Here is a 72,089-nt window from a genome sequence, read left to right as displayed (position 1 = left end):
AATGAAAAACAAGAGCGCATGTGGTCTGAAAAGAGGTTAGGTTCGGTGGGGAACTAGCTAAAGATAAACTAGCCATTCAGGATCAACAAAGAGTGGTAAAAGGATAAAGGAATCCTGAATGTATGATTTGTTTCCCTGATCTAATGCTTCAATGAGATAATTAAGTCAAAATTAAGTCCAGATAAAATGAGCTAGTATATCCTGTCAGAAAGAATCTCCATGAATAGAAGTCCTCTGGTGGGATTTCGTAGTGCAAGTACTTAGCTACCGCCTAGTCTAGGCCTAAATCGCAAAAAGAGCAAAAAACGAGGAAATAGCGTAGAAGCACACTGGTCTAATTCATCATAGTAATGTTTACTGTGTTACTGGTATGAAAACTTTTTGCAAAACAATTTGAAAATGATTTTTGAAAATTTTTTATGAAAACCCTTTTGAAAAATTTTATGTATCCAAAACAGACTCAAAACAAATCAAATTTCATTAGTAACGGATGAACATCCTCCCCTAGACTTATTTCACACTGTCCTAAGTGTAATAATTCTTGGAAGAAATGGTAAAGAAAATAGAAAAGTTGAAATGTTTAAGAGTACTTATCGTGCTGGAGAGTGCTGCTCGTCTTTTGTATTTGTTCTTCCTTATTGAAAACCTGAAATTAAATGAAACAGAAGCAAATCAATAAAAATAGAAAATAAAGGTCAAAGGGAAATAGATAAAATACCAAGTGGGTTGCCTCCCACTAAGCGCTTGTTTCAAGTCATTAGCTTGACATTGTTGCTCGATTAGACTTAACCGGGGTCGTGACACTCCTTGATCTCATCATTGGCCGATGATGGATCAATCAAAAACATCAGTTCTCTTTCTTCAGCCAGATATGGCTTTACACGCTGTCCATTCACTGTAAATGAATTTCCGGTTTTGTCCCACAGGACAATGGCTCCGTATGGCTTGACTTCCTTTATCGTGAAGGGTCTGGACCATTTTGAACGTAATTTTCCTGGAAAAGCTTAAGACGAGAATTGAAAAGAAGTACCTTATCGTTAGGAGCAAAAGTTCTATGAATAATCTTCTTATCATGATATGTTTTAGTCTTCTCCTTGTAGATCTACGAGTTTTCGTAAGCATTGTGTCGGATTTCTTCTAACTCTTGAAGTTGAAGTAGTCTTCTTTCTCCAGCCGTTTTCAGATTCATGTTCATCTCCTTGATAGCCCATTGCGCTTTATACTCAAGTTCTACTGGAAGGTGACATGCTTTTCCATAAACTAGGTTGAATGGTGTTGTTCCTAATGGCGTCTTGAATGCTGTTCGATATGCCCATAATGCGTCGTCAAGCTTGGTAGACCAATCCTTGCGATGAAATGCAGTAGTTTTCTGCAAAATCGACTTGATTTCTCTGTTTGAGATCTCTACTTGACCTCTGGTTTGGGGATGGTATGGAGAAGCAACTTTATGTGTAACTCCATTCTTTCTAAGAAGATTCTAGAAAACTCTGTTGATGAAATGCGATCCTCCGTCGCTTATCACAATTCTAGGAACTCCAAAACGCGGGAATATAACAGATATAAACAGCTTCATGACAACTTTCGCATCATTGGTGGGACTAGCGACTACTTCTACCCACTTAGAGACGTAGTCTACTGCTACTAAGATGTATTGGTTTCCAAAAGAAGTCGGAAAGGGTCCCATAAAATATATTTCCCAGACATCGAAGATTTCGACTTTGAGAATAAAATTTTGAGGCATCTCATTCCTTTTGCTTATGTTACCCATCCTTTGGCATTTATCGCATCGCGATATATAAGCTTGAGTATCTTTGAACAAAGTAGGCCACCAAAAACCTGCTTGCAAGATCTTTGAAGCAGTTTTGAAGGTTGTGAAATGTCCTGCGTAAGACGAGCTATGGCATCCGAATAAAATTTCTTCCATCTCTTCTTCAGCCACGCATCTTCGGAATAACCCATCAGCACATCTCTTGTAGAGATAGGGTTCATCCCAAAAATAATGTCTTACGTCTTTCAGAAACTTTTTCTTCCTATACCCAAAAAATTGCTGGGGCTCTACATCAGCTGCTAAGTAATTTGCTATATGTCTAAACAATGGGGTATGAAAAGCATCGGATCTTCGCATGAGTGGACGTGGTGGTGCGGTATTGGCATTGGTGGGGGTAGTATCTATTGCATAGATGTTTTCTTCTGGCAAACTGTCATTTAAGGGAAATCTTTCTTCAAATCGAATTCGTGAAAGATGGTCTGCAACTCCATTATCTGCGCCTTTCCGATCTCGAATTTTGATATCGAATTCTTGCTGTAGGAGGATCCATCTTATCAACCTCGGTTTAGCGTCTTTCTTAGACATTAAATACTTGATTGCAGCATGATCAGTATGAACTATGACCTTAGATCCTACGAGATAAGAACGAAATTTCTCAAATGCAAATACGACAGCTAGAAGTTCTTTCTCTGTTGTAGCATAATTGCATTGAGCTTCGTCTAGAGTTCTGCTTGCGTAGTTGATTACGTACAGTTTATTATCTTTTCGTTGGCCAAGCACTGCTCCGACTGCATAGTCACTTGCATCGCACATGATTTCGAATGGGAGTTCCCAATCAGGTGCTTGCACGACTGGCGTGGAAACAAGAGCTTCTTTGATCTTATGAAACGCGGCTAAGCACTCATCATCGAACTCGAAGTTTGTTTCCTTGCAAAGCAAACGCGTAAGAGGTCTAGCTATTTGAGAAAAAACTTTTATGAAGCGCCTATAGAATCCTGCGTGTCCTAAGAAACTACGAATTCCTTTTACGTTTGTAGGGGGTTGTAGGCTGGTCATGACTTCGATTTTATCTTTGTCAACTTCAATTCCTTTTCCCGAAATTCTGTGCCCAAGCACGATTCCGTCTCGTACCATGAAGTGACATTTTTCCCAATTTAATACTAAGTGCTTATCTTCACATCTTTGCAGAACTTTACCAAGATTGCCTAAGCATTTTTCAAAAGAAGATCCATAGACAGAGAAATCGTCCATGAATACTTCCATGAAATCCTCAATAAAATCTGTGAAGATCGACATCATGCATCGCTGGAAGGTAGCAGGTGCATTACACAATCCAAAAGGCATACGTCGGTAAGCGAACGTGCCATATGGACAAGTGAATGTCGTTTTTTCTTGATCCTCCGGGCGAATAGGAATTTGGAAAAATCCGGAGTATCCATCAAGGAAGCAATAGTAAGGGTGATTAGCTAACCTTTCTAGCATTTGATCTATGAAGGGAAGTGGGAAATGATCTTTCCTAGTTGCTGCATTCAGCTTCTGGTAATCGGTGCACATATGATGTCCAGTTACTGTTCTTGTAGTGATCATTTCATCCTTATCATTTTTAATGACAGTTGATAACATCGTATTTTGACCACTTTTATGGATCGTTTTGAAATACTTTTTCTATGTTTTTAATTGCTTTTAAGTATTTTTATTACGTTTTTCTAGTATTTGTAGTTCCAAGACTCTTTTTAGGTAACTTAGGGAAAAGCTTAACAAAATGGATAGAAAACCAGATTTCAGCTCAGAGTCAAACCGTCAGAAGTTCACCCCTGATTGAAGACTTTCTCACCGTCTGATCCAGCTCAAATTTGGAGATCTTAAAGATGAAAGTATCGGCTTTCCAGCACACTTTACAGCTTGGCAATCCAACGGTTCAATCAAAAGATACGCGAGCTAGATGTCCCGTAAACCAGCCGGCAAGTATTTCCACCCGCGGCCAACAAGCTATTTCCCGCGGTCAGAAGCATCCCGACAGCGGCCAGCCATCTATTTCCCGCGGTCACAGCCATCCCGACCGCGGCCAGCCAACTCCCCCGAAGACCCATTTCTGAAGCCCACAATGATTTCCTCATTTCGAGAAACCCTAAGTGACGTCCAGAGATGTCTTGAGCACTATAAATACATGTTTTAGGAACCCTAATCGAGGAGATAACCGTCATCTATCATTACTTCATATTTTTTATTGTTTTTGCTTTAGCTTTTAGGGAGAGAGAGATTTGTTCTCTTGAACCCTTGTTCTTTCTTTTTCAATTTCGGTTTCTATTCTACTTATTAATACTATGTTTTTGATTTCGTTTATTATGTCTGAGTAGTTTTACTGTTGGGATTAAGGGATTTTCGATGGAGATTTATATATTCGATGAGGATTCCATGAGCTTTTGAGCCGAATCTTAGAACTTTTTCTTCTGAATTCGTTTTTACTGCATGAGAGTAGCGTCATGAACTACAATCTGATCCAGATGCTTGGTGACACGAAAGTGTTCATCCGGTATCAGATCTAGTTTGGGAGAGCAAAACAAACATAGGAGTGCAAACCTACCTATGGACGATTTGTGAATGCTGACGAGTCTTAAACATAATGCATCTCTTCTCTTCCAGGGCCAGAGTGGAAACCTACTGGTCAGGGTTGAGAGAGATAGTTGTCTATGATCACGACAGTGGCGTATTCATACGTCCGTGACTCCAGTTCGAAAAGTTTAAACTAAGATCTTATCAAATTTACTCTCTAGCAATGTTTTGAATCGTTCGTACCCCTGAGAAAACTTCCCTGAACCCCAACGCCTTCTTTCCTATAGATTCACACCGTTTTTATTTCAAGCTTTAGTTCAATATTTTCATTCCTTTTTAGTTAATTTTCATTTAGGCAATTAGAATATCCGTTTTTCTCGTTTTTATTTTGTCGTTAAGTTTAGTTATTAGGGCATTTAATTCCCGTAGTTTCTTTTTAAATTTCGTTTTTACATTTTAAACACACCACCAAAACCCCCACAAAACCATTTGGTTCTAGACTTCCTTACTTTATATTTCTTTTAAAGGCTTTTGCAGGAAAAGATCCTCCTTCCCTGTGGATTCGATCCCTAAGTACTACAATCGATCAGCTGTGCACTTGCGGCTATTGATTTCATTTAGGGTAAAACTTGACAACCCTCACGACAGCACACATCAAGTTTTTGGCGCCGTTGCCGGGGAAGGCACGCGTTTCCATTTCCGCAAAACCCCGAGAAAAGTTGGTAAATCGACTCTAGAACCCCATTTTCTGCATATTTCTATTTTTCGGTTATTTTGTTTCCATTTCAGAAGATATGGATCCTATATATCGAAATATACACTATGAGGAAGGTTTCTATAACACTCCTCAAGCCACCAAACGCAGAGAGAAGCAGTACTTACGCGATCTCTACGAAAAATTTCGAACCGAAGACTACAGAACGTTCCAAAATGAGCCCTACGTTCCTCCAATGGCTAACCCTGAACATCCTGCTCGTCGTTTGCCTCACCAAGATGAAAACGTCCAACTCATTCACCAATTGAGTCAACTAGAGGTGGCGGTCTTGCACTTACTCGACGTTCAAGCAACATCCAGAGCCGCCATTCACGAGAAAATTGACAACTTGTCAATGCACTTTAACAGAAAGCTTGAAGATCTTTATGCTCAAGTCAAGACCATCGAAACTCAAGCAAACAAGGATGCTGAGACCATCAAGGAGAGGATAGAAGCAGTCGAAGGACGAGTTGGAGAAAACGAAGTTCGCATTCGCAAAGCCAGTGGGAACATCCGCACCTTAGAGGTCAAGCTTGATGAAGCAGAAGAAACTATTAACGACCATAACAACCAAACCTTTTCCTACGTGGAAGAGATTTGGGATGGAGTACACAAGGTTCAAGACAAAGCAGAAGAAATCGACTGAACCGTGGACAAAGTAGTCTATGCTCTTGATGAAGTCGAAGAGAAGATCGAAAAGCTTATGCAAGGACGTGAAATGAATGGTTTGACGCTTCTTATCGAAGATCTTAGCCTAAAAGAGGAGGAAACAGAGTTAGAAGGTGCAGAAATCAGTTTAGATGGCAAAGGAGCAGATCAAACAGAGGAAACAACTCGGAGTCCCTCTCCCGCGGTCGGAACCCTCGTGACCGCGGCCAACAGCTCTCCAGCCGCAGTCGTGAGCCTCCTGACCACGGCAAATCACTCCCCGCCCGCGGTCGTGCAGCCTCTACCCGCGGCAAATGCTCCGTCAGATACCTTTCAGCCCTTTTCCACTCCTACAGGTCAATGCTTATTTGATACATCTGCTGGGATGGTCAAAACCCCTCTTCAGGAGCAAACAGTGTATGCTATCAGCTCCAAAACATCTCAAGAAGAAAATGAGGTACTTCCTTGCAACATACTTTTAGCATATGAGGATGAATATGAAGGGCACTACCTCGAAGATGAAGACTATCGTCTGTTCATAGAAGGAGGCAATCCAGACAAAACGGTGGAATTAAGAGCACCAATCTCCAGAGAAAGGCTCATTGAATTTAACAAGTTTGTGAAATCGATCCCTCTTTACACAAGTTTCGATGACATATGGCATCTTGGTTCTTTGCAAGTTTTCTTTAGGTACAGCAAGGAGACAAAGGAGGATATTCGAACCTATTTTGGGAGGGCCAGACGTATGAATTTTCCCAGAACATCACCTGATGCTGCAATATATTCAATCCACCTTCAAAGACCAGAAGATTGCAGCCACTACACCAACAAAATCAGCAAAGAGAAGCTCGACGAATTCAATGATGTGGTTCGAAATTTGCCTGAAGGAATCACCTTTGCCAAAGCTTGCAAGGACTTCATGATAGGCCACTACTTCTGTGAGAGCAAAAAATCAATCCCTGAGATAGAAGACTTGTTCAATCATGCCAGAAGAGGTAAACCTGTTCGAACACTTCACAAAATCGAAGGTGTAGGTCAGTTTCTTATCCCTTGTTCTATTAGAGGAGAAATGTTTAAAAACGTGCTATGTGATTCTGGAGCTTGTCTTAACATGATGCCCAAGGCAATTGCTTTGAGACTTGGTATTAAACACCTGCGCAGGACTAGAGCAAAGATTAGTCTAGCTGATGATTCTAATGCAACACCTCAAGGAATAGCTCATGAAATTCCTTTGAGAATAAGAGATTGCATAGTCCCTGTCGACTTCTACATTGTCGAAACGAGAGATGCAACACATCCAGTGATTCTCGGATGGTCTTTTCTAGCAACTTCCGGAGCTATAATGGACTGGCCAAACCGGAGGATTTCATTTGCTAATATCAGCAAAGATGTCTTCACAGAAGCTGTCCCATACAACAGCAAAGCAGGAAAACGTTCTGCAACAGAAGAGTTTGAAGAAGAACTTTGGAGTGACGAAGAACCTGCTAGGCAAAGCAAGGAGATGTTGAAAAAGACTTGTCTCAGGACAAGGTCTTCTTCATTGGAATAAGTCACGTCCAACACCAAAAGTCGAGCTAAACGACTTAAAACAAAAGCGCTTAATGGGAGGCAACCCATTTAGGTATTGTTTTCTTTAGGAATTTTCTTTCTTTTTCTATTTGATCTTTTTATTTTTCTTAGTTTCATGTGTTTCTTATAAAACAAAAAAGCCAAAAAAATCAAAAAACCCGAAAAAACCAAAAAGAAGGATGGTACCTGACTGCTCGGCCCAGCAGGAACCAAGGGGAAGCAGGAAGAGGCCGCAAAATAAGCCCCCGCGGTTGCAGATTCTCTGACCGGGGGAAACGCCTCTTCGACCGCGGTCGCGTGATTCTGACCGCGGCCAAGCACCTGTTTACCGCGGTCGGGTGACCTCTGACCGCGGCAAATGGTCGCTGAGATCAAACCCGACCCCAAACCACCCACTTCACCTCATTCCACCTCACCAATCCCCACTCCACCTCATTCATCACCCTCCACCACCTTCATCACCACCTATTCACCTTCCCAAACCTCTTCGAATGAATCCGGTTCATCTCCACCAGCATCCCGGATCCAGGTAAGTTCTCTTTGGCCTTACCAATTCGATTATCTATGCATTTTTCTCATCCAATCTCGAGTTGTTTCACACTGAGGACAGTGTGATTTAAGTCTAGGGGAGGATTTCATTCCTTTCTAACCACTTTTCTTTCATGAGTCTTGCATTATCTACACTTTTTGCATTTTTCTTAAAGTTTTTCAAAACCGGTTTTCAAACAAAATACGTTTTAAAGGGAATGGTGAACATGAATCAATGATAGTTGACTGTGTGCTTATAGACTGTTCCTAGTGACATGCTCATTCATGATTTAGGACTAGACTAGGCGGTAGCTAAGCACATTTGAAACGAAGTACCCCAGAGGAATTTGAATGATTTTGATTTAGATGAAGGGATACACTAGCTCTGTTTTATTTGGACTTAATTTGAACTTAATTTTCTCATTGAAGCATTAGACCAGGGAAACGAATCATACATTCAGGACTCCTTTATCCTTTTACCACTCTCTGTTGATCCTGAATGGCTAGTTCATCTTTAGCTAGTTCCCCACCTTAACCAATCCTCTTTCAAACCACATGCATTCTTGTTTTCTAATGTCTTATATGCAGATAAGTGCAAAAACGTTGGAGAGAAAGAGGAACGACGCAGTTTTCAGTCACTAAGGACAGAGACCTGCGATTTGCCGGAAAAGTTCCAGGAAGGATCCAACACAAGAGGAAGCTCAGTTTGCTTTAGAAAAATCTCAAATTTTCGTACAATCTCGTCCTCTAGTCTCTCTCTCTTTAAAAGGCATTTCCTTTCCAAAAGAAAAAAAAATCCGAAAATAAGAAAAGAAAGTAAATAAAAGCCTTAGAGAATCTAGAGAGGTCGAATTTTAAGTCCCAAGGCAACTGGAGTTCGATTTTATGGAGTTTTGGAGATTGTTTTCTGATTCCCGGAAACAATCTAAGTCTGGGGGAACAGCTGTTTACAACAAAGGAGGAAGGATTATGCAACAACATTTGGCAAGAAGAAGTGACTGAAAATTGCGGTCATCAACAGGTCCTTATCTCTCTTGCGGTTTTGCATATTATCTTGCATCCTCCAGATCTTCAGGTAACCCGAAACACTTTAACTCCTTCACTTAAACAGCCCTTTAATGCCAAACGCCGTCTACCCTGGATGATGTCTTTAATGAGAACTCACTATTGAACTTAATGAATGTAGAGAGCTAGTTGACTGAAATTAAGATTTAGATTGTTTAAGTTTTGCATGACGGAAAAAGTGGACTAGTATCTCTTGTGCATTGGTGAGAATTTTCTAGACTAAGTTGTGGATTGATGCACTATCTGTGGTCCTAGTTTAGGAGTTCGTGTCTATGAGATTTGTGCATTCCCTATTTTTGTTTTCACTTAACCAGTTTAGGCTTTTGCTTTGTTTGAAGACAAACAAAGGTTTAAGTCTGGAGGAGTTGATAACAATGTATTTTGACCACTTTTATGGATCGTTTTGAAATACTTTTTCTATGTTTTTAATTGCTTTTAAGTACTTTTATTACGTTTTTCTAGTATTTGTAGTTCCAAGACTCTTTTCAGGTACCTTAGGGAAAAGCTTAACAAAATGGATAGAAAACCAGATTTCAGCTCAGAGTCAAACCGTCAGAAGTTCACCCCTGATTGAAGGCCTTCTCACCGTCTGATCCAGCTCAAATTCGGAGATCTTAAAGATGGAAGTATCAGCTTTCCAGCACACTTTACAGCTTGGCAATCCAACGGTTCAATCAAAAGATACGCGAAGAGCAAGATGTCCCGTAAACCAGCCGGCAAGCATTTCCACCTGCGGCCAACAAGCTATTTCCCGCGGTCAGAAGCATCCCGACCGCGGCCAGCCATCTATTTCCCTCGGTCACAGCCATCCCGACCGCGGCCAGCCAACTCCGAGCCCAAAAGCCCATTTCTGAAGCCCACAATGATTCCCTCATTTGGAGAAACCCTAAGTGACGTCCAGAGATGTCTTGAGCACTATAAATACATGTTTTAGGAACCCTAATCGAGGAGACAATCATCATCTATCATTACTTCATATTTTTTATTGTTTTTGCTTTAGCTTTTAGGGAGAGAGAGATTTGTTCTCTTGAACCCTTGTTTTTTCTTTTTCAATTTCGGTTTCTATTCTACTTATTAATACTATGTTTTTGATTTCGTTTATTATGTCTGAGTAGTTTTATTGTTGGGATTAAGGGATTTTCGATGGGGATTTATATGTTCGATTAGGATTCCATGAGCTTTTGAGCCGAATCTTAGAACTTTTTCTTCTGAATTCGTTTTTACTGCATGAGAGTAGCGTCATGAACTACAATCTGATCCAGATGCTTGGTGACACGAAAGTGTTCATCCGGTATCAGATCTAGTTTGGGAGAGCAAAACAAACATAGGAGTGGAAACCTACCTATGGGCGATTTGTGAATGCTGACGAGTCTTAAACATAATGCATCTCTTCTCTTCCAGGGCAAAAGTGGAAACCTACTGGTCAGGGTTGAGAGAGATAGCTGTCTATGATCACGACAGTGGCGTATTCATACGTCCGTGACTCCAGTTCGAAAAGTTTAAGCTAAGATCTTATCAAATTTACTCTCTAGCAATGTTTTGAATCGTTCGTACCCCTGAGAAAACTTCCCTGAACTCCAACGCCTTCTTTCCTATAGATTCACATTGTTTTTATTTCAAGCTTTTTTAGTTCAATATTTTCATTCCTTTTTAGTTAATTTTCATTTAAGCAATTAGAATATCTATTTTTCTCGTTTTTATTCATTTTCGTTAAGTTTAGTTATTAGGCCATTTAATTCCCTTAGTTTATTTTTAAATTTCGTTTTTACATTTTAAACACACCACCAAAACCCCCACAAAACCGTTTGGTTCTAGACTTCCTTACTTTATATTTCTTTCAAAGGCTTTTGCAGGAAAAGATCCTCCTTCCCTGTGGATTCGATCCCTAAGTACTACAATCGATCAGCTGTGCACTTGCGGCTATTGATTTCATTTAGGGTAAAACTTGACAACCCTCACGACAGCACACATCAACAGTGACTCCTCCTTTCTTCGGAACAACATGAACTGGGCTAACCCAAGTGCTATCTGAGATAGGAAAGATTATTCCAGCTTCTAAAAGCTTCATAATCTCCTTCTTGACAACATCCATGAGATTTGGGTTCAGTCTCCTTTGACTTTCGATTGAGTTTTTAACATTTTCCTTTAGATTTATCTTGTGCATACAAAGATCTGGAGAGATTCCAGGTATGTCATCAAGTGAATATCCTAAGGCTTTTCTATGCTTTCTCAGCTCAGTCAACAGCATTGTGGTATCTTCTTAAGTCCGACGGGAAGAGGTTTAAGCTCGACTTTAGGGGCTTTAAGCTCGCTCCAAGGATCATTAATTGCTGCAGCTGTGTCTTTAGGAGGCGTAGGAATGTTTATTTGGTCCTTAAGATCTAGATAGTTTAGAGGTTTCCTATAAGTTTCGGATTTATCAAGCATACGTGCGCACTCACTTGAAATTTCTTCAAGGAAATTGCGTTCGTCTTTTGCAGGTGAAAGCGTGACACTTAAAGGGTCGTCTAGAAGCAGATCTTCATAGACTTCCTCAATAATACCGTCTAACTCATCAACCCAACAAATTTTGCCATCCAGAGTCCGTTTATCGAAACTTTTATTCATGTCAAATTGCATAACTAGACCGGCTAGATGAAGGTCAATATTGCCTTCAGGAACATTGATTATGGCTCCGGCTGTATATAGGAATGGTCGTCCAAGAATAAGTGGATCCTTAGGTTCTCTTTCTAGTTATAGAACTACGAAGTCGGTTGGTATGGAACATTTTTCGATTTCGACGGGAACATCTATTAGGATACCTACAGGTTTTCTAACAGAACGATCAGCTAATACTAAGGAAATTTTAGTGGGCTGGAAAGTGTGGTGTCCTAAACGTTTTGCTACTGAAAGAGGCATCATGTTTATGCTAGAACCTAAATCACAGAGAGCATGCTCAAAGGCTACATCATTGATGGTGCAGGAAAGTACAAAGCTTCCAGGATCGTTTTTCTTTTCAGGGATTCAGCTTTGCAGGATAGAACTACATTCATGAGATATCATCATAACACCTTTCAAGAGTTAAAGAATTTGTTAGAATAACCTTCATGTATTTTCTTAAAGCTGGAATCATAGCGCAAGGTTCTACGAAAGGTAATCTCAAATTTAGTAGATCGATTAACTCTTTCAGCTTAGCTTTTTCTTTCTCTTTCTTAGGGGCTTAATATGCGGCCTGTTCCTGCTTCTCCTTGGTTCCTGCTGGGCCGAGCAGTCAGGGACCATCCTTCTTTTTGGTTTTTTTCTGTTTTTTATTTTATTTTTTTTTGGCTTTTTTGTTTTATAAGAAACACCTGAAACTAAGAAAGAGAAAAATATCAATGGAAAAAGAAAGAAAAATCCTAAAGAAAACAATACCTAAATGGGTTGCCTCCCATTAGACGCTTCTGTTTTAAGTCGTTTAGCTCGACTTTTGTTGTTGGACGTGGCTTAGTCCAATGAAGAAGACCTTGTCCTGAGACAAGTCTTTTTTGACATCTCCTTGCTTTGCCTAGCAGGTTCTTCGTCACTCCAAAGTTCTTCTTCAAACTCTTCTGTTGCAGAACGTTTTCTTGCTTTGCTGTTGTATGGGACAGCTTCTGTGAAGACATCTTTGTCGATATTAGCAGATGTTGCTAAGTCCATTATAGCTCCGGAAGTTGCTAGAAAAGACCATCCGAGAATCACTGGATATGTTGCGTCTCTCGTTTCGACAATATAGAAGTCGACCGGCACTATGCAATCTCCTATTCTAAAAGGAATTTCATGAGGTATTCCTTGAGGTGTTGCATTGGAATTATCAGCTAAACTAATCTTTGCTCTAGTCATGCGAAGGTGTTTAATACCAAGTCTCAAAGCAATTGCCTTGGACATCATGTTAAGACAAGCTCTAGAATCACAAAGCACGGTTTTAAACATTTCTCCTCTAATAGAACAAGAGATAAGGAACTGACCTACACCTTCGATTTTGTGAAGTGTTCGAACAGGTTTACCTCTTCTGACATGATTGAACAAGTCTTCTATCTCAGGGATTGATTCCTTGCTCTCACAGAAGTAATGGCCTATCATGAAGTCCTTGCAAGCTCTGGCAAAGGTGATTCCTTCAGGCAAATTTCGGACTACATCATTGAATTCATTGAGCTTTTCTTTGCTGATTTTGTTGGTGTAGTGGCTGCAGTCTTCAGGCTTTTTGAGGTGAATCGCATAGATAGCTGCTTCTGGTGTTGTCATGTATCGAGCTCGCATAAAGTATCTATGGATATCCTCTTTAGACTCCTTGCAGTACCTGAAAAAGACTTGCAAACGACCAAGCTTCCAGATTTCATCAAAGCTTAGGTGAGCAGGGAATGACCTGACCACGTTGTTGAACTCCATGAGCTTCTCTCTACTGATGTTGTTGGTGATCCATTGAATTTCTCCTGAACTGTCTTCTGAGGAATATTCAGCGTTTGGATCTTCTACAAACAACCCATACTCTTCATCTTCAGAGTATTGTTCTTCATACTCATCTTCACAAGACAAAGCCATGTTGCAGGGCCACGACTTGTCCTCGTCTTCAGATCTTTGGGTGGTGATGGAGCAAACCAGTTGTTGATGGAGTGGTTTAGTCATCCCAGGATGTGTATCAGTCGCACAGCTGCTTGTACGAGCTGAACGGGACTGTTTTGGAACGTTTTTCCGGTTGGCCTTTACTGCAGAGAAGAACACCAAGCCCGAGACTTAAAAATCGCAGGCGCCAAAAACTTGATTGCGATTTGTAAACGGGGTATTGGTTCGTTTTATTAAGCTTCAGGTTTTAAATTTATAACCCCTAAATGTCTGCAAGTGCAGTGATGTGCGCCGTAGTACTTAGGGTATCGATCCACATAGACTTAGTTGTTTCAGTACGAATTCACGGCACTGCTTAAATCAGATTAGAACTAAACAGGTTTTGGTTTTGGGTTTTGGTTGTCTTTAAATCTAAACTAGAAAGCAAAGCAAGTAAAAGCAATTAAAAAAAAACAAAAGCAAGTAAAAGCAAGTAATAAGCAAATGAATCAACGACGAATTGAAAACAGGAATAATCGAATAAGAAGCAAGGGTTGTAAACGATGAAAGACAAACTTGGGGCTCAAGGGGAATTCGCAGGGGTTCATGGACTAGGCTATGTCAATTTTAAACAAGTGATAAAGGTAATCAACTACGTATGTTCTAGAACTCGAGGCATGGAAGTATGAATAGCCTACTTTCGCAGCACTAAACAACTATCTCTCGCAACCCTGATCAGTAAGTTTCCACTCTGACCTTGGAAGGGAGAAGATGCAAGGCTCTCTTCCGGAACTGCATTTTCTGTCATTCTTGCATCGGGAATATCTGAAGATCTAACCGTTGGATTGTTTCCAAACCAAGTGCATTAGAAAGCTGGTTGGCTCCTCTATGTTGTCTCAAAATTTGGGGGCGATCAGATGGTAAGAAGGTCTTCATCGCTTATCATACCTCTGACGGTCTGCATTTATCCAAAATTGCTCATTTGTTCCAAATTGCATATCTTTTGTCCAAGTTTCCTGTAAAGTCTTTTAAAACTCTAAAACGTTGAAAATAATTTAAAAACCATTGAAAACAGAGTTAAAACACCTGCATAAGACATAATTATGATCCATAAAAGTGGTCAAAATACGGTGTTATCATTAGAGTCGTTAGTTTTAAACATTTTCTCAGAGGTTTGCACTTCTAACATTTATTTTATTGTTCATGACTATTTTACTCTTATAACACATAACGTGTACGACAGTATACTTGTAACATTCCAGTCCAGCAGAAAGCCTAGCAGAAAGTCCAGCAAAAAGCCCAGCAGAAAGCCAAGCAAGAGGCCCATTCTCCAATCTCTGCAGTTATAAAAATGAAAATTCTAGGGAAGGAGCTTCATTCTCTACAAATTAGCCCCCAGCTGCAGAAAAAGAGAGAGAGATCGCCTGAGTCATCGTGGCCCGTGCTGCTGCCGTCGTCCGAGCCGCCGCGAGCCACCACTGAGCCAAGGAGAAGTCACCGCAAGCCCTTGCCTTCTTTTCATTTGCTTGATTCCTTTAATTCTCAGTCTACTTAATTCAGATCTGCAAATTGGCCAAGGCGAGACTAAATCCAGATTCTTAGGACTATATTTGTTTGTTTTTGGTGTATTGAGTCTAGATCTATTCGGGTATTTGATTTGATGCATTTAGAGAGGTCATGAAATAGTCAAATGGATAAGAAAATCATTAGATGAAGCACCAGCATGATTGTTTCTTCACCTGGTTGAATGCCTAATGATTGTAAGTAGGTAGAGATAGGTGATCAACCTGTGTAACGACACAGTGCTTCGATTATTGATTGTTGGGGTTCATACCTGGTTGAAAGGATGATCCACATTGCTTGGTGGTTGAGGCGAACCACATTGAATGTTTTTGTGACCAAAAAGAGTTTGCCATGCTTCGTTAGCATGATGAAGAGTTTGCCATACCTCGTTAGCATGATGAAGAGTTTGACATTCCTCGTTACCATGATGATCCGTGTGTTTGCTTCGCTTGTGTACTTGTAGAGCACTGTTTGTTGCTTGTTTAGTTTTAGCTTTCATATATTAGAAATGAATGGATATTGTAATGGGAGTGTGAATTTATTTCTTACTGAGTAATTTTCCCAAATTACTCATCCCTCAATCTCTATTTTTCAGGTGAGTATGAGGATTATGATCTTGAGGGCTACGAGGAAGAGTAGTTCGAAGTGGTGTACTTTTGGAACATGTTTTTCTTTCATTTTAAATTCGATTTCAGTATATCTTTTTAAAAGATTTCTCAGTCATTTGCTTCAGTTTTATTTAAAGAATAATTTATGAATTTAATTGCAAGACTTGAGTTTATTGAATTGAATAAGATTATTTTTCAGAAATGTGTCTTTATTAATTTAATAAATGTAGTAAACTGGTTTAGAACCAATGGTGATAGTCCGGTTTGTCTGATCGACGGATTGGTCTGTTACAAAGTGGTATTAGAACCTAGGTTCGATTTCGAGTTAGTAGAGAAGAATTTCTAGGGAAAATGGTTTCGAAAAAAAAAATTTTCAGATTTTCGGATTTTAAAAAAAAAATTCTATTTCTTTCTTCTTTAAAAAAAAATAAAAAATTTTGGGGGAATTTTCTAAAAGTTATAAAATCACTACTTAGAACACTTTTCTCGTTATGGTTGATTTTTATTTGTAGGAAGATCAGTCTTTACGGGTCCGAACTGACTTGATTGCTGAATTCTTGTGTTGTTCTCTTCAGATGCCTCCGAAAGCCAGAAATGTTCAAGCTCATGCTGCCATTCTGCCAGTGAATGAGGAAGAGGTTAATTCCCCTGCGGGAAGTGTGAATAAAAGCGGGAACAATGTGCAAGTTCTGGTGGATAGAAACCACAATGGAGCTAACCATGCTCAGGTGACAGCTGAAGATCATGCTGCGTTGTTGGAGGATCTGCGTCGTTACCAGGAGAGGTTTGGTAACTTGCAGAATGAGCCTGTCCCGCCAGTGAATGTCCAGCAGCAGAATGTGCCACCTCCGGAAAATGCTCAGCATCAGTTTGTGCCCCCGTTTAATGTTCATCAGCTGTTTGTACCGCCACCGCCTCCATCGGTGTAGCCTCCTACGTTTGAATTAACGTATTATGACGCAATGAGTCACTTGAAGGATATGAACATGGAGTCATTTGGAGGAAGATCTGATCCAGTCACTGCTGACAATTGGAGAAGGAAGCTGGAGAGGAATTTTGAGTCCATAAGGTGCCCAGAGAGATACCGCAGGGAGTTAGGAGTTCAGTACAGGCAAAATAAAGCCCTGATTTGGTGGGAAGATGTGGTTGAAGGAGTCCGTGGACGCTATGAGCTGACATGGATTGACTTCAATGATGAGTTTTCTCGTGAGTATTTTCCAATAGAGGCAATGGACAAGATGGAAAGCGGTTTTGAGGATTTGCACCAGCAAAACCTCAGTGTGAGGGAGTACAAGGAGGAATTCAACAGGTTGAGGAGATTCTCCAAGAATAATTTCACTCAGGCTGACCTGATTCGTCTGTTCATGAAAGGTTTAAGGCTGGAGCTGAGGAATCGTTGCTCGCTCGGAAGGTACATGAGGTTAGTGGAGCTAGTGGAAACATCTGGTAACCAGGAAGTTGGTCTTGAGGAAGAAATGAAGAAATCTAGGAGCCTTCAGAGTCGTAGCAGTGCACCGCTTGGCCAGGAGATCGAGAAAAGGACATGGATGGACATGACTGGGAACTATTATTCTTAGAATGCCCCAGTGTGCAACCGCTGTGAGAAGAAGCATTTTCGGCACTGTTGGATAATCAAGTGTTTCGTATGTGGAAAAGGTGGACATCTCACTAAGGATTGTCGAGCCCAAGGGAAGAACAACCAGCGTTTCAAGTGTGGAGTGCGTGGACATTTTGCCAAGGATTGCAAAGCCCCTCTGCCTAATCAGCAAGCTCCCGCAGTTTACCAAGGGCTGGTGCCAGGACCGCCAGCTAAGAAGCAAAATGTTGGACCGTTTGTGTATGCACTTACGGAGAATGAAGGAGCAGCACCGATCGTGGGTATGTCTATGAGTTATTTATGTTTAAAGATGGTCGTGATGCTTATGAAATTGCGTGAAATGGAAATTGCGTGCGTAGACATAAGTATAAAATTATGTAGGATCGGTTTCCGTAGGGGGAGCACTCATAGTTTTGTGAGCCCGAGGTTGACTAAGTGTTGGAATTTCGCTGAAAATTTCATCCCGAAGTCAAAATCAGCTGAGACTGCCGGGACAGAACAGGTGAAGTCTATTTGAGTGTACAAGGATGTGCCAGTCTTGCTAGAAGGAGCAGAGCTTCCATGGCATTTGGTGGAGATGAAGCTAGGCCAATATGATGTGATCCTTGGAATGGATTGGTTGAAGCACTACCAAGTCATCATAGACTGTGAAAAGACGTGAGCCTACATACCACGACTGAAGGGAAGATTGATGTTTCAAGAAATCAAGGCGGATACTGGTGTGCCGATGATCTTGATGAATCACGCCACAGACTTAATGGAAAAAAGATGTGACACATATTTGGCGACGACTTCCATGCTTGGAGAAGAAGAGTTGGAGAGATTGGAAGATATACCAGTAGCTAACGAGTATGTGGACGTATTCGAACCGTTTACTGGACCGTCACCCTTTCGAGGAGATGATTTCACCATCAAGATAAAACCAGAAACGGCCCCTGTTTTGAAGTCTGCTTATCAGTTGGCACCATCAGAAATGGTTGAATTGAAGAAGCAGTTGAAGGACTTGATGGACAAAGGTTTCATCTGACCCAATAATTCGCCATGGGTAGCGCCAGTGTTGTCTGTGAAGAAGAAAGATGAGAGTTTTGGCCTCTATATCGATTATCAAGGACTGAATAAGGTGGCCATCAAGAATAGATATCTGCTGCCAAGAATCGATGAGGTGTTGGACCAACTGCAAGGAGTTTCGTGCTTTTTGAAGATTGATTTAGCATCAGCCTACCATCAGATCAGAATATCAGAGGAGGATGTCAAGAAGACGGCATTCCGAACCCGTTATGGACATTACGAGTTTGTTGTAATGCTGTTTGGATTGACCAATACACCGGCTGCATTTATAAAATTGATGAACAATCTTTTCCGAGCATACTTGGAAAAGTATGCGATTATCTTCATGGGTCTATTCGAGGAATGAGAGGGAGCATGCCTAGCATCTTCAGTTAGTGCTTCAAAAATTAAGAAAGCATCAACCTTTTGCTAAGTTGAGAAAATGTAGTTTTTGGCAGAAGAATATTGGATTTCTTGGCCATGTTATCTCAGAGGAAGGAGTAGTGGTGGATCCAGAAAAGATCTGGCGAGCATATTTGTACAGGGAGAAGGTGAAAATATACACAGATCACAAGAGTTTGAAACATGTTTTCACACATAATGATTTGAATTTGAGGCAGAGAAGATGGATGGAGCTGTTAGCAGATTATAATTTGGATATTGCTTATCGCCAGGGAAAGGTTAATCAAGTGGCAGACGCTTTGAGTCATCACAGAGGAGATGTTGCTAAGGAAAAAGAAATGGAGAATCTAACCACAAAATTGGCAAGTCTTCAATTGTGTGATACTGAAGTGGAAGAAAGTTTCACGGATCTTGAAGCATTGGAAAATGCAGATCTTTTGTAGAAAATTTGTCAGGATCAGAAGAATGATGATGCTCTAAAGGAAATGGTCGAGAAGCACGTGGCTGAGTACTATATGGCAGACAATGGAGCTTATATGTATAAGAATCGAGTTTGTGTTCCGAGCAATGAGAAATTGAGGAGAGAAGTGTTGAGCCATGCTCATAACTCAAGTTCTCTATTCATCCCGGAAATACCAAGATGTATTCAGACCTAAAGAGATACTATCATTGGGGAGAAATAAAAATGGATATAGAGAAATAGATCTCTCAGTGCGCAACCTGTAAGCAGATGAAGGCAGAGCGCATGGTTCCTAGTGGATTACTTCAGAGCTTACCACTACCAGAATGAAAATGGGACATGGTAACTATGAACTTTGTCACGGGTTTACCAATAATATTGGATAATTGTGGGTAATTGTGGACCATCTCACTAAGTCTGCCCATTTTGTGCCAATTCGGAAAACTGATGGAGCAGAAATTTTGGCACAGACGTATTTAGATGTGATTGTAAGGCTGCATGGAATTCATGTTAGCATTATGTCAGATAGAAATGCAAAGTTCACAGCTGTGTTTTGGAAATCATTTCAGAAAGCGCTAGAGACGAAGGTGCATCTAAGTACGGCTTATCATCCTCAGACCGATGGCTAATTGGAAAGGACGATTCGGACTCTGGAAGATTTGTTAAGATCCTGCGTTCTCGAATGGGAAAGAAATTGGGGAAAGTATCTTCCGTTGAAAGAATTTTCCTACAATAATAGTTATCATTCTAGCATTAAGATGGCCCCGTACGAAGCACTGTATGGAAGATTGTGCCGTACACCTCTATGTTGGACTAGTGTAGGAGAAATAAGGGAAATGAAACCTGAGTAGGTAAAGGATGCCGCTGAACAAGTTGAGTTGCTTAAGGCAAGGCTGAAAGAGGCTCATGACCATTAGGAAAGTTATGCAGATGTACGCCGAAAGGATTTGTCATTTGAGGTAGGATATAAAGTGTACCCGAAGTTGAGAGCCTTCAGAGGAAATGATAGGCATCAGAAGTTGAAGAAGCTTATGCCAAGGTATATGGGTCCATACCCCGTAGTCAAAAGGATTGGAGAGTAGCATATCGGCTGCAATTGCCTCAAGAGTTTTCTGAACTTCATGATGTGTTCCACATTTTGCTACTTAGGAAGGTAGTAAGGGAACCAGAGTTTATTTCGTCTGGCCCGCCAGCTGACCTGGAAGGAAATTTGTCGGTTCTGAGTAAGCCGTCTGAGATTTTGGAGTTTGTAGAAAGTAAGGATGATGGTAAAAAGACCAAGATGGGAAAACTCATATGGGAGAGAGATGGTATTTGCGAAGAAGTGTGGGAGCCAGAAGAGCAGATGAGAAAGGAGTACCCTGAACTCTTTCCAGTCGAAATGGAAACCGATATGGAGGGAGTGAATTCGGGGACAAATTCTTTTCAACAGGGGGAGAATTGTAACATCCCAGCTCAGCATAAAGGCCACCAGGAGGCCCATTTTCCAATCTCTGCAGTTATAAAAAGGAAAACCCTAGGGAAGGAGTCTCGTTTTCTGTAAATTAGCCCCCAACCGCAGAAAGAGAGAGAGAGAGATCGCCTGAGTCATTGTCACCCGAGCTGCTACCGTAATCCAAGCCGCCGTGAGCCACCACTGAGCCAAGGAGTAGTTTCTGCGAGCCTTTGCCTTCTCGTTGTTTGCTTGATTCCTTTAATTCTCAGTCTCCTTAATCCAGATCTTCAAATTGGCAAAGGTGAGGAGTAAATCCAGATTATTAGGACTCTATTTGTTTGTTTTTGATGCATTTAGAAAGGTCATGAAAGAGTCAAATAGATAAGAAAATCATTAGATGAAGCACCAGCATGATTGTTTGTTCACCTGGTTGAATGCCTAATGACTGTAAGTAGCTAGAGATAGGTGGTCGACCTGTGTAACGGAACAGTGGTTCGGTTATTGATTGTTGGGGTTCATATCTGGAAGAAAGGATTATCCACATCGCTTGGTGGTTGAGGTGAACCACGTTGAATGTCTTTTTGACCAAAAAGAGCTTGTCATGCCTCGTTAGCATGATGAAGAGTTTGTCATACCTCGTTAGCATGATGAAGAGTTTGCCATGCCTTGTTAGCATCATGATCCGTGTGTTTGCTTTGCTTGTGTGCTTGTAGAGAACTGTTTGTTGCTTGTTTAGTTTTAGGTTTTATATATGTTTTCGGATTTTAAAAGACTTTTCAGGTAATTTGGGATAAAGAGGCACAAATTAGAACAAAAATACTATTTTGGATAAATGTAGACCGTCAGAACTCTCATGGAGAGACGAAGACCTTCTCACCGTCTGATCACCCTCAAAATTGGACAAATTATAGAAGAATCAACTAGCTTTCAAATGCACTTGGTTTGGAGACATTCCAACGGTTGGATCTCAAGATATTCCATTAGCCCCGAAGCCACTCGAAGACGGCCAGCAAGTCACGCGACTGCGGCCAACAGCCCATTCCCCGCGGTCACAAACCTCCCGACTGCGGCCAGCCACCTATTTCCCGCGGTCACGTCATTCCCGACCGCGGCCGGCTCACTCCGAACTAAAGCCCATATTTCTGAAGCCCAAAGTCATTCTCAGCCTAAATTCTGGAACCCTAGAGACCATGGAGTATTGAAGACTATAAATACTTGTCATTTAGGTCGTTTTTAGCAACAACCCTTCATACTTTACAGAAACCCTTTTTCCTTTAGCCGTTTTTATGCGATTTTTGTAGAAGATTGTTCAAGTCCGAGTTCTTCAATAGAGAAGCTTTCTTCATCTCTTTTCTTTACTGTTTTTCATTACTTTTATTAAAACCAATGATGATGTCAACCTCAGCCATGTCTGAGTAGATCCCGAGTTGGGCTTAGGGTTCCCGAAAGGGGCTCTCATAATCGATTAAGACATCTAGGTTTATAGATCTAGGATTTCAACTTTGTTCTCTGTTTATTCTTGTTCTTATTGCATGTATGCTTGATTGATCACGTAGTATCTGATCTAGATAGTTAGTGTTGCGAAAGTTTTCATTAAGTATCACCCCTAGAATGAAACAAGCAATTTTTCCGTAGGAGTGGAAACCTACCTGCAGAGAGATCGTGAGTATTGACGAGTCTTGTGCAGCTCTTGCGTTCTCTCCCTTCCAGGGCTAGAGTGGAAACCTACTGGTCAGGGTTGTGAGAAACAGTTGGTTATGATCACGACAGTGACGTAGACATACCGCCGCACTCTAGCTCTAGAACCATATATATCGATATCCGTCAATCCCAATCTATCTACCCTAGTGTTAAAACCGATTATGATCCCTGTAGAGTTCCCAAAAGCTCAACGTTTTTAGCCATAGTTTACAAACCAATCGATTTTTACTTGCTTATTTAGATCTGCATTTCAATTGCTTTAGTTCAATATTTTGCTTGCTTTACTTGCTTTCCATTCGATTTTTCTACTTGCTTTCTATGATAGATTTATTTGCTTTCTTTAAGTTTTAGTTTAATCCGTGAAAAAAAACCAACCTCTAAAACCAATCTAGTCTAGACATAAAGTTAGAAACCGTAGAAGAATACCAGGCACACAAATCTCTGTGGATTCGATCCCTAAATACTACAACTGATTAGCTGTGCACTTGCGGCTTTCATTTGTTTTTGCTAGGGGTAAAACTTGTTTCCTCACGCAGTTGACACGCATCAAGTTTTTGGCGCCGTTGCCGGGGATTTGTTTCGCTGCCTTTTGTTATTTTTTTTGTTTTAACTTCTGTTCTAGACACCTGATCTCTAGTTCTTTCTTAAAGTTTTGCTGAATTATCTTTCCCTTCTTTTGTTTTTCTCTGAATTGCATGAATACCAGGCGCAGACCTGTAGAAAACATTCCAATTCTAGACGAGATAGACAGACACGAAAGAGAACTTCGAAGACTTAGACGAACGCAAGGAATGGCCAACGACCACCAGCCTGAAGATCCTATTAACCGAGCTATAAAGATGGACCAAGACGGGTCCGAACATGGAGAAAATGAAGAGAATGATCACATAGGAGGTGATCATGCTCGACAAGATGGAGAGGAGGATGAGGTTCCTCCGAGAAACAACCAGAATCGCGAGAAAGAAGAACGTGAAGACTTTGATGCACCCATCAATGCAGCCGATGGTGACCACCAAGGAATGCAGCCGAATGGGCGCGCTAACCGCCCTGTGCAGCCAGCAAATCAACACCGAAGACAAGCCAGGAACCATCGCATAGCTGATTTTGATGCACCTACTCAAAATTTTCAGAACCGATCTGCAATTCAAGTTCCATTTCCGAACCGGAACGAGTTTTAAGTCAAGCCTCAAATCATCTCATTGGTGAAACAAAACCAATTCCATGGAGTTCCTTCTGAACACCCAATGGACCATATTGATCTCTTTGAAGAAATCTGCAGCATGATGAGAACAAACCAAGTTCCAGCAGACTATTTAAAGTGTAAGTTGTTCCCTTTTTCATTAGCAGACAAAGCTCACCGTTGGTTGAAATCTTCGCCTGCAGGATCGATTACTAATTGGGAAGAGTGTAAAACTGCTTTCCTAAATCACTTCTATACTAAGTCAAGGTCGAACTTGTTGAGAACAAAGATCTCAAGCTTTCAACAAGGGCCGACTGAATATTTCTATGAAGCCTGGGAACGTTTTAAGGAGTATGAACGTGATTGCCCTCACCATGGATTTCCTGGATCAAGCCTGCTGAGCATATTTTACCGAGGTTTGCAACCAAAATACAAACTTTCGCTTGATACAGCTAGCAATGAAGATTTTGGACAAAAAACGATAGCACAAGGAAGAGCCCTCATCGAGAATTCGGCTCAAGCCAATAGCAATGATTGTCCTGAATACGATCGCTCGACGAAGCAAACCGGAACAGACAACAAAGAGATGACCGAGTTGAAGAACATGATGAGCCAGCTTTTGAAGAGCAACAATCGCCCAATCCATGCTTGTGAGACCAACAATGGCGCAGAAGATGAAGGACCTAGTGATATCGATCACATTAATCAAGCCTTTCAAGAAGAAGAGGTGAACTACGTAGGAGCACTAGTACCATATCAAAATCGCTTCAACAATGGTTTCAACAACAACTTCCGGAGTGCAAATTACAACAATCTCTCTTACCGCAATCCAAATGTGGAGAATCCTCAAGATCAGTACTACCCACCACAGCAAAAATCCTTCCAAAACAAGTTCCAAGGTGGAAACTTCGGAGGGACAGGAGCTTATCAACCGCGACAGCCATATGACTACCAAGGTACGGGTTTTAACAATCAATTTGTACAACAGCAAGGAGCCACGACGAACCAGCTAGCTTCACAAATCGGTAAACTTGAACAGTCGATCCAACAGCTCGTTATGACGAATGAAAAAGCATCTAAAGAAGTGAACGTGAAAGTTGACTGCATGTACGATGACCTGAACGGGAAGTTTGAAGCTTTATCTTCGCACGTCAAAAAGCTAGACGTGCAAGTTGCCCAAACAGCCGACTCTATGAAGAGGCAAAGTGGAGTTCTTCCAGGAAGAGTTGATGATAACCCTAAGAGGTTTTGCAACGCCATAACCACACTGCCCGAAGAAGAGGCCAGAACCGATGGAAAGAAAGAAGAAACCCCAATCTTTGTACCACTTTACAAGGATGTCGATGGCAAGCAGCCACCATTTAAGGTACCTCAACGATCACCGTTTCAAAGGCTTACAAAAGCCGACGATCCGGGATGTTTTGTTTTCCAATGTTTCATTTCAGGAATCAAGTTCACAGACTGCCTGTGCGATTCCGGAGCCAATGTCAACATCATGTCAAAGACATTTGCCTAAAAATTGGGCATAAAAACCTTAAGGACATCGACGGTTAAGGTTGTCTTTGGAGATTCATCTCAAAAAGATACTGAAGGGATGATTCATGATCTACAAGTTCTAGTGGGAGACAAGATTGTTCCAGCAGATTTCCAAGTCCTGGAGATGGATAAAGACAAGGAGAGGCCACTCATTTTCGGGAGACCATTCCTAGCTACCGTAGGAGCAGTAATCGATCACGCAAACCGGCATGCTGTTTTCCTCAATGTAGATCGCAGAAGGTTTTACCCGACTATCCTATATGATTTTCCAAGCAAAGGAAACCGGCCAAAAGAGAAAGAAAAGGAGAAGCCGAAAGCTTTTGCAAAGATCAAGATCATCATTCCACCGGATGCAACAGAAACTAGTGAGTACCAAATCCAGGAGCTGATCGAAAACACAAAAAGGGTTTTAAACAATGTTAAAGTCCGAAAGAAGAGTAAAGGAAAGAAGACGGTTCCTCAAGGAGAAGAAGTAAAACCTTCGGCGACCGGAAGTGATAAGGGCACATCAAGTGGAGTGCCATTCAAATCAGCCTGATTCTTCTTGCCTACGTCGAGCTAAACGACTTAAAACAAAAGCGCTTAATGGGAGGCAACCCATTTAGGTACTCTTTGTTTTAGTTTTCTTTTCCTTTTTACAATTTATGCTTTCTTTTTCTTTTAAGTTTCAGATATTTTATAAAACAAAAACACAAAAAAAATCAGAAAATTAGAAAAACAAAGAAGAAAAGGGTAGGTTTTTAGCTGCTCAGCCCGGCAAAGACCAGAAGGTTGGACAAAGGCCGCAGGAGAAAGGGCCGCAGTTGCGACCAACCAACCCGCGACCAAGGGAGCATCGACCGCGGCACCGTGAATGTGACCGCGGCCGAGCCCATGATCGCCGCGGTCGCGCGTCTCCTGACCACGGCCGTTAGTCGTTGAGATGGGAATGCGGATTTCCACCGCTTTTCAAAAGTTCCCGGAGTTTCCCAGTGATTTCTGGAGTATTCCCGGTAAAGCCCGTTAAGATTTTCCGTAAGTTTTAAACCTCCGTTGCGTGCAAGACAAGAAAGGTAAGTTCCCGCAAACTTAAGAATTCCCAGAAATTTCCCGATTTTGCTACAAAAACGCTTTTTAAAGGAAGGAAATGCATTTTTTTGGATCAAAACTCCTTTTTCTCTTCTCTTCCAAAAGACTTGGGGATTTAGGAGATATAACACATTTTCCAATTCTTAAGCTTTTTAAGAGATTCTTGGCCCAAACCTCACTCTTTTTCAAAGCTGATTTCAATTCTGTCATCAAATCTCTCTTTCCAGCAAGGTATGAAGCTCAAACTCGCCATTTTCAATTGATTTTAGAACTTAGGGTTTTCTTAAAAAGCCCAAATCTTGGTTTATTGATGGTGGAAATAGCTTAAGAACAATAGATTATTCTTTTAGGTTATCTAAAAATCGATTTTAACACCTAGCTTAAGAGGAATTGAGACTTCTGAAATTTGGATTCTACATGCTTTATAAAAATCGAATTTGGAACAGCAAAATGGATGAATCTGATTAAGTCTTGTGTGATTAGTGATTAGTAATAGGTAACCTATAGATTTGACATGGAAATTACTCATTAAAACCAATTTTTAGAAGATTTCTATGTTGAGAACATCAAAAATCCGAATCTAGTCATGAACTACTCGATTTCTTTGATTCAATGTCAATTCGGCTTGCTTATGGTTTTAATTAATCTCTTTATACTAATATTAGTATAACTGATCGTTAATGTGTTAAAATCAGTATCCATATTCACTCTTTTTCCAAGAATCATCTCGTCTTGCAGAAAAATGGAACAAACCAGATCCCGAAGAAGCCGTCGCACTGCTGACAGCTCTGAGGACATTCCCGATGATGCTACTCTAGGAGAGTACATGCTGAACCAAGTCAGACCGAGAAGAAGAAACTATGTGATGAGATTGCTCCAGAAGAGAAACACGAGCAACTCCTGAGCCACCACAGATTCGATACATTGGCAAGGAGATAAACCCGAGAGTGGACTATGCAAGACGTTTCAAGAAGCTGGCCATCAAACCCACGCATTGCATTGATTATCATACACTTGAGATGCTTGGAATTAGAGAAGATGTAATCTGGTACATCGATGCACTTAAGCTGAGATCCTACATGGAGCTGAACCTTCCAACTTATCCTGAGCTAGTCCGCGAGTTCTTAGCAACTATTACACTCCACCATACGAAGAAGAGGAATCCCAGAGCATCAGATGGCATCTTGTCATTCTCTATCCGTGGACAGCCTTACTCGCTCACCATTTCTGCACTTTGTGAAGCTCTTAAGCTTCCATACACCGATGGCATTTACATTGAAGATGAACCCGATTTTGACTTGTGGAGAGAGATGGGTCATGGAGTCTATGATAGCGGGAGATCCAAGTCAGCCCTTCTTACTCATCCTGCAGTGAGAGTTGTGCACAAACTCTTAGCACACACGATTTTCTCTAAAGCCAACATGGGATGTGTTTTGAAGACCGAGCTCATTACACTTCAAATGCCATTTATGGACGACCCACGACTCGCCTGCTTTGTCTGGATCATAGCACAGAACATGGTAAAGGTGAAGCATGATTTACACGGTTGCGAGGACGCTACTCCAGCTTACGGGAGCGCTATTACAGTGATACTACAAGCTGTAGGATTCGATTTCTCATCTGATGATCCACTTCCCGATGTCTGGTATGACCTACTTTATCTCTCTCGCGATCACACTATCTCTCGTGCCGCTTTCGATCCAGACAGGTTTGGTTACAAGTATTGCACTGGCACTAAGGAGCACCGAGTCTGCTTGCCTTCGGCATCAGTCCCGAGATTATGTAACGGAGGACGTCCACGATGGACTCCGGAACCCGATGAGTTTCTGCCATCTGTACCTCGTCTACCATTCACCATTGGCCAATACATAGTGGCCAAGGTAAAACGCGATGCAGCTGCGGCCCGTGCTCACTTCCAGCCATCTGTTTCGACTGGCCACACCTCATCATCTACATCATCGCACACATATTTTGATCTGGAGCGCAGAGTTGAGAGACAGGGACGACGCTTTGAGCGCGTTGTCACCTTCCTACAGGACCAGCACCAGTTCGCAGCAGACACATCGGAGGATGAGTGATTGATCAGCACTTCACTGCCATCACGGTTCTATCATCATTTTCTTTTCTTTTATCTTATTTTATTTCGCTTTTATTCACCATTTTCTCACCAACTTTTTCACACTGGGGACAGTGTGATTTAAGTCTGGGGGAGGATGTCTATCCGTACTAATCATTTTCTTGCTTTTGCTTTCAAATTTCAAGCACTTTTAAAATTTTAATATGTAACCTATTCGACATTAAGTATTTTTCAGGAATGTTTGACACAAAACTATGATGATTTAGACCTGCACGCTTCTACACTATGCATGATAGCTCATTTGTGGTTAGCACTAGACTAGGCGGTAGCTAGAGTACTCGCACTACGAACTCCCACCAGAGGACTTCTATTCATGAAGATTCTTTCTGACATGATATACTAGCTCATTTTATTTGACATTAATATTGACATCTAATTTTCTCATCATTGATTTTAGGCAGGCATCGAAACAAAAAGCTTAATGAGTCCTAGATTGTCGAAATTTTTGGAGCAAGAAGCAACTACTAAGCGTTTATAGAGCTACGATATTAAAAAATTTACAAAAATCTATGTCTGGGGGAGTTAGGAGAGAACCTGAGGAAGAAGACTAGGAATCTATGGCAAGAAGAAAGTGACTGAAAACTGGGGATACCAACAGCTTCACTCTCTCTTGCGGTTTTGCATAATATCCTGCATCCTCCAGACCTCTAGGTAACCCAAAAACACTTTAAGCCTTACCCCTAGAATAACCCTTTTTGATACCTAGCCTAGATTGCCTTGCCTAGACTTTCTTTGATGAGAACCACCGAGATTTTTAATGAATGTTAAGAGCTAGTTGACTGGAAGTTAGATCTTAGTGCATAGATTTCCGCATGACGGATTGACGGACTAGTTATACCTGTATTGCTAGTGAGAATTTTCCAGGCTATTCCCGATTGATGCATACTGATTGATATTGGTCTAGAAGTTTGGTCTCTGAGATTTTGTTTAGTTCCTGCGTTTTTAAACCTCTAGCCGAGATTTAGCCTTTGTTTTGTTTGAGGACAAACAAAAGACTAAGTTTGGGGGAGTTGATAACACCGGATTTTGACCATTTGTATGGATCACTTTAATGTCTTTTAAAGGTGTTTTTACTCCATTTTCAAAGGTTTTCAAAGGATTTCTATGTTTTCGGATTATAAAAGACTTTTCAGGTAATTTGGGATAAAGAGGCACAAATTGGAACAAAAAGACTCTTTTGGATAAATGCAGACCGTCAGAACTCTCATGGAGAGACGAAGACCTTCTCACCGTCTGATCACCCTCAAAATTGGACAACTTATAGAAGACTCAACCAGCTTTCAAATGCACTTGGTTTGGAGACATTCCAACGGTTGGATCTCAAGATATTCCATTAGCCTCGGAGCCACTCGAAGACAGCCAGCAAGTCACGCGACCGCGGCCAACAGCCCATTCTCCGCGGTCACAAGCCTCCCGACCGCGGCCAGCCACCTATTTCCCACGGTCACGTCATTCCCGACCGCGGCCGGCTAACTCCGAACTAAAGCCCATATTTCTGAAGCCCAAAGTCATTCTCAGCCTCAATTTCGGAACCCTAGAGACCATGGAGTATTGAAGACTATAAATACTTGTTATCTAGGTCGTTTTTAGCAACAACCCTTCATACTTTACAGAAACCCTTTTTCCTTTAGCCGTTTTTATGCGATTTTTGTAGAAGATTGTTCAAGTCCGAGTTTTTCAATAGAGAAGCTTTCTTCATCTCTTTTCTTTACTGTTTTTGATTACTTTTATTAAAACCAATGATGTGATATATCATGGTTTTTATGGTTTTTAACCATGGTATATGTCTTATTTATAGAGTCTTTTTAGTGTCTTTCGAGTCTTTTGAAGTCTTTTCAGGTCATAGGTACGTCTGGAGCTTAACTGGAGACTTTGGAGCACTTTGGAGCTTAATCAGGATCAAATTCGTCAAGTATGGATTTTGTGCTTTAGTGACGCTCGACACCATGGAGAGTGACGCGCGACACTTGTCAGAGAAATAAGGAAAAGGCGATTTTGTTTCCTATATGAAGAAGGAGTTGGGCCCAAACGTTTTCAAGGAAGCCCAAGACGTGTTTTAGAGATATATATAGGATTTTTATTCCCTTTTTACACACACCTTAGATTTTTGAGAGAGAGATACTCTGAGTTTTCGGCTTTTGCGATTTCTGAGCTTGGGGAGACAAGTCTGTACTCTGTTCGTTTAGAGAGAAGATTTCGAACCCCTTTATCTATTTCGATTTATTCTATTGCTTTCTATTCATCATGTTTGTTATTTCAATAACCATGTCTGAGTAGATCACCTGTTAGGTTTAGGGTTTAATTAGGGTTTTATTTGAATGTTTGATTAACTTGCTAGTTAGGGTTCATATCTATTTGTTCTTCACCTTAGGTTGTTCTTAAAGCTAATTCTAGACTGATCATCTAGAACTTAGATCTTAGGTTGCTTAATTGACACGGAAGTGTAATTGAATAACTGGAAAGAACCTGAGTTGAGCAAAGTAACTATTCGCAAAGGAATTTGGTTTAGGAGCTTTGTGAACATATCGAACTTGTGCATTAAGGCTGGTTTAAATCTGTAGGATTTACAAAGGAATTTGAAATTCTAGGATTTTAACTTAGATAATTCTCACAACGGAAGTTGGTTAATTATAGTTCTGTGTTTCGAGTTCAAGAACCGTGCTTAATAACTGAATCCTGACTTGTTAAGTTGATTTGCATTCATTGATCTCCTGAAAATCACCCTAGACCTATCCTTTATCACATCGAATTTACAACTGTCTTCATCGCTGCTTTATTTATTTCTGTTGCATTGTTATTTGTTCTGCATATTTCGGCTTAGCGTAACTCTATCTACATAAGGTTTATTGAGTGATTTCTTGTCTCTGTGGTTCGACCCCTACATACTACAACTGCACATCTGTGCTCTTGCAGAGTAGCTTATGGATTAAACTTTGAGCATATCAAGTTTTGGCGCCGTTGCCGGGGACTTGATTTCGCCATTAAACCTAGTTTTTGAGTTTCGACTAAGTTTTTCGACTTAGTGTCGAGCGATACCACTTGTGGTGTCGCGCGACACCTTCTTTTCTTTAACCTAGTTTACTTATTTTCGTTTTCTCTCTTTGTTTTTGGTGTTTCAGGTTTATGCATACTCGTGGAACCAGGAACAACAAGGACATCCCGCTAGTGAATTTGAGCAACGAACAGCTAGCTGAGTTAGAGCGAACGAAGCGGAAAGCAAGAGATCCGGCAATGATGGAAAATGCCAATGGACTTGTTCGTGATGATGATGGAACCTGGAGAGACCGAGAGGGTCATCTGTGCAATGCGAGAGGCCAAAGGATTGATGGAGATGGTAACATCATTCCACCAGCTCCTTTACCAGTGGATGTTGTTGACCAGAACCCACCACCTGCACCGCGTGGGAATGCTGCGATCGTTCCACAACAGAGGAACGCTCCAGAGGATCGGAATGCGAGGGAACCTGCACCTGCAGCTGGACGTGGACGAACACTTGGAGACTACAACAGGCCTGAGCAGTTCTATGCAAATCGTTCTGCGATTCGCGCTCCTGCGTTTCAAAGAAACGATTTTGAGCTGAAGCCTGTGTACTACACTCTTGTGGGTCAGCATCCTTTCCATGGCCACTCTCATGAGCACCCTATGGATCACATCGAGAGGTTTGAGGATTTTGTCACCAGCATCAAATACAATGGAGTGTCCAATGATTTCCTCCTCTGCAAGCTGTTTCCTTACTCTCTTGCTGGAGAAGCAGCTAACTGGTTGAAGCAATTGGAGCCAGGATCACTCACCACTTGGGAAGAGACCAGGAACGCCTTCCTGCACAACTTCTTCGACGATGCTAGGTCTGAGGAGTTGAGGACTAAGATCTCAACTTTCTCTCAGGACCCTACTGAAGCGTTCAAGGCTTCTTGGGTGCGATTCAAATCGTACCAGCGAGACTGCCCTCATCATGGCTTCAGCGATGTGCAGTTGCTGGGTATTTTCTTCAGAGGCATCGACTGGAGGTATCAGATGGCTCTTGATGCAGCGAGCAATGGAAACTTCAACACCAGATACCCAGACGAAGCTGTTGAGCTCATCGAAAATTTGGCATCCAGCAACAGCACCAAGAATGCTGATCTTGAGCGAAAGAAGCAAGCTGGGAACATGGATAGATCGCAGATCGCTGAAGTGAAGGCTAAACTTGATTCTGTGCATAGCCTTTTAGTGGGTAAGAAATCTGTCAGATTCGCACAGGAGGTGGAGAGTTTCGAACCTGAGGATGCAGCTGAGGAAGAGGATGTCAACTTTGTCAGTGGATCAGGATTTCAGGGTCAGAGGTTTGGTAATCAGCAAGGTAACAGAAGCTACAGTGGAAATTACAGTGGAAACAATCAGAGGAATACCTTCAACAGTAATCAGAACTTCTCTGGTTACACGCCTAAGCCTCACTACCAGAAACCTTTTTCCAGCAACAGTTTTTCCAGAAACTACAGCACTCCTTCATCTCAACCTCAAAATCCTGACAATGAGATGAAGTCTATGCTGGAACAGATTCTGGAAGGTCAGCAGAAGCTCACCGTGGACTTTAATGGGAAGATGGATGCTCTCTACCTCGATCTGAATGGAAAAATCGAAGCTCTGAACACCCATGTCAAGCAGCTCGATACACAGGTAGCCCAAACTGCAGGTTCTGTTAAAAGGCAAGAGGGTTTTCTTCCTGGGAAGACTGACACCAATCCAAGGCATCACTGCAATGCTATCACGTTGAGGAGTGGTAAAAATCTGAGTTCTGAGCCCAAGAAGACGCCTCCTGCACCTGAAGTCGTGGACTTAGAAGGTTCTGACGCAGTTCCTGAGATTGCAGAGCCGGTGACGAGCGACACCACCACTAGCGTCGCGCGTCACCAATTGTAGAGCGAAGCTGTTGATGCTCCGAATCCGAAATCTGCAGAGGAAAAAGTCTACAAACCTAAAGTTCCTTACCCAAGGAGCCCTAGGAAGTCCAAGCAAGAGCTTGATGATGCACGATGCAAACCTCTGATGGAAAAGCTTGTGATTGAGATACCTTTGGTTGATGCTGTAAAAATCACTCCTGTTATCAGACGTTATGTGAAGCGAATGGTAACCAATAATCTCAGCCATGAACAGGGAGTGATGATGATATCTGAGCAAGTCAGTGCAGTGATTCAGAACCGAATTCAGAGAAGCTGTCTGATCCAGGAAGCTTTGTCTTGGATTGCTCTATCTTCACAGAGAGATTCAAGAGATCGCTGTGTGATCTGGGTTCAAGTGTTAACCTCATGCCTTATTCGGTAGCTGTCAATCTCGGCATGACTGATTTCAAGCCAACAAGGATCTCCCTCATCCTAGCTGATCGTTCGACAAGGATACCTGAAGGGGTGCTAGAAGATGTTCCAATCAAGGTTGGAGACTGCATGATACCGACTGACTTTGTGGTTTTGGAGTATGGAGAGGAGCCTAAGGATCCTCTTATCCTTGGGAGACCTTTTCTAGCTACAGCAGGTGCTATCATCGATGTCAGGAAAGGCAGGATTGCTCTGAATGTTGGAGATCTGGTAATGAACTTTGACATGGACAAGCTGATGAAGAAGCCCACCATCGATGGTCAGACCTTCTATGTCGACACTCTCACAGAGTTTGCTGAGGAGTTTTTCCATGAGATGCTTCCTACAGACCCACTTGAGAGAGCTTTGACCACATCTGCATCTGAAGCTGAACACTTGGACGAAATTTCAGCATCTTACTCAAAGATGTTGGACTCTAGCGAGCATGTGATGCAGCTAGCATCGCAGGCTGAACAGCTTGAGACTCCTGCGAAGGTGAAGCAGTTATCCGACTGGAGTGAGGAGAAAGCTCCTAAGTTTGAGTTCAAACAGCTCCCTGCAGGAGTAAGGTACGCATTCCTAGGCTCTAATTCTACTTATCCAGTCATTATCGATTCTTCTTTGAACAATGCTGAGGTTACCTTACTACTGAGCAAGCTGCGCAATTATCGCAAAGCTTTTGGCTATTCTCTTGATGATATTTCAGGTATCTCACCAGACTTGTGCATGCACAGAATCCACCTGGAGGATGAGTCGAAGTCGTCGATCGAGCACCAGCGCAGGCTGAACCCTAACCTGAAAGACGTCGTCAAAAAGGAGATCATGAAGCTACTGGAAGCTGGAATCATCTATCCAATTTCAGATAGTGCTTGGGTGAGCCCTGTGCACGTGGTTCTCAAGAAAGGAGGGGTTACAGTTGTGAAGAATGACAAGGATGAGCTGATTCCGACGCGCACAGTGACTGGACACAGGATGTGCATCGATTACAGGAAGCTGAATGCAGCAAACAGGAAAGATCACTTCCCATTGCCCTTTATCGATCAGATGCTGGAGAGACTTGCAAGCCATCCCTACTACTGCTTCCTCGATGGGTACTCAGGATTTTTCCAGATCCCTATCCACCCAGACGATCAGGAGAAGACCACCTTTACATGTCCATACGGCACTTTCGCATATCGCAGGATGCCCTTTGGACTCTGTAATGCTCCTGCGACGTTTCAGAGATGTATGATGTCCATCTTCACTGACATGATTGAGGATTTTATGGAGGTCTTTATGGATGATTTCTCAGTTTACGGATCATCTTTTAAGGACTGTCTGGATAATCTCTGCAAAGTTCTGGCTCGCTGTGAAGAGAAGCACTTGGTCCTTAACTGGGAAAAGTGTCACTTTATGGTCAGAGATGGGATTGTGCTTGGGCACAAGGTTTCTGCAGCTGGCATCGAAGTGGATCGTGCGAAGACTGACGTCATGACGAGCTTGCCACCACCTGATTCTGCGTAATCGGTTAGAAGTTTTCTGGGTCATGCAGGGTTCTATCGTCGCTTCATCAAGGATTTCAGAAAGATTGCACGTCCTCTTACTGCTCTGCTCTGCAAAGATGCTAAGTTTGAGTTTACAGATGAGTGCCTTGCTGCGTTCGAACAGATCAAGCATGCTCTGATAAGCGCCCCCATTGTGCAGCCTCCTGACTGGAATTTACCTTTTGAGGTGAGGTGTGATGCTAGTGATTTTGCTGTTGGTGCTGTTCTAGGACAGAAGAAGGATAAAAAGTTTCATGCCATCTACTATGCCAGTCGAACTCTGGATGATGCTCAAAGGAATTATGCTACCACTGAGAAGGAGCTGTTGGCTGTGGTCTTTGCTTTTGAGAAATTTCGGCCATACCTTGTGGGATCGAAGTTGATTGTGCACACAGACCATTCTGCCCTCAAATACTTGATGCAGAAGAAGGATGCAAAGCCAAGGTTGCTGCGATGGGTATTACTCCTTCAGGAATTCGATATTGAGGTCAAAGACAAGAAGAGGGTTGAGAATGGTGTGGCAGATCATCGCTCACGCATCAGGGTTGAAGACGACGTACCCATAGACGATTTCCTGCCAGAAGAGAATGTGTATTATGTGGAAACCAAAATCCAGAGCAGTTTTGACGAAGAATTGCAGGTTTTTCGAGTTGGAGGAACGTTAGTGTCGAGCGACACCACCACTAGTGTCGCGCGTCACCTTTCTCAAGCGAACACAGAGACCTCCCAAATTCGAAACAGACTTCCTGAGACCAGTTCAGCTGCTGTATCCGCTACCCAACGCCCTTGGTATGCCGATATTGCCAATTATCTCGCTGCAGAGGCTGAGCCTGAGAACTTTAAGGGCTATGCAAAGAAGAAGTTCCTGAGAGAGCTGCAAAGATACCACTGGGATGAGCCATATCTGTACAAGCACTGTTCTGATGGGATTTACAGAAGATGCATTGCAGAGTCAGAAGTTCCAGAAGTGCTGTTTCATTGTCATGGATCCGAATATGCTGGACACTTTGCAACATTCAAAACAGTATCTAAGGTTCTTCAAGCAGGCTTCTGGTGGCCCACCATGTTTTGCGACGCACATGCATTCATCTCGCAGTGCGATGTTTGTCAGAGGAGAGGAAAGATCAGCAAACGACATGAGATGCCACAGAATTTCATCCTTGAGGTTGAGGTATTCGACTGCTGGGGTATCGATTTCATGGGTCCTTTTCCCTCTTCTTATGGGAACAAGTACATCCTGGTTGCTGTTGATTATGTCTCAAAGTGGGTCGAAGCCATTGCCAGTCCCACCAACGATTCTTCAGTGGTCCTTAAGATGTTCAAGACCATCATCTTTCCTCGATTTGGAGTGCCTCGAATTGTTATAAGTGATGGTGGTTCTCACTTTATTAACAAGATTTTCGAAAAACTCCTAAGGAAGCATGGAGTTCATCATCGAGTTGCAACTCCTTATCACCCTCAGACAAGTGGACAGGTCGAAGTGTCGAATCGTCAGATCAAAGAGATTCTGGAGAAGACAGTGGGTAAAACTCGAAAGGATTGGGCTGCGAAGTTGGACGATGCACTCTGGGCGTACAGGACAGCGTTCAAAACACCTCTAGGCACCACACCTTTCCACCTGCTCTATGGAAAGCCCTGTCACCTTCCAGTGGAGATCGAACACAAGGCAGCTTGGGCGATAAAGCTGATGAATTTTGACATCAAGTCTGCTGCAGAGAGGAGACGGATACAGCTGAATGAGTTGGACGAAATCAGATACCACGCCTATGAGAATTCGAAGCTGTACAAAGAGAGGACCAAGGCGTATCATGATTCCAAAATCCTCTCCAGGCAATTCGAACCGAATGATCAGGTACTTTTGTATAACTCTCGTTTGCAATTGTTTCCTGGTAAACTTCGTTCTCGATGGTCAGGTCCTTTCATAGTCAAAGAGGTTCGCCCCTATGGTGCTATCGTCCTCCTCACACCAGATGGTAGCAGAGAGTTCACAGTCAATGGACAAAGAGTGAAGTACTACTGGGCCAAAGCTGAGATTCCGGATGGACATATCGTGCCTCTGGATGGTGCACCTCCTGCCTGAATCGCCATCAAGTCAAGCTAATGACTTTAAACAAGCGCTTGGTGGAAGGCGATCCACTGGTGAGTCTGTAAATAAGTCTTTTTGTTTCAGTTGATTTTCGTTTTTCTTTTCGTGTAACAGGTGAAACAGGGCTGGTGTCGAGCGACACCATACTCGGTGTCGCCTGTCACTTGTTATTTAAAAAAAAAATAAAAAAAAAAAAAAAAAAAAAAATTTAGGACCTAGCTTAACCGGAATTCCAGAACCGGAGGGGAATCGGAAGCGGATCGGGCACGAGGAAAATACCATTCGCACTTTGCAAGTGTCGCGCGTCACCACCCTAGGTGTCGCCCGTCACTCACAAACAGGTAAGTCTTCTCTTTCCCACGTTTATTTAAAACCTTCACCCTCACACCTTTTTCCTCCCTTCCTCCTCGCCGCACTCGACACTTTTGCCATACCCACCCTCACCAAACCCGAAATTACTCAAATCTTCACCGATTTGAGTGATTCCAAAGCCTAACCTCATCAGATTTTCACCCTCTATCTGTTTCTCTCATCGTTTTGCCATTCCAACAAGATTTCGACCACCTCCATGCGCTTTAAACGGTTCATTTGACTAGATTTGAGAATTTCGTTCTTCATGGCAACTTCACTTCAACAATTCGAGCGTGTGAAATTTGTTGTGGTCTTAGGGAGATTTCTGAATGCATGTGTCGCTGAACTCATTCTTGTTGCTCATTAGACTTGCTGGAGTACATCACTTGTGCTTTCTTTTTCGCTGACTTGAGATTCTTTTCTTTTGTTGGTCTGCTCTGTTTCTTCTTTTGCAGATGCCTCCATGCAAGCGACAATGCAGGGACGCCGCCTCCAGTTCGCAACCTCCAGTCGACGTAACCTTCCAACTCGGAGACCACGTCGAAGTTTTGGATGGTGACTTGTGGCAACATGCAACCGTCAAAGCTGTACTCGCACAATCTCGTTACATGGTCACATTCCTTGACTCCCAGGAGTTGCAGGTGTTCCCGACTTCCCATCTTCGCCCTGCTGCACCACCACGAGCCTCTGCCTCACCGCCACCATCGCCTCCTGCAATCCCTGATTCACCTAACGAGAGGATTAGGCACCCTTGGCCTAAACGGGAGAATCTGCGAATTCCAACACGCAGGATCTGGGACGAGCCACCTCGAGCTGTTGCTGAGAGCGTTGAGTGTCTACACAGGCCAATTTCCGATGACTGGGATGATTACGACACTTTCTTCTACAACGCCTGGCTCAATGTGAAGATACTCCTCACCAGGTTTTTGGACATTCTGGATATGAGGCGTTTGGGTTTGGATTCTGAGCTCCTGCGTTTGTTGACGAAGCTTGGCTTGGGATCTATGGCTACCAGACCCTACGATCTGTTTCCTGACCTTGTTCGTCAGTTCCTCGCCTCTGTTCGCATCAACTACACCAACGAACATGCTCCAAATGCGCAGGAGGGCACTCTGACTTTCATGATCCGCGGAGTTCGTTAAAGGCTCTCCTTTCGCGACCTATGTGCCTTATATGGGTTTCGCAAGGATCTCCCGAGAGTCACCCTCCCTACTCAGATGTTCGATGTGCAGGATTTCTGGTCCCATTTTGGGAATGGGCGTTATGATTCGAAGACTACGTCTCAGACCGACGTGCGCCACCCTGTTCTGCGATGCCTTCTACGTGTCCTGGGCAACACTATTCAGTGCAAGTCGACCCCGGGTAAGATGCGTCTCTCTGAGTTGGCTCTTCTTTATGTTGGCATTGGTGATTTGACAGATGGTGAGCATTACCAGAGTTCCGCGCACGCTACTGATGTCAACATGGGAGCTGTTTTTGCTCATCACTTGGTTTCTTTGCAAGCCAAGCCTTTCTCTGGAGCAGGTACGACGCAGCGCACTGAGTCTGTTGGTAGCTTGCTGACCCCTATCTTCCAGTATTTTCGGATCAGCACGGAGAACAGCACCATTGTCACGACTCGCCGAGCTATTGATTTGGATCACCTACGCCACGCTTCCTGGATTAACCACAACAATCAGTGGTCCTTTCGCACTACAGCTGGTTCATACCGGATTCAGCTCCCTGATCGTGCACGCACTGACATAGGCACCACATGCACCGCACTTCGTTTCATGCCAGAGAGGAGAGTCTTGATTACTGTGTCTCGCGGTTCTTCTTCCAGAGCTCGTGCTTCCACTTCCGAGGACGATCAGATACCTCGCTCCGCCGACACCACAGTACCTCTCCCTGATCTTCCCACTGAGCCAGAGGTTCCCATGGAGGCTGCTGCTTTCCAGCGGTATGTCATTCAGAGTTTTCAGAGCATCTGGAGTGCCATCGCTACTCTCTCTCGCTGCGGATGTGTTCGCCCTACTCGCCCGCGATCTCGCTCACCCACGCCCTCTGATGATGCTACTACCAGCGATGGGGACTAGTTCCTTTGTCATTCTGGTTCTGTTTTCTCGTCTTGTGTTTTTCTTCTCTTTTATTTTCGTTTGTTTGCGTCTGTTGTGTCAGCTACACTTGTTGTGAGACTTTGTTGGATTTATGCATCTATGGGTTGTATGGTTACTACTAACTTTTCTCTGAGTGATCTGACAGTGCTAACATAGATGATCGCGACGATTGCTCTCTGCACTGTGGTGTCGAGCGACACCATCTTTGGTATCGCGCGTCACCACCCTTGCACTTTCGACCTAAGCTTGTTTTCATCTGAATCTGAGCTGTGTGTTGGTCGACCTAACTGAGTAGTAAGATATTCTAACCCGTTGCATCCTTCCTTCTGACTTTCTCTTTTGTCACCAACATCGGATTTGATAACACTGGGGACAGTGTTGTTCAAGTCTGGGGGAGGTAGTTGCTGACATTATGTTTGTTTTTCTTAAGAGTCAGTTGTGTCAAAACTTTTTTTTTGAGTCAAAACTTGTTAGAGATCATGATGCTTTTCCTGGAATTATTGTACTGACCTTTCACCTAAGTGACCACTGCTGCAGATTCAGTCTAGATCCGACTAATGAAAAATCCAAAGGCTGACCAGTTGACTAGAGGCGTCCACGTTTCCAACAGAATCCACTAACCTGAGCTAAGTACTGAACTTCACTTTTAACTCGCTGATGTGACTAATGCCTTAGAGCTTGATTCCTCATTCGTACTTGATCAATGAAAGCCTGTGTGAAATTTAATGAAGTGATTTCTCTCCCTTGTAACGAGCTAAAAGAAGGCAAAAAGATTGAGATGATTTTCGCTTAGGAGTGAAGGGCTAGACATGTTTCCAATGATCCCATTATTTCACTTCTAAGTTGGAATGATCACACAAAGGAAGGAAGTGAGGGGTAGGAATGTTTCCCATGACCCCACTATTCGCTGAAAACCTTTGATACAAGGTAAGGGGACAACTCGGGGACTTGGTGGCAAACACCATCAGTACTCGCAGCTTTATCCTTATCGAGTATGCGCCATAAGAAAAAGAGAAGAAAAGAGATGATGAATGTGCGAAAAGAATAAGTCTGGGGGAGAGAAAAGGTACCAAAGTTTGTAAGGCTGATTTGTTTGAGCACAGAATGGGAAAGAATCTAGAAGGTTCTGGGCATTGGAATCATCAGTGAGATCCAGCGATGAAGGTTTATGGACCATGTTGTGGAATTTTGGACTTAATCTGGAAAGCTGTGAATGTCTACAGGGAAGTACATGGTGGTTTGATTTGGAATGATGAAGCAGTAGTTGAGTTGCAGGGTGATATGTCAAAAGCGATGTTCCAATGAAAGGTTGAGTCTCTGTGTTTTCAAACTTCTTTCTCTTATTTGGTGTTCTGTTTGCTTGAGGGCAAGCAAATGCTAAGTCTGGGGGAGTTGATATATCATGGTTTTTATGGTTTTTAACCATGGTATATGTCTTATTTATAGAGTCTTTTTAGTGTCTTTCGAGTCTTTTGAAGTCTTTTCAGGTCATAGGTACGTCTGGAGCTTAACTGGAGACTTTGGAGCACTTTGGAGCTTAATCAGGATCAAATTCGTCAAGTATGGATTTTGTGCTTTAGTGACGCTCGACACCATGGAGAGTGACGCGCGACACTTGTCAGAGAAATAAGGAAAAGGCGATTTTGTTTCCTATATGAAGAAGGAGTTGGGCCCAAACGTTTTCAAGGAAGCCCAAGACGTGTTTTAGAGATATATATAGGATTTTTATTCCCTTTTTACACACACCTTAGATTTTTGAGAGAGAGATACTCTGAGTTTTCGGCTTTTGCGATTTCTGAGCTTGGGGAGACAAGTCTGTACTCTGTTCGTTTAGAGAGAAGATTTCGAACCCCTTTATCTATTTCGATTTATTCTATTGCTTTCTATTCATCATGTTTGTTATTTCAATAACCATGTCTGAGTAGATCACCTGTTAGGTTTAGGGTTTAATTAGGGTTTTCTTTGAATGTTTGATTAACTTGCTAGTTAGGGTTCATATCTATTTGTTCTTCACCTTAGGTTGTTCTTAAAGCTAATTCTAGACTGATCACCTAGAACTTAGATCTTAAGTTGCTTAATTGACACGGAAGTGTAATTGAATAACTGGAAAGAACCTGAGTTGAGCAAAGTAACTATTCGCAAAGGAATTTGGTTTAGGAGCTTTGTGAACATATCGAACTTGTGCATTAAGGCTGGTTTAAATCTGTAGGATTTACAAAGGAATTTGGAATTCTAGGATTTTAACTTAGATAATTCTCACAACGGAAGTTGGTTAATTATAGTTCTGTGTTTCGAGTTCAAGAACCGTGCTTAATAACTGAATCCTGACTTGTTAAGTTGATTTGCATTCATTGATCTCCTTTGCGAATAGTTACTTAAATCACCCTAGACCTATCCTTTACCACATCGAATCCTGACTTGTTAAGTTGAACCCTAAATCACCCTAGACCTATCCTTTATCACATCGAATTTACAACTGTCTTCATCGCTGCTTTATTTATTTCTGTTGCATTGTTATTTGTTCTGCATATTTTGGCTTAGCGTAACTCTATCTACATAAGGTTTATTGAGTGATTTCTTGTCTCTGTGGTTCGACCCCTACATACTACAACTGCACATCTGTGCTCTTGCAGAGTAGCTTAGGGATTAAACTTTGAGCATATCATGATGATGTCGACCTCAGCCATGTTTGAGTAGATCCCGAGTTGGGCTTAGGGTTCCCGAAAGGGGCTCTCATAATCGATTAAGACATCTAGGTTTATAGATCTGGGATTTTAACTTTGTTCTCTGTTTATTTTTGTTCTTATTGCATGTATGCTTGATTGATCACCTAGTATCTGATCTAGATGTTAGTGTTGCGAAAGTTTTCATTAAGTATCAGCCCTAGAATGAAACATGCGATTTTTCCGTAGGAGTGGAAACCTACCAGCAGCGAGATCGTGAGTATTGACGAGTCTTGTGCAGCTCTTGCGTTCTCTCCCTTCCAGGGCCGGAGTAGAAACGTACTGGTCAGGATTGCGAGAAACAGTTGGTTATGATCACGACAGTGACGTAGTCATACCGCCGTACTCTAGCTCTAGAACCATATATATCGATATCCGTCAATCCCAATCTATCTACCCTAGTGTTAAAACCGATTATGATCCCTGTAGAGTTTCCAAAAGCTCAGCGTTTTTAGCCATAGTTTAAAACCAATCGACTTTTACTTGCTTATTTAGATCTGCATTTCAATTACTTTAGTTCGATATTTTGCTTGCTTTACTTGCTTTCCATTCGATTTTTCTACTTGTTTTCTAGGATAGATTTATTTGCTTTCTTTAAGTTTTAGTTTAGTCCGTGAAAAACAACCAACCTGTAAAACCAATCTAGTCTGACATAAAGTTAGAAACCGTAGAAGAATACCAAGCACACAAATATTTGTGGATTCGATCCCTAAATACTACAACTGATTAGCTGTGCACTTGCGGCTTTCATTTGTTTTTGTTAAAGGTAAAACTTGTTCCCTCACGCAGTTGACACGCATCAAGTATGTGGATTATGATCTCGATGGCTACGAGGGAGAGTAATCCGAAATGTTGTGTTTTTGAGACAGGTTTTTCTTTCATTTTAATTTCGATTTCAGTATTTTTTTTTTTTAAGATTTCTCAATCACTTGCATTAGTTTTATTTTAAAAATAATTTATTAAATTAATTGCAAAAATTGAGTTTATTGAATTGAATAAGAGTATTTTCCAGAAATATGTCTTTATTAATTTAATAAATGTAATAAACCGATTTAGAACCGATGATGACATTCCATTTCGTCTGGTCGACGGATTGTTCTGTTAGAATACACAAAGCAATAAGAGGTGGAATAAAATTGCTAATTCAATGCCAACTGTAGTAGATTGCAATTTTTTTTTTGTAAAAATGCTGAAATTGCTAGGTTGAAATTAGTTTCTACTTCAAGTAATATCTGGCGCAAATATGTCATATTTTAAATATTTTAAAAGTGTATAAATAAATACTTAAAAATTTTAAAATAAGTGTTATTTGATTCAAATAAGTCAACACATATTTTGATACTTGTAATGGAATGTATAGCCATGCAATACCCGATAATTTATGTACAATTCAATCAATTTTTTTCGAAAGATAATATTACTATAAACATTTCACTCTCTTGCATGCTTTTATTAGAACCTCTTATTGATTGGTTCCATATTTTCGGATAACAACTTGTCCATATATCTTTTATTTAAGCTTTATTTTATAAACAACTGGGAAAGCTCAATTTCAACATCAGGAGGGAAGAAAAACACAAAACCGCAGAAAGAATATTAAAGAAAACAAAAGAAAAAAAAATAACAAAGCAAAAGCAAAAGAGAGTGGTAAGGCTCCACACTCAAACTCTTCACTCTCACTCCTTCTTTCTGTCTCTTACCAGTTGCCAATGGCTCTCTATCTCCCATCTCTCTCCCTTCTCATCCTCCTTCTCCTCCGCTCCTCCACGGCGATGTGGTGCGTTGCTCGGTTTGATGTTACAAGCCAGGCGCTTCAGGCAGCTCTAGACTACGCATGTGCCGCTGGAGCCGACTGTGCTCCTATCCAGCCCAGTGGTCTTTGTTTCCTCCCTAATACCATTCAGGCTCACGCATCTTATGCTTTCAATAGCTACTTTCAGCGTAGAGCCATGGCTCCTGGCTCTTGCAACTTCGCGGGCACCTCCACCCTCGCCAAAACCGATCCCAGTATGTATTTTACAATAACATGGCTTAACAGGATCGGTTAAATCGGTTAATAAAATTTTATAATAGTTGTTTTTACTACGTACATAGTTCTCGATTTGTCTGTTGAACTTTGCATTATCTATGTTTCATACCTTTTTTGTGGTTTGGTTTAGCAACAATAAGCTTTTATATTTTAAATCGCAATCTGGTTTTAACTCGTTCTAACTCGGTTTATTCTTGTAAAGGTTATGGATCATGCGTGTACCCAAATTCTTTGAGGTACGTGAGTTTTATGTGATGTATTCATTTTGATGCTCACATTTGATAACCAATAAGTTTAAATATTTTTATGGTTACACTTTTCTATTCGCTTCAAATACATGTTTTCGACCGTTTTCAATATATTTTTTTAACTGAATTTTTTTTATGGTCTCCTAATTAAGAAATATTCGTCTGCACGACTTTTTCATTGGTTTGACTAGGAATATGTGAATATTTTACCCAAAAAAAAAAGAATATGTGAATATATTTCATGCGTCGTACTATTTTGCATGTCTTTTAAAAGTATTATCCCATTTCATGTGTTTGGACCGTTGGATGATCGTAGCTGGCAACTTAGAAATTATTCAACGGTAGAAATCCTTGTGCATATATGCGGGGCCCATCTCATCTTTCATTGTTTTGTTTCTGTATCCTGTTTTATTCTGTTCGTTGCTCTTTCACTTTTCCTGGCCAGAGTATAGTCAAAAGTAAGGGAAATAAAACACACAAAGTAATAAAAAAACTCTTGACAAAGAAAAAAAAAAAAAAGCATGTCCTCTTGGAGCAGAACTTTAGTTTTACTTTAGAGATTTCTTGACGAACAAGCTTATATATACAAGTTGATGAGATACATATATTTGTTTATTATGACCATTCTTGATTCTTGGGAAAATCATTTGTTTCTTTTTGCCATGTTCATTTTATGTTTTCATTCCGTTTCTTTAAACATCGAACTCTTAAAATTCGTTCTATGTTTTTTTTTTTTTTTTTTTTTTTTTTTTTTTTTTTTTTTAAATATTACTAACAGAACAGAAAATCTCTCTGAAATGACGACGAAAGAAACACGATTTTAGGATGAGGTTGGATTCAATCGAGATTACAAAACAATCAAGGGATTTTCATGCGGTTATTCTTAAGATCAATTACGAAGATCTGTATCTTAATCAGAGCGGATCTGATGAGATTTGGATACGGTTTTCAATGGTGAAAATAGAACCACGGATCAGGTTTTCTTTTGCGGATCAAAGGGGAGATGCGATTACCAGGGAAAAAGTTAAAGAGGATCTTAATTATGGCAAGGCTAATACTCGGTTTCAATCGACGGAAATCAGATCGGAGTCTCAGATTTCGATGGTCTCACATGATTATTTCACAATGGGAGAATCTCGAATTAAGAAGGGAAATTACCTAAGTTCAGAAGCGATTCTAAAATCCGAAAAGGCAGATCGGGGGATAATCAAACGAAGCTGTCAGAGATTTGGTATCATCTCAACGGATTCTGGATATCAATCCACACTAAATGGCGGTGAAAAACAGGGAAAATGCAAGCAGTATTTAACAGAGGCGAATGGGTATTCTGCTCCTCACCATTCACAGTTTTCAAGTATCCAAACCTTACTCTCGATTATCAAAACAAGATGTCTAAAAGCTCGGTTTTAAATCAGGCGGTTTCAAAGAAGGTGGCCGAAGCTCCAATCAAGAGATTGAAGATCACGGTGCCCAAATTTGATAACAAGAGCCTGATTAAAGGTTACTCACGCACTCTCATAGGCAGGTGCATGAACCCTCAAATGCAGGACATGAAAGCTCTATTGGACATGTTTCCAAGAATATGGAAAATGGAGGATCGGATAGCAGGTGCGGATCTCGGAATGGGCAAGTTCCAATTCAATTTTCAGAAAGAGGAAGACATTCAAGAGGTAATGAAAATGGAGCCATTCCATTTTGATTACTGGATGCTGTCTCTGGTGCGGTGGAGTCCGGTTGTTGACCATTAATATCCATCAGCAATCAAGTTCTGGGTCAGGATTATGGGAGCCCCACTCCATTTCTGGGCTGATGTGACCTTCGAAAGTATCGGCAAGGCGCTTGGATCAGTGGAAGCAGTTAATCTAGATGAGGGGAAGATTCAAGTGATAATCGATGGTTTCAAACCATTAATTTTTGAAACGACGGTGGAGTTCGACGGTGGTGTAGAAACAATGGTGTATCTGAGGTACGGGCGTTTGTTTGAATTTTGTAAAATCTGTCAGAGTCTGTGCCATGATCACCAACGGTGCCCAACACGGATTGAATCCGAAGAACGGAGACATCAAGGTGAATTCAATGATGACCCAACAAATGGTTATGGAACAGCTTTGTGTTAAACAGCTGTTAAATATGGAGGTAACGGAAGTAATGGAGACAAAGACGCGGGGAAGCACAATGGAGGAGGGAATGATGGTAAACAGCAAAAAGGGAGGACAGAGAGGAGATATAGCGAAGGTTCATCAAGGGGTTTCAGACCCTCGAGCCACCCTCCTCCAAAGAAACAACAGAAGAGGTATGTGACGGAGGAGGCAAAAGAGATCGCATCGGTTGAAACGGAAAGTTTGTCTCAGCATCAGATGACAACTTCCAACTCAGAGAATCAGGAGATTGCTGTGGCACAAGTATCTCAAACGCAGGAGGTTGGCTCGGGTATGCACATTACAGCACGTCACAAAGACAAAGCAGTGAGAAAAAGTTTATCATTTGAGGATGATGACCGGCTGGATTTTGCGTCTCGGGGAAAAGAGGACCAAGAAATGGAGGACAGGCGGTTTCTAGAGAAGAATGGGGATGGCTCGGTATCAAACATGGAGGCAAATGCTCAAAGTGACTTTCATGAATCTGGCGTTGCTATATCAGATTTTCTGCAACAGGTGAACTCAGGGGTTGAATCGGGTGAACTCCATCTCGATATAGACAACGATTTGGGTGCTTTGGGACATGAAGAAGGTGATTTTTTTGAGAACCCAGATATTGAGATGCAGATGCTGGTGGGACAGGTTAAAACACCAGTGGAACCTGTAGAGGTGCAAAAAAGTGAGGTTGATTCTCGGCTGGTCATCATGGAGGAGGACAAGGGGAAGAGTGCAGAGCCAACTAAACCAGAACCGAAGAAAAAACAACAGAAATCCACTCTGCCTTACCTTGGTGGTTCAAAAAAGAGAATGGTTCAGGCGATAGTCTCTCCGCGGAAGAAGCAGGTCACAAAAACAACAAACCGCAATGGAGAAGGAGCATGTACGGCAGCTCCAAAAGGCCCCTCACTTCCGCAGGAGGAGCAAAAACTTTGAGATTTCTTTTAAATGAGGGTTTTGAGTTGGAATTGTCAAGGTTTAGGAAGTCATTGGACAATAAGTTATCTTAGAGAGGTTTGAAAGAAACATAGACTACAGTTTTTGTTTCTTTCAGAAACCAAGCAAGAATTTTCTTTTATACAAAAATTTCAATTTCATTTTGGTTATAATAAGTTTTATACGGTTGAACCATCGGGTGCAAGCAGATGACTTGCATTAATTTATAATGATAATTTTGATGTTTCTATCACTTTCTCAAATAATCGGATTATTGATGTTGAGGCCAACATTTTTGGTAAAAAGGTTTTCCTCTCTTTTATTTATGGAGACCTGGTGGTTAAAATGCGGGATCAAGTTTGAGAAAGATTAACCCGAATAAGTCTTACAAGGACAGAACCCTGGTTTATTATTGGTGACATGAATGAGATTACAAGTAATAATGAAAAGCAAGGGGGAAATTTAAGGTATGCTTCCACGTTTGTGTCCTTTAATCTTATGATTCATGACTATGGCTTCTTGGAATTCCCTTGTTTAGGAAATACAATGTCTGGGAGAGGAAGAAGGACTGGAAAAATTGTCCGCTGCAGACTTGACCGGGCTCTAGCGAATGAGGATTGGCATGAGCTTTTCTCACACACATTTGTTGAGTATCTGGCAATGATTGGTTCGGATCATAGGCCAATTATTGCAACAATTGAAAATAAGATTCCACGAAACAAATCACAATTTCGTTTTGATAAACGATGGTTAGGACAAGCCGGCATAATGGAAGCAATTTCCATAGGCTGGAATCTCAATACCGGTGGTGAGAGAATGAATTTCATGGGAAAAATTCGGAACTGTCGACGAGAGATATCCAAATGGAGGCAAACCCTACAGCCATATGGAAAGGACAAAATTGAGGATTTGAAACAGAAACTAGAAGAGATCCAAAACGATGATACACGATCGGAAGAGGAACTGAAGGATACAGCAAAAAAGTTACAGGCAGCTTATCGGGATGAAGAACTATACTGGCAACAGAAAAGTCGGACTCAATGGGCACAGGCAGGGGATAAAAATACCAAATTTTACCATGCCCTAGTTAAACAACGACGAGCACAAAATCGGATTATTGGTTTGCACAATGAGGTGGGAACATGGGTTACATCCGAAATAGAGATTGAGCATGTAGCTGTAAAATATTTTGAGAAATTATTCACCACGACTTCCCCAACGGAATTTGATGATGCATTGGGTCAGATTAGACCATTAATTTCAGAAATTAATAATGCTATGCTCACGGCGATAGCCTCAGAAGAGGAAATAAGAAACGCACTTTTCATGATGCACCCAGAAAAAGCTCCAGGACCTGATGGAATGACAGCATTTTTTTACCAACGCTCGTGGCAGATTATCAAGGCGGATCTCGTACGGTTAGTCAATGGTTATTTGGAGACGGGATGTCTCGAGGAAATTTTAAATCAAACAAACATCTGTTTAATCCCAAAAACAGAAAGGCCTATGCGGATGACGGAGCTGCGACCTATTAGCTTCTGCAATATAGCTTATAAGCTCATATCTAAGGTGCTATGTCAGCGTTTGAAAAAATTATTACCGGCTCTAATATCGAAAACACAATCAGCCTTCGTGGCAGAACGGTTGATCTCAGACAATATCCTCATAGCACAGGAGATGTTCCATGGTCTAAGAACCAATAAATCATGCAAAAGTACCTATATGGCAATTAAGACGGATATGAGTAAAGCCTATGATTGAGTTGAGTGGACATTTATTGAGGATCTCTTGCGACGTTTCGGCTTTGCAGAAAGATGGATTATATGGATGATGAGATGTATTACAACAGTGAAATATAGAGTTCTTCTAAATGGTCAACCAAAGGGCCAAATAATCTCGAACCATGGTTTAAGCCAAGGGGATCCTTTATCCCCATATTTATTTATTTTATGTACGGAAGTCTTAATAGCAAATATCAAGAAGGCTGGAGAGGAAAAGCTATTAACTGGTTTAAAGGTTGCTCTCACATTTGCTCTTTGCAGATGATAGCCTATTCTTCTGTAGAGCAAATAGAGAGGAATGGCAGAAGATATTGGCCATTCTGAAACAATATAAGAGGATTTCAGGACAACAAATTAACTTTGATAAATTTTTGATCCAATTCGGTCACATAGTTATAGAGTAAACTAAAAATGAGATGAGGCAGATTATAGGAATTTCTAGAGACAGAGGGACGGGATCCTATCTCGGCATCCCAGAGAGTTTAGACGGTGCCAAGACCAAGGTATTTAATTTTGTAGCAGAGCGACAAAACAATAGAGTAAACAGCTGGACATCCCGTCTGTTGTCAAAAAGGGGTAAAGAAGTTCTAATTAAAAATCGGTAGCATCTGCGATGCCAACTTTTGTTATGTCCTGTTTTTGGTTGCCCAAAGCCACAACAAAAAAAACTATCAACCGCAGTGGCAAAATACTGGTGGAGCTCAGATGGACACAATCACGGTATGCACTGGATGGCGTGGAAGAAAATGTGTAAAGCCAAAAGTGAAGGCGGAATAGGTTTTCGTGACATGGAGGATTTCAACACAACTTTATTGGCAAAACAACTATGGAGGCTCATCGATAGACCGACATCCTTATTTTCCAGGGTTTTTAAGGGATGATATTTTCGGAACACGAGTCCTTTTGGACCCAGTTTGATCCTACTCGCCGTCTTATGGATGGCGAAGTATTCTCTCGGCTAGATCTCTGGTTAATAACGGACTAATCAAAAGAGTTGGTTCAGGATGTTCCATTTCTGTCTGGAATGATCCATGGATACCTTCTTATCGCCCGAGACCAGCCACTTGTAAGGGTATTAATTATTACCCAAAACTTCCAGTGACAAAATCATGAAATTTGGGACTGCTGACGGCAATCATCGACCTAGGGGATATAGAGATTATTTGGGGAATCCCTATTAGTAGCTCCTATATGCCAGATCAATTAGGATGGCATTTCTCAAAATCTGGACGTTATACAGTAAGAACTGGATACAAGGCTGAACAGGAATACCCTGAGGGAGACTTAGTGGTTTTCTCAGGCCCAGATATAAAGGAATTACAAGAACATACTTGGAAATTAAAATGTGCACCAAAATTGAGACATTTTATTTAGCAAGCTCTTTCTGGATGCCTCTCGGTATCCGCTAGATTACGCACCCGGGGAATACAATGCGACACACAATGTGCATGCTGTGGCGAGCAGGAGGAATCAATTAATCATTAACTGTTTGAATGCCCCCTCCCCCGGATGTTCTTGGGATCATCGGTTTTTGCAAATTTTGACGATCTGTTTTGGAGGATTCCACAAGGGGTGAAAAATTCACACTATCTTTGGATTGTATGGTACATATGGAAGACACGGAACGAAAAATTATTCGCCAACAAAGACATCGATCCACGAGGGACATTAAAAATAGCAGAAACAGAAGCGACATTATGGGAGGAGGCCCAAAAGGAGGAACAAGCTTCACACACTGCAGAAATTTATAATGTTCAGTGCTTATCAACACACATACCCCATGAGGGTTGGTGGTGTTATCTTGATGATTCTTGGAAGGACACAGATCCTTTTGTGGGACTTGGATGGTTTTATTTTAAGGAAGGAGATACGGAAACAATAATGGGAGCACAGAGAGTACGACAGAGCCTTACGCCTCTACATGCCGAATTGGAGGCCCTTACATGGACAATGCACTGCATGACCCTGAACCATAAGACGGAAGTAGCTTTTGCAACAGACTGTTCGGAGATAGTGAAGATGGTGTCTGAACCCGACGAATGACCAGCTTTCGCTCTTCATTTGCAAGAGATTGGAAGAATGAAGGACAATTTCATCTTTTTCTTTCTAAAATATATCCTACGCGCAAGAAATTCAAAGGCGGACAATCTTGCAAGAAGTGCTCGTGTCCAACCTCAAGAAATTGTTTATGTGAATTCGTCTCCACCGGATTGGTTGATTGAACCGTTTTAGGTAGTTCAAGCTGTTGACAAAAAAAAAATAATTTAAAAAAAAAAGAAATACCAGAAATACCAGAAAAAGTAAAGTTTATGTTTGTTAAGTTTTTAGCATTTCTGGAAATTACACTTTGAATATTTTACAAACGAAAATTGTTTCCAACTTTAAGTTTTTACAGTCCGGTCACAATGTGTTATGTATACAATACACAGACTAATCTGGGGGAGGGGTAAATGACACGAATAGAACAGAAAAAAATGAAAGTGACAGAAAACTTAGTAATCCAATTGTGTCTGTTTTTACAAATAAGTCAATTTTATATCCCAATTGTACCATAATTTATAATAAATTGTAAGCTTCTACCAAATTTCAAGTTTAGATAGGTTTCTTTACGGGTTTTAGTACGTTTTTTTTAATTCATGTAGTATTTTCTGGTTTTTTCTAAACCCAGATTTATGATATTTTTGTATTTTTGGTAAACTTTAAGAAAAATAAAAACATAACATGTGGAATTTTTTGTGAATTTTCGAATATTATTAGGTTCGTTTATTTTATAAAGACCCTACTAAACTATAGACCCTAAAAACAAAACTTATTACAGATCAGCAATGTTTAAACTGGGCGGTAATTAATGCATTACTTCACCGGAACAAGAAGATTCGATATGTTAATTTACATTGATGCTGAAACTTTTCCGGTGAATGTGTTCATCCAAAATGATCAGAAAATTGGTTTTGGCAATGGCAGCAACGCTGGAGGGTCAGCTTCGACAACAACAGTGGGAGGAACGCCGACAGCAACCGCCGGAAACATCCCCATGACGTCACTGAGGCCACCGTCGGGCACCACGGCGTCACCTTTTGGAATAGGCGGGGGTGGACTTATTCCGCCGGGAACGACTGACACCGATGAATCTGGAGCTTATTATAGAAAGACGAGTGTCTCTATAGCTTTATTGGTGGTCATGGTTTTGTTGTTTATTTAGGCTTTAGATTCGTGTTATATATACATTTTTATGGCTAACAAAATTTTGGTGAAATGGGTTAATCAATCAGAAAGATTTTTTTTGTTTTTTAGCGTTGTTTGATCGGATCTTCTGTCTCTGTAATCTTATAATTACATTGTTAGTTTTCTTTTCAGGTTTCTTGCATATATTTTCACTATTAAGTTTTATTAGATTCCCATCTGTGCAGACGCACATGATAAGATCTTTGTAAGATTTAATGTATTAAAATAAAATTTCTTAATGAGAATTAATCATGTAGACATAATTTAAAGAATAAAAACTTATTTAATTAGACTTGTTAAAATTAATTTAAATCCGGGCAAGCGACAATTTTTATTTATTTTTATCTTTTATGATTTTATATTTAGTGAAAAAACATATTTACGATATGACATGTATGTTTCAAAACTAGTGAATTTAGAACTACACAATCAATGAGTGTTAAAATAGGCTATCTCATTTTTTTTTAGGAAGAATTTCTTTTGTAATGCCAATTCAATGATTTAATTACCCTTTAAATCAGTTATGGCAGTTAGAATAAAAAATAAATCCGAAACTATATTTTCAATTTTTTAAAATATCTAAAAAAGAAGTAAAAATATTTTCGGATATTATTTATGGAAACAAAATATTTTTAAAATATTTTAAAAATTTGTTCTACGTATGGTAGAATGCGTGTTTTATGTTCTACATACACGTAGAATCCCATTTCTATAGTTATTTATATATTCTATCAGCATGTAGAATTCGTTTTCTGTAGTTCGTTTTATATTCTACCAATTGGTATAAAACGTATTCTGTATATTACGGTAGATTACAAGTTCTACTGGATAGTCTATATTCTATATGTTGGTAAAATATAATTTCTATTTATTAGACCAGGTTCTACGTTATTGTAGAACAGTTTTTCTACATATTGTCCTCATTCTACAATAATCTAAAATACAACTTCTACCAAATTCTGAGACAATTTAGGAAAATTAGTGATATCTCATCTCTGAATATTTTCGAAAATCTATTTTTTCACGTTTTTATCTGTTTTTTTCACATTTTTTTTACATTTTTTGGCTATCATCGTTCACTTTTTCTTCTTTCCCATTGATCAAACAGGTTTTGTCTAGGTTTACTTATCTTCTGCTTCAAACATGCTACATATCTATATCACTTGTGATTCATGGAAATCAGGGACATCTAAGAAGTGGATTTTTTTGGCTGATGAAGAAAAGGAGCTACCTCAATTACAGTGGTTATGTTACTAAAAACAAAATCCATGAGTTTCTACTTGGAATTGAATTGAAAAGTGGAAGAATTTGCAAATAAAGAGGGACAAATATTGTCGTTGGCTCCTATATCTATTATAGTATTTGTGAAGTGATTCGGGCTGTGATTTAACGCCCAACTTTTGATGTCGTTTTGATTAATGAAAATTAGATGATTTGATTGGTTGAAAATCGTTATAACTTAATTGGTTGAATTAGCTATTTTTACTCATTTAAACGATATATTAAATGCTTAATTAAATGCTTAATTAAATGCTTAATACAACTCAACAAAAAAAAGGAAACATGTGCCATAGTTCCATCAGCCTAATAATGAGGCCCAAAATAAAAATTTAAAAATCGAAAAAAATTATACATAGTTGTGATACGTAGATTGATGGGCCTCAGGGTCGCAGGTCATTTGCAAGCCCATTGGTCCGGAGTTTTAAATTTATAAAACCCTAATGTCTAAAAGTGCACAAAATTCCAATATATCGTTTACACTGAATGAGATGATAGCTGTGTTGGTTAGCTGTTTTATCCATTAGCCGAAGTTTCACGGGTTCGAATCCCATTGTTCGTTTATTTTTTATTTATTTGTTGAATTTTTTATAAGTCAGTGTTTGGAAATAAGTTTTATTTGTTAAATATTTTGCAAACGAAAATATGTCATTTTTTTCTTTGTTATTATCTATAATAGAATCTTTACTTTTTTTAATTAATAAATATGGAATTCATGGAAAGATAATATCATATATAAAACAAAAATTACCTTTAATATTTTTCATAAACAACTAAACCCTAGGTGGTTTAGACATATAAATATGAGTATTTTAAAAGAACCGTCTCATAATTTTAACTTCAGTTTCTCTGCTAGGGTTCTGTGTTTTATTTTCTTTGTTGGTAGCTTATTCTTTGAGTGCTAGGGTTCTTATAATAGCATTAACTTCTTTGATTTCTTTTAAAAGGCTTCATGATGTTTGTCAAGATTAGGAATCAGTTAATTACAGCCTCCAATGGAAATTTTCTTGCAAAGGAGGTTCATGAAGCAATGGAATTATTGGAGAATCTTGCTTAGAGTAATGACACATATGGCGAAGAGTATGATAGGTCATATAGAGGTGAAAGTTCTCAGGAGGAGCAGAGAGAATGAAGAAAGACATCAGGGAGCTCCAAACAAAACTAGACAAGGTATTGGTTGCTTCTCAAAAACCAAAACAATTTGTTGGTGAGTTTGATGAAAACCATATCTTTGTGGATGGCCAAGAAGAGTGTGCTGGTTAAGAGGAAATCAACTATTGGAGGACAAAAAAGGTTTCAAAGATTCAACAATTACAACAACCAGAATCTTTCATACATAAACCCCAATGTTGCAAATCCAAATGATTAGGTATACCCTCCACAATAAGCTCAGAATCAGGGTTATAACAACATGAATCAATTTCAGGGATATTACCATGGGAAGCAGACTTAGCTCAGCAAGGTGCTGCTCAGCCTAATCAGGGAAATAGTTCCAACATTCTAGAGGGTTTTCAAGGAAAGAAAACTTACCCTCCAGGTTTTAATCAGAATCAAGGTCAGCAAGGTTCTTCTCAGTGACAGGGAGCTTCATACAAGAGAACAATCTCCAGTGCTCATTGAGGACAATGAGCAGCTTGGTGGGGAGGTGCCTGTTGAGAATGATCAAGATGATGATGTTGTTGAGCTAGGAGTAAGCAGTAAGGACAAAGGTAAAGGTCTTGAGAAAGAAACGGCGCCTGAGAAGCCATCAAAGAAGACTACACCTTTTATTCCACCACCTTATCAGCCAAAGTTGCCCATTCCCTGGTAGATTCAAGAAGAAATTGCTGGAGAAATACAGAGCTATATTTGATAAACAGATGGAGAAGGTTTAGATCACAATGCCATTAGTGTAAGCTTTCCTTTTAGTGCTTCAATACACTAAAATCCTTAAAGATGCTATAGTGGAAAAGTCACTGGAAACTTCAAGGTATGGTGGTGTTGACTCATGAATGCAGTGCCATTATTCAAAAGAAATCAGTTCCAAGAAAGTTCTCCTCTTTGGGTCTTTGAAGTTTGCTAATTGCTTGTGTGATTTGGGAGCTTCATTGAGTCTCATGCCTTTTTCCATTGCAAAGAAGCTAAGGTTCGCAACCTACAAACCCTGTAGAATATCTCTGGTATTAGCTGGCAGATCAGTGAGGCTTCCAATTGGTTTACTTGACGATTTACCTGTCAAGATTGGTGATTTTGAAGTCCCCGCTGATTTAATAGTTCTTGAGATGAAGAACCCAAGGATCCCTTGATTCTAGAAAGATCATTCTTGGCCACTGCTGGTGCCATTATTGGTGTCAGAAAATAAAAGATTGATTTTCATTTGGGATCCGAAGTGTTGAACTTTGACATGAATGAAGTGATGAAAAAACCAACTATAGAAGGTCAAGTGTTCTATATTTAGACTATGGAGGAGTTGTCTGATGAATTACTTGAGGAGTTGAATACTGAGGATCAGCTGCAAGTTGCTTTGACAAAAGAGCATGAAAGCTATGGGTATTTGGAAGCAGCAAGTGAATTTTACAAGTTGATGCTGGATCAGCGCAAGCCTGTGAGTGAAGATAAACCATTCTTGGAGCTCAGAGCCGGTTTAGACAAGGTATCAGCCCAAGAGTGTCTAGGCATGGGTCTGGAATCAGAAGAGATGCACAATGAGCCTGAGCTTGGAAGCAACACCAAAGGATCCAACATGGACCAGACAATCCTCAATGAGGACTGGAATGAACTCAAGGCGCTAAAGGTGAAACTAAAGCCACTCCTAGTGGCTTGAGGTATGCTTTTGTAGGCCCAATGCATCATATCCTGTCATCATCAATGAGAACCTGATTGAACATGAAGAAGTAGCATTGCTAAATGAACTTAGAAAGTTTAGAAGAGCTATAGGTTATTCACTTGATGAAATAAATGGGATCTCAGCATCACTTTGCACTCATCGAATCCACACCTTGAGAATGAATCAATGAGCTCTATAGAGCATTAGAGGAGGTTAAATCCAAACCTCAAAGATGTTGTAAAGAAGGAGATTCTAAAGCTCTTGGAGGCAGAAATTATTTATTCAATTTCTGACTCCAAGTGGGTCTCACCAGTGCATGTTGTTCCTAAAAAGGGTGATGACTGTCATTAGGAATCAGAAAAATGAGTTATTCCCCACTAGAACTGTCACTGGTCATCGCATGTGCATTGATTATAGGAAGTTAAATGCTACATCTAGAAAACATCATTTCCCTCTTCCTTTTATTGATTAAATTCTTGAGAGATTGGCAAATCACCCTTATTATTGCTTCCTAGATGAGTATTCTGACATTTTCCAGACACCAATTCACCAAAATGATCAGGGAAAGACTACATTCACCTTTCCTTATGGTACTTTTTCTTATAGTAGGATGCCATTTGTCTTTGCAGTACACCTGCTACCTTCCAAACTTGTATGATGTGTATCTTTTCTGACTTGATTGAGGAGATGGTGGAAGTATTTATGGATGACTTTAGTGTCTATGGATCTTCTTTCTCTGCTTATTGTCTAATCTTTGCAGGGTGCTTAAGAGGTGTGAAAAGACAAATCTGGTTTTAAATGGGAGAAATGTCACTTCATGGTGAGAGAATGAATTGTTCTTGGCCATTTTGATGTTGATAAATCCAAGGTGGAAGTTATGGTGAATCTTGAGGCTCCAAACTCAGTGAAGGGAGTAAGAAGCTTCTTGGATCATGCTGGATTCTATAGGAGGTTTATAAAGGACTTCTCAAAAGCTGCCAGACCACTCTCCAAGTTGCTTTGTAAAGATGTGGCATTTGTGTTTGATGATGAGGTTGAAGAGGCATTCAAGGAGATCAAGAGGACTTTGATTAGTGCTCCCATTGTGCAGGCTCCAGATTGGACTCTTCCCTTTGAAATAATGACTGATGCAAGTGATTTTGCTGTGGGAGCAGTTCTTGGACAGAAGAAATATAAGAATGACAAATTCTCTCTGGAGGTATGAATTGCCATGTAAGTCTTGCCATGTAAGACTTGCTATCTAGCTTCAGTCTTGGACAGAAGAAAGACAAATTCTCTCCGGGGTATGAAACAATCCAAAACATTGCTAAAGAGTAAATTGAAAGATCCTAGCTAAAACCTTTAGAACTCGAGTCACAGACGTATGAATACGCCACTGTCGTGATCATAGACAACTATCTCTCTCAACCCTGACAAGTAGGTTTCCACTCTGGCCCTGAAAGAGAAAAGATGCAGTAAGCTTAATTAAGACTCGTCAGCATTCATAAATCTCCCATAGGTAGGTTTCCACTCCTATGTTTGTTTTGCTCTCCCAAACTAGATCTGGCTCCGGATGAATACTTTCGTATCACCAAGGACCTGGATCAGATTGTAGTTCATGACGCTACTCACATGCATTACAAGTAAATTCAGAAGAAAACGTTCTATGATTCTGCTTCAATAGCTAATGGAATCCTCATCGAAAATATATAACCCCATCAAAAATCCCTTTGACCCAACAATAAAACTACTCAGACATGATTAAAGAAAGCAAAAACATTGTATTGAAAAGCTGAGCAATAATCGAAATTGAAGAAGGAACAAAAAGGGTTCAAGAGATAGATCTCTATCTCCCGAAAAGCTAAAGTATTGAAAAACCTAAAAAGTAATTAAAAGCATAAGATGATTATGGTGATTATGATGATCCGAATTAGGGTTCCTAAAACATGTATTGATAGTGCTCAAGACGTTTCTGGGTGTCATTTAGGGTTTCTCCAAATGAGGGAATCATTTTGATCTTCAGAAATGGGCCTTCTAACTCGGAGATGGCTGGCCGTAGTCGGAAAGGACGTGGCCGTGGTGAATGGATGCTTGGCCGCGGTCGTGTAGCCTCTGACCGTGGTGAAATGGCTATTGGCCGCGGGTGAAAATGCTTGCCGGCTGGTTTATGTGACATCTTGCTCTTCACGTAACTTTTGATTGAACCGTTGGATTGCCAAGTTATAAAGTGTGCTGGACAGCTGATAGTTCCATCTTTGAGGTGTCCAAATTTGAGCTGGATCAGACGGTGAGAAGGTCTTCATCTGAGGGTAAACTTCTGATGGTTTGACTCTGAGCTGAAAATCTGGTCTTCTATCCATTTTGTTAAGCTTTTCCCTAAGTTTCCTGAAAAGAGTTTTGGAACTACAAATACTAGAAAAACATAATAAAAGTACTTGAAAGCAATAAAAAACATAGAAAAATTATTCAAAACGATCCGTAAAAGTAGTCAAAATATGGTGTTATCAACTCCTCTAGACTTAAACCTTTGTTTGTCCATAAACAAAGCAAAATCCTAAACTGGTTAAGTGAAAACAAAAATAGGAAATGAACAAATCTCAGAGACATGAACTCCTAAACTAGGACCATAGATCGTGCATCAATCCACAACTTAGTCTAGAAAATTCTCACCAAGACACAAAAGATATTAGTCCACTTTTTCCGTCATGCAAAACTTAAACAATCTAAATCTTGATTTCAGTCAACTAGCTCTCTACATTCATTAAGTGCAAGTGAGTCTCATCAAAGACATCATCCAGGGTAGACGGCGTTTGGCATTAACGGGCTGTTTAAGTAGTGGAGTTAAAGTGTTTCGTGTTACCTGATGAATCTGGAGGATGCAAGATATTATGCAAAACCGCAAGAGAGATAAGCACATGTTGATGACCGCAATTTTCAGTCACTTCTTCTTGTCCAATGTTGTTGCATACTCCTTCCTCCTTTTTTTGTGAACAGCTATTCTCCCAGACTTAGATTCTTTCCGGGAATTAGAAAAATAATCTCCTAAACTCAATAAGATCGAACTCTAGCTTGCCTCAAAAATAAAATCGATCTTCTTAGACTCTCTAAGGTATTATTTCCTTTCCTTCCATGTTTTTCTTTTCTTTTCGGATTATTTTTTATTAAAGGAAATAATATTTTAGAGATACAGAGAAAGTCTAAGGGACGAAAATATACCAATGCTAGGCGATTTTTCTAGGACAAGCTAAGTTTTCTCCTTTGTTGAATCCTTCTGGTAAATCTTCTGGCAAAATCGCAGTTCTTCGTCCTGGTGACTGAAAACTACGTAGTTCCTCTTTCACTCCAACATTTTTGCAAATATCTACATATAAGACAATAGAAAACAAGAGTGCATGTGGTTCGAAAGAGGCTTGGTTTAGGTGGGGAACTAGCTAAAGATGAACTAGCCATTCAGGATCAACAAAGAGTGGTAAAAGGGTAAAGGAGTCCTGAATATATGATTCGTTTCCCTGATCTAATGCTTTAATGAGAGAATTAAGACCTTCTTAAGTCCAAATAAAACAGAGCTAGTGTATTCCTTCATATAATCGAAATCATTCAAATTCCTCTGGGGTACTTCGTTTCAAATGTGCTTAGCTACCCCCTAGTCTAGTTCTAAATCATGAATGAGCATGTCATTAGGAATAGTCTAAAAGCACACAGTCAACTATCATTGATTCATGTTCACCATTTCCTTTAAAAACGTATTTTGTTTTGAAAACCGTTTTTGAAAAATTTGTGATAATGCAAGACTCATGAAAGAAACGTGGTTAGAAAGAGATGAAATCCTCTCCTAGACTTAAATTACACTGTCCTCAGTGTGAAACAAGTCGAGATTGGATGAGAAAAATGCATAGATAATCGAACTTGGTAAGCCAAAGAGAACGTACCTGGATCCGGGATGCTGGTGGACATGGATCGGATCCATTCAGAAAGGTGTGGGAAGGTGATAAGTGGTGGGAAGTGATGAATGAGGTGGAATGGGGCTTGGTGAGGTGGAATGAGGTGAAGTGGGTGGTTTGGGGTCGAGTATTATCTGAACGACCATTTGCCACGGTCAGGGCTTATGCGACCGCGATAAACTCGGGCTTTGCCGTGGTTCGAGCTCTCGCGGCCGCGGAGGCTTAACTGCGGCCTGTTTCCTGCTTCTCCTTGGTTCCTGCTGGGCTGAGCAGTCAGGGACCATCCTTCTTTTTGGGTTTTTGGGTTTTTTGATTTTTTTTTGGCTTTTTGAGTTTATAAGAAACACTTGAAACTAAAAAAAAGAAAAAGATCAATAGAAAAAGAAAGAAAAATCCTAAAGAAAACAATACCTAAATGGGCTGCCCCCATAAAGCGCTTTTGTTTTAAGTCGTTTAGCTCGACTTTGGTGTAGGACGTGACTTAGTCCAATGAAGAAGACCTTGTCCTAAGACAAGTCTTTTTTGAAATCTCCTTGCTTTGCCTAGCACGTTCTTCGTCACTCCAAAGCTCTTTTTCAAACTCTTATGCTGCAGAACATTTTCTTGCTTTGCTGTTGTATGGGACAGCTTCTGTGAAGACATCTTTGTCGATATTAGGAAATGAGATGCTCCGGTTTGGCCAGTCCATTATGGCTCTGGAAATTGCTAGAAAAGACCATCCAAGAATCACTGGATGTGTTGCGTCTCTTGTTTTAACAATGTAGAAATCGACAGGCACAATGGAATCTCCTATTCTCAGAGGGATTGCATGGGCTATTCCTTTAGGTGTTACATTGGAATCATCACCTAGAATAATCTTTGCTCTAGTCCTGCGCAGGTGCTTAATACCAAGTCTAAAAGCAATTGCCTTGGACATCATATTAAGACAAACTCCAGAATCACAAAGCACATTGTTAAACATTTCACCTCTAATGGAACAAAAGATGAGAAACTGACCTTGACTTTCGATTTTGTGAAGTGTTCGAACAAGTCTACCCCTTCCGGCATGATTTGAAAAGTCTTCTATTTCAGAGATTGATTCCTTGCTGATAACACCGTCTTTTGAACACTTTTATAGATCATAATTATATCTTATGCAGGTGTTTTAACTCTGTTTTCAAAGGTTTTTAATATGTTTTCAATGTTTTAGAGTTTCAAAAGACTTTACAGAAAAATTGGGTAAAAGATATGCAATTTGGAACAAATGAGCAATTTTGGATAAATGCAGACCATCAGAAGTATGATAAGCGATGAAGACCTTCTCACCGTCTGATCACCCCCAAAATTTGAGAAAACATAGAGGATCCAACCAGCTTTCTAATGAACTTGGTTTGAAGACAATCCAACGGTTAGATCTTCAGATAAACCCGATGCAAGAATTACAGAAAATGCAGTTTCGGAAGAGAGCATGTGCCGGGACCGCGGCCAACACCCATTTTCCCGCAAGTAGAGCCACCGCGACCGCGGAACTTGGTCGTTCACTTTCCCGAAGACTTAATTAAAGCACAGATCAATTCCTTTCGTTATTTTTGAAGCCCTAAGTGTCCACAACCACCCCAGAAGCTATAAATACTCCCTTTATGTCATTCCTAAAGGTGTGGAGACGACATAAGATAAAAAATAGAGAGAGAATTCGTGTGGGTGCTTCACAAACCCTAGAGAGGCCGCCGCTTGAAGGAGGAGCCGCCGCTGGAGGAAGACATCGCGCCTCCATCTGCTTCTCCGTTCTTCGTTTTTCTTCCTTCTTTTCTTTAGTTTCCTGCACTTTCAATTTCGTTTATGATGCTTTGTTACAATATGTTTGAGTAGTTACCCAGTTGGGTTTAAAGGGATTGTTCAAAGGAAATTTCATGTGTCTTTGCTTATGAATCGATAGATTTAGGATTATTAATCTTTTAGATGTTCTTCGTTTGCCTTTAATCTTACTGCGTGATTCTCTGTTGACCGCTTAGAAGCCGATCTGATATGATATGTTGCGAAAGTTTTCATTGATTGTCTGAACTAGGGTGAAACGAGCGATTCTTCTAGAGTGGAAACCTACCTGTAGTTGAGTTGTGAATGTTGATGAGTCTTGTTCTGTTATTGCATCTACTCCCTTCCAGGATCAGAGTGGAAACCTACTGATCAGGGTTGCGAGAGATAGTTGTTTAGTGCTGTGAAAGTAGGCTATTCATACTTCCGTGCCTCGAGTTCTAGAACATACGTAGTTGATTACCTTTATCATATGTTTAAAATCGACTTAGCATAGACCATGAATCCCTGCAAAACCCCTTGAGCCCCAACGTTTGTCTTTCATTGCTTACAACCTTTGCTTTTTTTCGATTTTTCCTGCTTTCAATTTGTCTTTGATTTATTCGCTTATTACCTGCTTTCATTAGCCTTGGTTTAATTGCTTTTTACTTGTTTTAATTGCCTTCAATTGCTTTTGTTTTCTTTGCTTTCTAGTTTAGATTTAGTGACAACCAAAACCCAAAACCAAAACCCAAACCGTTTAGTTCTAATCTGATTTAAGTGTTGCAGTGAATTCGTACTGAAACAACTAAGTCTCTTTGGATCGATACCCTAATTACTACAGCGCACATTTGTGCACTTGCAGACATTTAGGGGTTATAAATTTAAAACCTGAAGCTTAGTAAAACGAAAATAACAAATCCCGCGCGCTTTTGCTCGCAATCACTTGCTATCGCAGAAGTAATGGCCTATCATGAAGTCTTTGCAAGCTCTGGCAAAGGTGATTTCTTCAGGCAAATTTCAAACTACATCATTGAACTCATCAAGCTTTTCTTTGCTGATTTTGTTGGTGTAGTAGCTGCATTCTTCAGGTTTTTAAAGGTGAATTGCATGGACAGCTGTTTCTAGTGATGTTAGGTATCAAGCTCGCATAAAGTACTTATGGATGTCCTCTTTAGACTCCTTACAGTATCTGAAAAAGACATGCAAGCAACCAAACTTCCAGATATCATCGAAGCTTAGGTGAGCAGGGAATGTCTTGACCAGATTGTTAAACCCTATGAGCTTTTCTCTACTGATGTTGTTAGTGATCCATTCAACTTCTGCTGTACTATCTTCTGAGGAATATCCTGCGTCTGGATCTGCTACGAATAGTCCATACTCTTCATCTTCAGAGTATTGTTCAGCATACTCATCTTCACAAGACAAGGCCATGTTGCAGGGTAATGGCTTGTCTTCGTCTTCAGATTCTTGAGTGTTGATGGAGTAAATTAATTGTTGGAAAAGAGGTCTAGCTACTTCAGAAGTTGCATCAGACGAACAACTGCTTGTATGGGCCGAACGGGGCTGTTTTGTGACGTTTTTTGGCTGGCCTTGACTGTAGGAGACGCGGCCGCGGGAAAACGGCTATGGGCCATGGCTAGGCCGAGCACAACCGTGGGAAAACGCTTTTTGGCCGCGTTCACAGGTGATACGACCGTGAGAGAGTGTATCCGAGTCGACTTGCTGCAATTGCTTGCTCCTTTGCTTCCTGAATGATCTTCTATGTCTTCTGGCTTAGTATACTTCCTTTCTAAGCTTAAGTCTTTAGTTTGGGATGCTGGAATCTGCTCTCCAAGTCCTTTCATGATCTCCTCAACCTTTTCTTCAGCTTCATCAAGAGAATAGATTACTTTGTCCATGGTTGAATCAAGCTCTTCGGTTTTGTCAAGGATTTTGTATTCCTTCTATGAAACTTCGACTGTGAAGTCGTAACAATCGTTCTTAGCTTCATTAAGGGCCTTTTTCACATCATCGAGTTTGAAATCTAGGTCCATGACCTTGTTCTTAGTGTTGCACAGCTCATAGTTATGCTTCGCTTGTTCTTCCTCCATACTGTCAAACCTATTAGCGATCATAGCTGCGTCTGTTGTTGCTCGTTCCTCTATTGATTTGACCTGGGAAGCAAGGTTATCGATATTCTCGTTGAAAAGCTTCGATATTCCATCAATTATTTTGTTTGGAGCGGCTGTAGTAACAGCTTGAGCTTCGATGAACTTCTTGATTATGGCTTCAAGTTGACCCAAACGATTATTGAGCTGGAAGTTCTCATCTTGCTGGAGAATCTGGTGAGGTAGGCCATGCATATGTGATCTAGGGTTTACCATTGGAGGCGTGTAGGGCTCGTCCATGAATGCTTGGTTGTTCGGATTTGAGCTTCGAACTTCGTCGTAGAGATCGCGTATGTATTGCTCTTCTCTGCGTCTAGTGGCTTGAGGAGTGTTGTAAAAACCTCCCTCGTAGTAGAGATTTCTATTTGTAGGGTTCATTGCTTCGGAAACTGAAACCAAAAGAACCGAAAATGGAAATATGCAGAAAAAGGGTTATAGTATCGATTTACCAACCTTTTTTAGGGTTTTGCAGAAAAGAAAACGCGTGCCTTCCCCGGCAACGGCGCCAAAAACTAGATGTGTCTGCTGCGTGATGGTTGTCAAGTTTTACCCTAAATGAAATCAATACCCGCAAGTGCACAGCTGATCGATTGTAGTACTTAGGGATCGAATCCACATGGAAGGAGGATCTTTCCAGCAAAAGCCTTCAAAAAAAATATAAAGTAAAGAAGTCTAGAACCAGACAATTTTTGTAAGGGTTTTGGTGGTGTTTTTAAAACGTAAAAACTAATCTTAACGAGAAAATACAGATATTAAAATGACCTAATAACTAAACTTAAGGAAATCAACTAAAAACGAGAAAACGGCTAGACCTAATTGCTTTGAATGAAAATCGGCTGAAAGAGTAAAACTACTAGACTAAAACTTGAATGAAAACCGATGTAAATATATAGAAAATAGGCATTGGGTTTTCAGGGAAATTCTCTCCGGGGTATGAACGATTCTAAACATTGATAAAGGGTAAATTGAAAGATAATGTGTCTACTGCGTGAGTGAACAAGTTTTACCTTTATTAAAAACAAATGAAAGCCGCAAGTGCACATCTAATCAGTTGTAGTATTTAGGGATCGAATCCACAGGGATTTGTGTGCCTTGTATTTTTCTACGATTTCTAAGTTTATGTCTAGACTAAATTGGTTTTAAAAAGGGTTATTGTTTGTCACGTATTAAACTAAAACTAAAGAAAGCAAATGAATCTATCCTAAAAAGCAAGTAGAAAATTGAATAGAAGCAAATTAAGCAGGCAGAAAATTGAACTAAGGCAAATAAAGTGCAGATCTAAAGAAACAAGTAAATATATATTGGTTTGTAAACTATGGCTAAAAATGCTGAGCTTTCGGGAACTCTACAGAGATCATAATTGGTTTCAAGACTAGGGATTTTAGATTGGGATTGGCGGATATCGAAAATAGGGTTCTAGAGCTTGAGTTCGGCGGTATAACTACGTCACCGTCGTGATCATAACCAACTGTTTCTTGCAACCCTGACCAGTAGGTTTCCACTCTGGCCCTAGAAGGGAGAAAACGCAAGAGCTGCACAGCACTCGTCAGTACTCACAATTTTCCCGCAGGTACGTTTCCACTCCTATGAAAAAATCGCGTGTTTCATTCTAGGTCAGATACTTAATGAAAACTTTCACAACACTAACTATCTAGATCAGATACGAGGTGATCAATCAAGCATACATGCATTAAGGATGAGAATAAACAGAGAACATAGTTAAAATCCCAGATCTATAAACCTAGATGTCTTAATCGATTATGAGAGCCCCTTTCGGGAACCCTAAGCCCAACTCGGGATCTACTCAGATATGGCTGAGTTCGACATCATCCTTGGTTTTAATAAAAAGCAATCAAAAACAGTAAAGAAAAGAGATGAAAGAAAGCTTCTCTATTGATGAACTCAGAGTTGAATAATCTTCTCTAAAAATTGCATAAAACGGCTGAAGAAAAAGGGTTTCTGTAAAAATATGAAGGTGATTTCTAAAAACGACCTAAATGAGAAGTATTTATAGTCTTCAATACTCCATGGTCTCTAGGGTTCCAGAATTAAGGCTGGAAAATGACCTGGCTTCAGAAATGGGCTTTTTAGGTCGGAGATGCTTGGCCGCGGTCGCGTGTGTTACGACCGTGGTAGAGGAAGGCTTGGCCGCGGTCGCGTGGCCCTGGCCGCGGTGGATGGGTCGTTGGCCGCGGACGCGTGACTTGCTGGTCGTCTTCGAGTGTCTCCGGGGCAAATGAAATATCTGGAGATCCAACCGTTGGAATGTCTCCAAACCAAGTGCATTTGAAAGCTGGTTGAGTCTTCTATAAGTTATCCAATTTTGAGGGTGATCGGACGGTGAGAAGGTCTTCGTCTCTCCATGAGAGTTTTGACGGTCTGCATTTATACAAAAGACTCTTTTTGTTCCAATTTGCACATCTTTATCCCAAATTACCTGAAAATTCTTTTAAAATCCGAAAACATAGAAATTCTTTGAAAACCTTTAAAAATGGAGTAAAAACACCTGCAAAAGATATTAAAGTGATCCATAAAAATGGTCAAAATCCGGTGTTATCAACTCCCTCAGACTTAGACTTTTGTTTGTCCACAAACAAAGCAAAGGCCAAATCTTGGTGAGAGATTTGAATATGCAGAAACTAACAAAATCTTAGAGACCAAGCTTCTAGATCAATATCAATCATTATGCATAAACCGAGAATAGCCTAGAAAATTCTCACTAAAAATACGGGCATAACTAGTCTGTTAATCCGTCATGCGGAAATCTATTGCACTAAGATCTAACTTCCAGTCAACTAGCTCTTAACATTCATTAAAAATTTCAGTGGTTCTGATCAAAGAAAATATAAGCGAGGCAATCTAGGCTAGGTATCAAAAAGGGTCATTCTAGGGGTAAGGCTTAAAGTGTTTATGGGTTACCTGAAGATCTGGAGGATGCAAGATATTATGCAAAACCGCAAGAGAGAGTGAAACTGTTGATATCCACAAATTTCAGTCACTTTCTTCTTTCATAGATTTCTGATCTTCTTCCTCATTTTCTCTCCTAACTCCCCAAGACTTAGATTTTTGCTAATATTTCAAAATCATAGCTCCTTAGATGTATAGTGGTTGCTTTTTGCTCCAAATAGTTTCGAAAATCTATGACTCATTAGGCTTGTTGTTTCCTTTCCTTCCATTCATTTTTTTTTTGAAAGGGGACCCACCTTTAGATATAGAGTCGTAGAGAGTGTGAAATTACCAATAAGAATGAGTTCTCCGAGGCAATGTATAGCTTGATAAGGTTTCTGAAACTCTTCCTTCCCAATTCCATTCAGTCTTTCTCTTGAGTGACTGAAAACTGCGTCGTTCCTCTTCTCTCCGACGTTTTTGCACATATCTTCTGATATAAACTAAAAAAGAGAATTCCTGAGGTTTGAAAACAAGGAAATTGGATTAAGGGTATGGTACCAGATAAAGATGAACTGGCCATCTAGGACGACAAAGAGAAATAAAAATGAAGGTAAAAGACGTCTTAGATGGATATCTCGATGCCTACCTATAATCAATGATGAGAAAATTAGATATCAATATTAAGGTCAAATAAAATGAGCTAGTATATCCTGTCAGAATGAATCTCCATGAATAGAATTCCTTTGGTGGGAGTTCGTTGTGCAAGTACTTTAGCTACCTCATAGTCTAGTGCTAACCAAAAATGAGCTATCATGCGAAGTGTAGAAGCGTGCAGGTCTAAATCATCATAGTTTTGTGTCAAACATTCCTGGAAAATACTAGAGGTCGAATATGTTACATATTAAAATTTAAAAAAGTACTTGAAATTTGAAAACAAAGAAAGAAAATGATTAATACGGATAGACATCCTCCCCCAGACTTAAATCACACTGTCCCCAGTGTGAAAAAGTTGGTGAGAAGATGGTTAATGAAAGCGAGATAGTCTAAAATAAAATAAGATAAAAGAAAAGAAAATGATGATAGAACCGTGATGGTGGTCAAACGACAATGAAGTGCTGGTCAATCATTCTTCTTCCGATGTGTCGACCTCGAAATGGTGTTGCTCCTGTAGGAAGGTGACGACACGCTCGAAACGTAGTCCCTGTCTCTCAACTCTGTGCTCCAGGTCAGACTGTGTGCGTGATGATGGAGATGATGAAGTATGGTCGGTGGAAACTGATGGCTGATAGTGAGTATGTGCCGCAGCTGCGTTGGGCTTTGCCTTAGCCACTATGTATTGCCCGATAGTGAGTGGCAGGCGAGGCACAGAAGGTAGTAACTCATCAGGTCCCGGAGTCCATTGTGGACATGCTGATAACACCGGATTTTGACCATTTTATGTATCACTTTAATATCTTTTGCAAGTGTTTTTACTCCATTTTCAAAGGTGTTCAAAGGATTTCTACGTTTTCGGATTTTAAAAGACTTTTCAGATAAATTGGGATAAAGAAGGGCAAATTGGAGCAAAAAAACTCTTTTGGATAAATGCAGACTGTCAGAACTCTCATGGTGAGACGAAGACCTTCTCACCGTCGGATCACCTTCAAAATTGGACAACTTATAGGAGACTCAACCAGATTTCAAATGCACTTAGTTTGGAGAAATTCCAACAGTTGGATCTCAATATATTCTATTTACCCCGGAGACACTCGAAGATGACCAGCAAGTCACGCGACCGCGGCTAATGACCCATCTATCGCGGCCAGGACCACGCGACCGCGGCCAAGCCTTCATCTACCACGGTTGTAACACACGCGACCGCGGCGGAGCATCTCCGACCTAAAAAGCCCATTTCTGAAGCCCAAGTCATTTCCCAGCCTCAATTCTGGAACCCTAGAGACCATGGAGTTTTGAAGACTATAAATACTTGTCATTTAGGTCGTTTTTAGATAGCAACCTTCATACTTTTACAAAAACCCCTTTTCTTCAGCCGTTTTTATGCGATTTTTTTTAAGGATTGTTCAACTCTGAGATCATCAATAGAGAAGCTTTCTTTCATCTCTTTTCTTCACTGTTTTTGATTGCTTTTATTAAAATTAATGATGATGTCGACTTCAGCCATGTCTGAGTAGATCCCGAGTTTGGCTTAGGGTTCCCGAAAGGGGCTCTCATAATCAATCAAGACATCTTGGTTTATAGATCTGGGATTTTAACTATGTTCTCTGTTTATTCTTGTCCTTAATGCATGTATGCTTGATTGATCACCTCGTATCTGATCTGGATAGTTAGTGTTGCGAAAGTTTTCATTAAGTATCCGCTCCGTAGGAGTGGAAACCTACCTGCAGCAAAATCGTGAGTACTGACGAGTCCTGTACCACTCTTGCGTTCTATCCCTTCCAGGGCCAGAGTAGAAACCTACTGGTCAAGGTTGCGAGAAACAGTTGGTTATGATCACGACGGTGACATAGTCATACCACCGAACCCTAACTCTAGAACCCTAAATTTCGATATCCGTCAATCCCAATCTATAATCCCTAGTGTTGAAACCGATTATGATCCCTGTAGAGTTGTCGAAAGCTCGGCTTTTTTAGCCATAGTTTACAAACCAATCGATTTTTACTTGCTCTTTTAGATCTGCATTTTATTTGCCTTAGTTCGATATTTTGCTTGCTTCATTTGCCTTTCATTCGATTTTCTACGTGCTTTTTAGGATATATTTATTTGCTTTCTATTGTTTTAGTTTAATCCGTGACAAACAACCAACCCCTAAAACCAATCTAGTCTAGACATAAAGTTAGAAACCGTAGAAGAATACCAGGCACACAAATCTATGTTGATTCAATCCCTAAGTACTACAACTGATTAGCTGTGCACTTGCGGCTTTCATTTGTTTTCATTAAGGGTAAAACTTGTTCTCTCACGCAGTAAACACATCAAGTTTTTTTGCGCCGTTGCCAAGGAATTTGTTTCACTGCCTTTGCTAATTTTCTTGTTCTAATTTCTGTTTTAGACATTTGATATCTAGTTCCTTCTTAAGTTGCTGAATTATCTTTCCATTCTTTTGTTTTTCTCTGAATTGCATGAATACCAGGCGCAGACCTATAGAAAACATTCCAATTCTAGACGAGATAGACAGACATGAAAGAGAACTTCAAAGACTTAGAAGAATGCAAGGAATGGCCGATGACGACCAGCCTGGAGATCCTGTTAACCAAACTTTAAACATGGACCAAGATGGGTCCGAACATGGTGAAATTGAAGAGAACGATCACAGAGAATGTGATCATGCTCGACAAGATAGAGAAGAGAATGAAATTCCTACAAGAAATCCTCAAAACCGAGAGAGAGAAGAACACGAAGACCTTTGCACCTATCAATGCAGCCGATAGTAACAACCAGGAGATGCAGCCGAATGGGCGCATTAACCGCACTGTTCAGCAAGCAAATCAACACCGAAGACAAGCCAGGAACCATTGCATAGTTGATTTTGATGCACCTACACAGAATTTTCAGAATCGATCTGCAATTCAAGTACCATTCCCAAACCGGAATGAGTTTGAAGTCAAGCCTCAAATCATCTCTTTGGTGAAACAAAACCAGTTCCATGGAGTTCCTTCCAAACATCTAATGGATCATATTGAACTCTTTGAAGAAATCTGCAGCATGATGAGGACAAACTAAGTTCCAGCAGACTATTTAAAGTGTAAGTTGTTCCCTTTTTCATTAGCAGATAAAGCTCACCGTTGGTTGAAATCTTTGCCTGCAGGATCGATCACAAATCGGGAATAATGTAAAACCGCTTTTCTGAACCACTTCTACACTAAGTCAAGGTCGAACTTGTTGAGAACCAAGATCTCAAGTTTTCAGCAAGGATCGACTGAACCTTTTTATGAAGCCTGAGAGCGTTTTAAGAAGTATGAATGTGACTGCCCTCACCATGGATTTCCCGGATCAAGCCTGCTGAGCACATTTTACAGAGGTTTGCAACCAAAATACAAACTTTCACTTGATACAGCTAGAAATGGAGATTTTGGACAAAAGAAGATAGCACAAGGAAGAGCCCTCATCGAAAATTTAGCTAAATCCAAATAGCAATGACTGTCCGAAATACGATTGATCGACAAAGCAGACCGGAACAGACAACAAGGAGAAAACCGAGTTGAAGAACATGATGAGTCAGCTTTTGAAAAGCAACAATCGCCCAATCCATGCTTGTGAGACCAACAATAGCGTAGAAGACGAAGGACCTTGTGATACCGATCACACTAATCCACCCTTTCAAGAAGAAGAAGTGAACTATGTAGGAGCACAAGCACCATATCTGAATCGCTTCAACAATGGTTTTAACAACAACTTCCGGAATGCAAACTACAACAATCTCTCTTATCGCAATTCAAATGTGGAGAATCCTCAAGACCAGCACTACCCGCCACAGCAGAGACCCTTCCATTACAAGTTCCAAGGTGGAAATTTCGGAGGGACTGGAGATTTTCTGCCGCGATATCAAGGTACGGGATTTAACAATCAATTTGGACAGCAGCAAGGAGATACAACAAATCAACTAGCTTCGAAAATTGGCAGACTTGAGCAATCTATCCAATAGCTTGTTATGA

At 40.7% G+C, this 72,089-nt stretch overlaps 2 protein-coding genes, 2 non-coding genes and 1 pseudogene across 4 annotated transcripts; 2 read left to right on the top strand and 3 right to left on the bottom strand.

Annotated features, from left to right (window-relative positions):
* Positions 1-23,696: 23,696 nt before the first annotated feature.
* On the bottom strand, positions 23,697-23,801 carry LOC112082523. Its single transcript, XR_002897197.1, has one exon. It is a non-coding gene; the product is annotated as a small nucleolar RNA R71 (small nucleolar RNA).
* An 8,212-nt stretch (positions 23,802-32,013) lies between these two features.
* Positions 32,014-32,120, bottom strand: LOC112082547. The gene has a single exon (XR_002897216.1). It is a non-coding gene; the product is annotated as a small nucleolar RNA R71 (small nucleolar RNA).
* An 11,844-nt stretch (positions 32,121-43,964) lies between these two features.
* Positions 43,965-52,655, top strand: LOC18030378 (PLASMODESMATA CALLOSE-BINDING PROTEIN 1). The gene is made up of 3 exons (XM_006414818.2): positions 43,965-44,277; positions 44,502-44,535; positions 52,364-52,655. Exons 1-3 carry the CDS (start codon positions 43,980-43,982, stop codon positions 52,599-52,601), a joined length of 570 nt encoding a protein of 189 aa, XP_006414881.2. The 5' UTR covers positions 43,965-43,979; the 3' UTR covers positions 52,602-52,655.
* Positions 45,426-47,690, top strand: LOC112082237. The gene is made up of 2 exons (XM_024149816.1): positions 45,426-45,869; positions 45,963-47,690. The coding sequence occupies exon 2, from the start codon at positions 46,905-46,907 to the stop codon at positions 47,616-47,618; it is 714 nt and encodes a 237-aa protein (XP_024005584.1). The 5' UTR covers positions 45,426-45,869; positions 45,963-46,904; the 3' UTR covers positions 47,619-47,690.
* An 18,664-nt stretch (positions 52,656-71,319) lies between the features above and the next one.
* Positions 71,320-71,420, bottom strand: LOC112082544 (annotated as a pseudogene).
* Between the last annotated feature and the right edge of the window lie 669 nt (positions 71,421-72,089).

The sequence above is a fragment of the Eutrema salsugineum genome, unplaced genomic scaffold, assembly GCF_000478725.1.
Source record: "Eutrema salsugineum unplaced genomic scaffold, Eutsalg1_0 scaffold_1, whole genome shotgun sequence".
Lineage (NCBI taxonomy): Eukaryota > Viridiplantae > Streptophyta > Magnoliopsida > Brassicales > Brassicaceae > Eutrema > Eutrema salsugineum.
Note: the sequence above shows the minus strand (reverse complement) of the source record. Positions and strands in the feature narration are given on the sequence as shown.

Coding starts and splice junctions, on each gene's coding strand:
- LOC18030378 (XM_006414818.2), top strand. CDS start 43,980: ATGGCTCTCTATCTCCCATCTCTCTCCCTTCTCATCCTCCTTCTCCTC. Junction 44,278..44,501: donor CCTCGCCAAAACCGATCCCA/GTATGTATTTTA, acceptor ATTCTTGTAAAG/GTTATGGATCATGCGTGTAC. Junction 44,536..52,363: donor GTGTACCCAAATTCTTTGAG/GTACGTGAGTTT, acceptor TGGCAATGGCAG/CAACGCTGGAGGGTCAGCTT.
- LOC112082237 (XM_024149816.1), top strand. CDS start 46,905: ATGACAACTTCCAACTCAGAGAATCAGGAGATTGCTGTGGCACAAGTA.